The 62,948-nt window shown below is 39.7% G+C and overlaps 4 protein-coding genes and 1 long non-coding RNA gene across 5 annotated transcripts; 1 reads left to right on the forward strand and 4 right to left on the reverse strand.

Annotated features, from left to right (window-relative positions):
- Positions 1-3,158: 3,158 nt before the first annotated feature.
- Positions 3,159-26,088, reverse strand: LOC116698198 (uncharacterized). The gene is made up of 3 exons (XR_004334152.1): positions 26,017-26,088; positions 15,528-15,539; positions 3,159-3,170 (listed from the first exon to the last, which is right to left on the reverse strand). It is a non-coding gene; the product is annotated as an uncharacterized LOC116698198 (long non-coding RNA).
- Positions 11,071-14,041, forward strand: LOC116698197 (cyclin-dependent kinase 5 activator 1). Its single transcript, XM_032529996.1, has one exon. It carries the CDS (start codon positions 11,444-11,446, stop codon positions 12,365-12,367), a length of 924 nt encoding a protein of 307 aa, XP_032385887.1. The 5' UTR covers positions 11,071-11,443; the 3' UTR covers positions 12,368-14,041.
- Positions 26,089-28,344: 2,256 nt separating the features above from the next.
- On the reverse strand, positions 28,345-32,586 carry fev (FEV transcription factor, ETS family member). The gene is made up of 3 exons (XM_032530175.1): positions 31,898-32,586; positions 31,080-31,151; positions 28,345-29,788 (listed from the first exon to the last, which is right to left on the reverse strand). The coding sequence occupies exons 1-3, from the start codon at positions 31,944-31,946 to the stop codon at positions 29,247-29,249; spliced, it is 663 nt and encodes a 220-aa protein (XP_032386066.1). The 5' UTR covers positions 31,947-32,586; the 3' UTR covers positions 28,345-29,246.
- A 5,144-nt stretch (positions 32,587-37,730) lies between these two features.
- Positions 37,731-41,120, reverse strand: cryba2b (crystallin, beta A2b). Its single transcript, XM_032530118.1, has 5 exons — positions 40,877-41,120; positions 39,750-39,935; positions 38,629-38,770; positions 38,388-38,530; positions 37,731-38,102 (listed from the first exon to the last, which is right to left on the reverse strand). Exons 2-5 carry the CDS (start codon positions 39,905-39,907, stop codon positions 37,955-37,957), a joined length of 591 nt encoding a protein of 196 aa, XP_032386009.1. The 5' UTR covers positions 39,908-39,935; positions 40,877-41,120; the 3' UTR covers positions 37,731-37,954.
- Positions 41,121-50,102: 8,982 nt separating this feature from the next.
- umps (uridine monophosphate synthetase) lies at positions 50,103-58,328 on the reverse strand. Its single transcript, XM_032529620.1, has 10 exons — positions 58,050-58,328; positions 57,068-57,221; positions 55,870-55,994; positions 55,516-55,703; positions 55,336-55,433; positions 53,690-53,850; positions 53,487-53,604; positions 53,207-53,382; positions 52,965-53,079; positions 50,103-51,395 (listed from the first exon to the last, which is right to left on the reverse strand). The coding sequence occupies exons 1-10, from the start codon at positions 58,197-58,199 to the stop codon at positions 51,226-51,228; spliced, it is 1,455 nt and encodes a 484-aa protein (XP_032385511.1). The 5' UTR covers positions 58,200-58,328; the 3' UTR covers positions 50,103-51,225.
- Between the last annotated feature and the right edge of the window lie 4,620 nt (positions 58,329-62,948).

Here is a 62,948-nt window from a genome sequence, read left to right on the forward strand (position 1 = left end):
GTGTGTGTGTGTGTGTGTGTGTGTGTGTGTGTGTGTGTGTGTGTGTGTGTGTGTGTGTGTGTGTGTGTTGTGTGAGCAAAAGTAAGGGAGTGTGGTTGTGTGTCTATCATAGTACCATCCACAGTACTTGGGCACTTGGACTTAATGTGGTTTTTGTCTAGCAAGGATTCATCATGCACCACTTCAGTTAACAGGTTCACACACACACACACCGCTCACACACACACACACACACACACACACACACACACACGCACACAAACACAAACACACTCAATACACACTCAATACACACTCACAAGGCTGATTATCCTGCTAAAAGTTTTTTTTTTTTTCTTAACAGCCAGACAAGGGCGTAGCCTGGTGGGCATGAAGAGTAGTGTCACCTAATCTGTACTTTGATGTTTCACAACATCTGCATTTCATGAAACCACAATCTTAAAATAACATGCACAATTAATAGTTTTACTCCAAAACTGTCCTTTAAATATTTACGTCAGGTTTTTCTAACATGTATGAAGTGCTGAAGGAGACACAGTGGGTACTACAAATACGGTCTATATGTAGTATCTTCTGTGTCTCCTTCAGTACTTCATTGTATGAGTAAATGATGAGAACATCAGATCATTTAAAACTAATTTCTCATCAATTTACCATGAATGTTTGGATCATCATCCAGAGGAAGGAACTAGGACCGTTCTCCTCTCTTCTGCAGTGCATATTTGGGTTGACTTTCTGATTGGAAAACACTAAATATGACTCAATGAATGAGAACTCCATACTGTACACTAACAAGAGAGTATGTCTAGATCTTACAGTAATGTATAAATGCACAATACTATTATGATGTGTTATTTCGAAGGCTTATTTGGAATTTGGACATTACTGTAATGAGTAAAAGATACTCCAATAGTTCAATCTAATTGTATCAGAACTTATAGTCAGCTCAACACTGTACAGTATTGTTTCATTTTATTGTAATCAATATTTCCAGATAAGTATGTCTGTTTGATTGTGTGTGTGAATAAGTTCCTTCCTGGTCCTTACATTATCATAAATCATTACCTGTGTGTGTGTGTGTGTGTGTGTGTGTGTGTGTGTGTGTGTGTGTGTGTGGTGTGTGTGTGTGTGTGTGTGTGTGTGTGTGTGTGTGTGTGTTTGTGCGGGCATGAATGAGAGCTGGAGCCTATGTCTGTGTGTGTCCCCGTCTGCCTTTGGCTGCTCTAAATAAGAGCATCAAAGCATATGAATGTTTATCACCCTCTTGTTTCTAATTATAGTAGTGAGGCACAACAGAACAGGATAGAACTGCAGACTGGTTTCATGTGAGAGGAAAGACCTACATCCACCCGTAACTGTGTGTGTGTGTGTGTGTGTGTGTGTGTGTGTGTGACAGAGAGCGATCGTAGGCTTTGATCACCTGGTTGTGTTTGATTGAATTGGTCCAGCATTAAAGGCCAATTTTGATATCGCAGTTATTGTCTTTTATTACATTATTTAGTATAATAGAGCAGGTGGGGTTGTTTAACGCCAGATGTTGCTTTTGTGTTGTTACATGTGTCTAAACAGGGTGACCGGATTAGCTTTGTCAGCTCCTGCTTCAAAGCTGGTGACCATAATTTGTTTTAAATGACTAGTATCTGGCTGTGTACTAAAACACAAACCTGAACATAGATGCTTATTATTATACAGCTTACATTCGTCGTAAAAGTCTTCTCAAAGCAGAGCCGGTCCACAGTAGAGCTCTTGCTGCTGCAGAATATGACAGTTGAAAAGCTTATCCATAAAACTGTTTTAAAATAACATAAAACCTTTTCTAGTGATAGAAGACTTTTAGATCATCACTTAAGTAGCAAAAGTAAGAGTAATGAAAACATTCAATTCCAATATGTCTTGGATTTAAAATTTGAATTAAGTGAAAGTACAGAAGTATATCATAACATGTAATATTGTTGTGTATAGTATATATTTGGGTTGATGCCATTACAAAATCAAAGTTGTAGCTGGTGGAGGTGAACCTTAATGAAACTGCTTACATACATTGCCTGATAGTTTTGTCTGCAAAGTTAAGATCATCATGTGTTTCATTATATAAAATCTGCAAATTAACCATAGCTAATAAATGCAGTAGAGTCAAAAGTGCAAAAAATGCCCAGTTAAGTGTAGTAGAGTTAAAAAAAATTAACAATTGTACCATCCTGCAGTACTTCCTTTCCACCACTATGCTTTTTATTTACTGTAATATGACATTTTAATGTCAGATGATTTTAGTCTTAGACATACAACCCAGCTTCACAGCTTCATTCTTTGTGTGTGTTAGTGTCAGCAGCTTGAAAGAATCATACAGACTAGTTGCATGTTTCTCAATTAGAGGACAACTCTCAACTCTCCCCATTCAGTGGGGTTAACAATCCTGCTTTGTCATGGATGGGAAAATATGTGAATGAATCTCTGGTCAGTGTGTGTGTGTGTGTGTGTGTGTGTGTGTGTGTGTGTGTGTGTGTGTGTGTGTGTGTTGTATGTGTGTGTGTGTGTGTGTGTGTGTGTGTGTGTCTGTGTTGTGTGTGTGGTGTGTGGTGTGTGTGTGTGTGTGTGTGTTATCAGCAACTCCATGGTCACACAGCTGCAGAAGAGAGGAGAAGAAGCAGCTCTTTTACAATTCTGTGACTGTCACAATGACCCACCTGCCTGTGTGTATTTGTGTGTGTGTGTCTGTCTGTCTGTCTCTGTGTGTGTCTGAATGATCCCACCTGCCTCTCTCTCTCTCTCTCTCTCTCTCTCTTGTCCTCTCTGGATTGCATTTTGTCTCCACCTGCTTGTGTCGGCCATGCTAATCCCTCCCACCGGCTTTGACAGACACATTTGCGATAAGACATGACACCCAATCCCTTTTCTACCGTTTGATCTACCACATAGCACACACACCTGCACACACACGCACGCACACAGGCACACACACACACACACACACACACACACACACACAGGCAGAATGCTTTCAAGAGGCAGCAGTCAGAAAAAATACATTTCCTGTTTAATTTACTGTATTAATTATTTGTGCAGCTTTCAAAACAAATTTATTGATCCCAGCTGTTTCATAAAATTATCAGGGTGGATGTATGCTGCAAAAAAAACTTCTTCAACTGTTCTGCAACAAGAAAAAAATGTTCCTCTGATTTATTTCTGTGAATGTATATGAAGTGATTTACCTTTTTCTGGGCTATAAACATTTACATGGGAGGTACACAAAAGAAACTCTTCATGATAAACCGCTTTCAAGTTGTGCTTACTTTTGCTCAGTGACTGACTTTTGACTTACGTTTGTCAGTCAAGTTGTGTTGTAGTTGTGAATATGTTATTAAATATGCACTAAAGCAGTTTTTTCATTAAATCATACCATTACTATCATTTCCAACATTGTGTATGTTTTCCATGCGCACGCCCACGTGCACATGGTTTTAATACACAACCTTGTGCAACAATAAAACACAAAGGACTTAAAGCATTGCATTATCTTTTCCCTGTTCACTCCCACTGTCCTTCTGCTGGCAGGCTCTTCATTAGCTGACAGGACAATTCTGTCACTAAAGCTAATATCAGTAAGAGGTCTCAGAAACCTTTACTCCTTATTCTGCCTGATATGTCACCCCACGATTTCACTAGAAGTAATTACATGTTAGGATGAGGTGGTGAAGACGCCTGCTGACAAGAGATGTCACCAGCATGATAAACACTTCTAGTCTGACTGGGATGATGTGCAGCTGCATGTGAGTGCCCTCCAGTGGTCAACGTGTTACTTATCCTCCCAAATGTCCAGGGTGAAGGTGTTTGGCTGTTTGAAAAGACATTGATCTGCTTCTATTCAGGTGAACCATAAAAGGTTAAACTGATTTTTAAATAGTTTAATTTGTAGGTTCTAATTTTAATACAAGTATTGTATGCGTTCAAACTACAATATTTTGATGAGGTACTAATTTATTTTAATGCATGTCTGCTGGACAGAAACAAGTACACAATACATGGACAAAGGACAACTTTACAGATATGACACTTATTTTATTCAGCAATTAGAATGTATACAGTAGATTGATGAGTAAATATAAATTCTATCTCTACTTCTAAACTAAAAAATGAAATTTTAAAATAAAAATTATAAAGCATATCAAGCTGGTATTATTGGTGAAGCAAGTACCCTAAATATACAATATCTAACACAATTTTAAATGAATGAACATGTCCTATCTCAGCATTTAATAATAACATGCTACATCATTATGTTATGTGTATTGCTAAATTAGCTGAGTTTAATTTTCTAAAAACAAGCGTCAACAGCTGAGATGTATTATGGATTTTGTGATACACTGAGAGAGCATCCAGAACATTATAATACAATTGTGTATAGGTTCTATGATGCATACTTCAGTGAACAATACATAGGTCTTTCTCTTAATCACACTTTTACTGGCATGGCTCTTGTAACTCTCTAATGATGTAGCTGTCATTATAAACCTGGCTGATTGGCTTCCCTGATGCTCCGCATGCGCTTGTTCACTCTCTGGTCTGGAGCCTTGTTGTAGGGTAGTGTGGTGTAAATAGAATGATTAGGATTAGAATTACGTAACTTAACTTACTGTGCTTTAATCGCTGATAAAACTAAGACGACTGTTCAGCACTACACTAGTGCAGACAGGGTAGATGCCAGATCAGATCCACTAGACGTGTCGATGTAGTTAGGTTTGGGCATGGTGAGTGGGGATTGGTTAGGGTAAGAATACCAGGGTAAGCCAATCAGAGGCAGAATAAGGCGGGCCACAAGGCAAGTCCTGTGACGTCGACACATTTAGTGCTCCAATCTAGCACCTAACTGCAGTCAGTTTGTCACCTTACTTCCTGGTTTGCTCCCGTCATAACCACTACAGCCACTAGAGGACAGTGCCACTATAAACGTAACTTTAGCTCGTTCCTGCGTTGACAACTTCTGGGAATGTTGGATACTCTTTAATGTTAACGATCTCTCTTTTTGTGTTAAAGGTCACATGACACAAAGTGTTGTTACAAAAGTGCAAATTTGCACTTGGAAAGCAAGATGAAATTGATGTTGGAAATTTTCAAGTTGAAATCAATGTAGGAAACCACACCCAACCATCACAAACACTCCTGTGTGGGTTACCTTAGGCAGAGAGAGGACCCGTGTGCTTGTGGTGTCACTCAGCCTCATTGCCCACTGGACCATCTCCCAGGCCGAGAAAGAAGAAACACCAGCTTCATCAACCTGCAGAGAAACAAAGTTTTTCTTTTCCTTATGTTGCCCTTTAAACCTCTTAAACATGCAGACAATCCATTAAAAACATTTTAATTGTGTCAATAATCCTTAAAAAAAAACTTAACACTTTCCAAGACATCAGTACTAACCAATCAAAACCTTTTAACATACATTTCCCTACCAATTAAATAACCTGAAAGCTGATTCACAGAAGTCAACCAACTTTGTGGAGTTTAAGCATAATTGAAATATTGAGATAAGTTTTGATTGCCCTGATAGCTCAGTTGGAAGAGAAACTGTCGCTTGTGAGTTCTAATCCCATTTTTGCTGTTTTGTTTTTCTGTTTCACAAAGCATTCTCTTAATGTGCTCATCAAAATGCCTGAGAGAAGGAAATCAGTCCCAACCTGCTTGTCTTCTTTTAGGACAATAGTAGTCTACATTCACGTTGATGTATTTCTGGGATTGCACCAGTGCTGGGATTTTAAATTCCGTCTATTTCTGAGGACTAAGGTTACCTGCTCCTCAGATCTCTGCAGGGTAAATCCAGACAGCTAGCTAGACTATCTGTCCAATCTGAGTTTTCTCTTGCACGCCTAAACAACCTTTGAACGTACACATTCCACCAAAACTAGTTCCTTCCTGAGGCTGTTTTGCAGCGGCTCCGTGCGGAGCTTAGCACCGCCCATGCCGATTACGATTGGTTTAACCTTCATGTGGTCCTCGGGTCAAGTTGACCCGTTTTCCTATATCAATGTTCTTTTTAAATTATCCAGTTGTAATTACCCAAAATAACACAATGATTCCACACAACGCTCTTTGGGGTGATTTTGACGGGTAATTTTGGGGTGTCTTATTCAATTTCATAGCATTTGAAAAGAAAATGGAAGTGGTTTTGAAATAGTATTGTAGTATTATCCATCAACACACTTTCCTTTAATTTTAGTCTAAATAATTCCTAATTTCTGCTTTTATAACTCAAATATTAGTGTCAAAACATGCGGAAAAAGCATCAAAAGTGTTGGAAAAAGGAAAAAAATGTAAGAACGTTTTTAAAACATTGATAAAAAGCATCAACAAAATTGTTGATTTTCAATTTTGACAGGAAGACAATACAAGGGTTAAAATTAATGTCAAAAAACCAGAACGTGTTTGTCTCCCATCCCAAAATGCTGTGTGGACTAGTCAGACGCCCCTCCACAGCGCCACTAACTCAACTTTAATGATGGACTGCCACAACAGCAAAAAGGTAAGTAAGTTTAACTTACCCAGAAGACCAAATGAAATATTGCAGCTATTACAATTGCACTAAAACACCACCAGGAGGAAATCCTGCCACAGGAAACGGATAGACACAATCTTCTAAACGTTCTCCACTTAAGTATCTTCTTGTTGCATGTATACTCAGATGCTAGTCAGAATATGAACTTCCCGACCTCAAATGTTGTGGGCGGGGCTAAATTTGGTTTGCCATCCAGGCTAATCATTTTGCATAATACAGAATATGCACAGCTGACATGTTTGATGATGTTTTGCTTATTTTTCCCATCAGCTCAATCGGCAGTAGAGTTTGAAAACCAAGGCAAAATACCATAGATGTTAAGTTTGATATGTATGTGATGGAATATGCATAAATCATACTAGATTAGATACATACATAATGTAAGCCAAAGTACGAGGATGGTGCAGCATGGTAAAGAGGAGAAGATGTGAGGAAGGGAAGACTTACAGTTCAGCTGAGACATTTCAAAATAAGCAGTTTACACTCTGACTGAGTAAATGTCCTGAGATTTACTGTTTAATTTCTTTTAACATCGGGATGAGATCCATGTAGTACATATTTGAATAAATTCATAGTTTTCAGATGTGTTGACAGCACTGGGTGTTCTGTGTGTCAAATGGTCCCTTTAAGATCACATGAATAATTTTTTGACATCTAGAAAACAAAAACAACTAGTGGAGACAGTGTTACAGGAATGTCCCCAGTGTTGGATGAATAAAGTCTATCTTATCTTATTTTATCTTATCTAATGTAAGGATATTAGACACCTTGCATTTATGTATTGTATAAGTTGATTGTTAAATACTGATGTTACTTTATTATATGTCCTTTCTGTTTATTTCATCTATATGACTTAAGTGGCATTTTTGCTACCCCATCACAAATTCCTTGTACAGTAAGGTATTATCTGTATCTGTCTGCATATCTGTCTATAATTTCACTCTTGCCTCCAACCTTCTCTTTGGGTCTTCCCAAATGCTTCTATCTTTTTTCTTTTCTATCACTGCATGAGTCACTCAACTCTCAACTCCCATTACTGTCTGCTATTTTTCCTCCGTCTCTCTAATTTGAGAAAATATGTGAAAAGAAAATGGTCCAAATATTTTAACTGAACTTCCTAAAAAACAACCTCATTGATGTAGTATTGCATAATTAGATGATTAAAAAAAAGTTATAGTTAGTATTCATACACACAATGTTTATGTACTTTGCCTTTGTCTTACATGACCAAATTACATGGCCACTTTCATGAATATTAGTCAAGTCAAGTCAATTAGTTGTATTTGTACAGCACATTTAAACGAACAATAGTTGACCCAAAGTGCTTTACAGGTAGAGCCTGGAAGGCAGAATCAGTATGCCTTAAAGATACATAGTCAAGTGTGCAAGGTTCCATGAACATAGTTAGGCAAAGGTAAAGTCAAATAATGTAGCATAGAATAAAACAATGGAACAGAATTTGCAAATACAAAAAAGCTAAGAACAAGTTGAGTTCAGTTCATAGCTCTGAAACCTCAAAAAAACAAACATTGATAAAAAATAAATTAATCAAGGGGAGTTGAAAGCCATAGAGTAAAAATGTCTCTTCTCTTGTATTACAGGATATGATATGGGGTGGGAGGGAATTCCAGAGTTGGGGGGCTACTGCAGATAGGGCTCGGTGCCCTCTGGTTTTAAGGTGTGTCTGGGGGATGACGGGGAGCTGTTGGGTTTTAGACCTGAGTGCCCTGGCGGTAGAGGTACTCGACAGGAGATCGGGAATATACGGAGGGGCTTGATTATGGAGTGCTTTGAAAACAGAAGGTAAAACTTAAAAAAAATAAAGATTCTGAATTTTATTGGGAGCCAATGAAGCTCAGCTAAAACGGGAGTTATGTGGTCATACATTCTGGTGCCAGTGAGGAGTCTTGCAGCAGCATTCTGGATTAATTGGAGTCTGTTTAAATGATATTGGTTTAGGCCTGTGTATAGTGAGTTGCATAAGTCTAAGAGTGAGGTAATAAAGGCATTAATGATTGCTTCGAGATCGTGCTTAGATTAAAAAAAAAAAAGTATTTCAGCTTAGCTACTGTTCTAAGCCTGTAAAAACTACCTTAAACAACAGAGCTGACTTGTTTATCAAAATGAAGAGAGCTGTCAAAGTTACATGCTTTGTACGTGACATGCATTCATTTTGTATTCAAAATATATATATAATGAAATGTAAAAGTGTATCAGAACACAAATAAACCTTCTTTTTAAGAAAGCAAAAAAAACTCAGACACAGAAAGGTTAACCATTCATTTTCCCATGACTACACCAAGTGGTCCGTAACCTTAACCTTATGACTAAACGTAGACATTTTTCTTTGGGATGCCTTTGTCATAATACGTGATTGCGCCAGCAAAGCTTGATGTTGCATGTCTAATACATCCATTGAGATTATTCCTCAGTAACATCCTGTTGCGTTTTGTTTGATTTGTAATGAAAGACTTTCTTTTGATCCCCGTCTGATTTATTTTGTGTTGGATCAAACGTTGGCATGATCAAACGTATGTGTGTGTGTGTGAAATGGGTAGCACTTTACAGTTTGCGGACATTAGCGTCTTTCATCTAAATTCACAAATTTTGCTTTAAATTACCTTCCTAATTCAGTCTTTCATCTCATTGGGTTGACAATTTTAACAGGTATATCACACAGCTAACTGATGGTGACTGTCAGGCCTGTGTTGAGTTTGATCATCATTGGGATATAAGATAGAGTTGATGATAATTAGATCATGCTGATGATGACGACCTCGGCGATGAAGACAATGCTGGGTGGAGGGCAGTGGAGGAATGTGCAAATTGTTTAATTGGTTTCAATATTCTGTTACTTGTAAATCAGAGCTACAAAATCCCAACAGATGTGGTGTTCATTTCCAATCAGTAAAGGACTATTGTGCCACCTATATATTGTTCTTTCTGCAACTTCACATATGAAGCCATCAACCCTACAATATGCATATTTGTATGATGAAATGTAATTTTACAAATACAAGCTTTGGACAGTTAACTGGATCCTCTCTTACCTTTTACTGATACTTTGTAGATTAATTTCAGCAGGATTTATGTTATGCCTATGGTAGCTGCGGAATTCAATCCATTGACACTGATTGACTGCACTGCACCCCTTCAGTTCTCCACCATCCAATCTGACAAGAGATCAAATACAAGTGGAGCATGCCAGGAATTCGGTAAAACTGCATATGTTCATGGCTTTGAAAAATAAAGGAAGAAAAAAAATGCAATAAAAACGTATTGGATATCTTTCTTATGTCTTTCTACATACATAACAAAATGCATCCTGTAAAAACACTAAGGGGGGACATTATTAAATAAAAAGACCATAACAGACATTGAATATCAATATCTATGGAGCAACTACACAGTAAATATTTATATAGAACTAATAGTTGTCATTTCAAAAAAATGCAATATGGGAGAAGGAAGACGAAGGACAGCCAAATGGGGGTACTGACAGGTATTTATCACATGGTCCATCTGAATGGCAAGCCCAATCTGAATACCTTCAGTGCTATTTGTATTTCAACATCAAGAGGAAACTTAGTGGAGGGTTGCCAGTTCTGCCTGGGGTAATTGGATCACCTGTGGAGTGTCCTGAGACATGCTTGTGATTTTACAGTGGCTCGGTGCAGGATTAAAACTCTGACCTGTGAAATCCCTACTGTAGCACGTCAGCATGGTAGACCAACATGCTTTGATGTCAGTCATAATTATAAACGCTTTGTAAGGCCACAAAAAAAGCTAGCCAAAGGGGATATTTGGAATATACAGTATGAGTGTTTTTTGTGGTTTCAAATGGTAAAACCAGTTTTAAAATAAACTGCAGTTCAGTAACCCTTGTTTGATTTCTTGACTTGTTTACCGGGTGATTTTATGGTGAGGTTAAGAATATGTAGTTGTTTGTGCAATGCTTTATATGGACAGATCCCTGTGTAAAAAATAACAGTGAGTAGAGCAATTTAGTTTAATTAATGGCTGCCATGTTTTAGAGTTATACCAGGAGGAAAAAGATGGCATTGCACCTCAATATTGTTCCAACTAATCTCAGTCTCTGCAACAGTTATCTGCTCATGATGCTCATGCTTGATTTGTTGTGAAATATGGAAATATGGAAATGTTAGTAGGTTGACCTTGAACATAACTGTGACTGATTAACATTTAAAGCAGACTGTCCCCCCCATCCACTACACAGATAGAAAACCGACAAAACCAGTCATTCATTTAAATTTGGGGATGATATTGTGATATTGTGTAAATGTAAGCGAATAGGGCTATGCACCACATCTTTCATCGTCACTAGTCAGTGTAAGGACCTACTTGGCTGACTGCTGATGAGATTAAAGAAAACAAAGTTATAGATAGCACTGATTTCCAAAACTGATCTAGTTGAGAAGAAAAGCACAGTGCCTTTTATAGCGCGTCTTAACTGTAACCTATATAGGCTATCAATAGAAAACCTAGACCCAGAGTAATAGACAAAGACTCTAGTGATTGGATCATTGATTGGCTTTCTCATTGGCTGGCTCAGCTGTCAGTCAGGAGCGGCACTCGCTGGGTTGTTTAAATCCATGACTTAATGCAGGGTGACTAATCTCCATTTCTGCTGCAGCCATAGGATTGTGTCGCAGCGTGCCCCTGTCCCTGACAGAGCATCTGCTGGAATACAAGTCTTAATAAAAGCAGCTCCATCTTCGTTTTCTGCCGCCCAGGAGCCATCAGACCCGGAGCAACCAAACGTGTAAATGGAGTATCAATCGTTGTCGTGACTGTTCTTCGCCGCCTCTCACCCTGCAGAAGACTGCGTTGAAGTTGCAGCAGCATCCATACCCCCGCTGCTCTCTCCTGACCGCAGACATGGGTACCGTGCTGTCTATATCTCAGGCGACGAAAAAGTCGTCTATCATGGACGCAAAGCTCGCAGGAGAGGCACACAAAAACGACAAGAGTCTCAAGCGGCCTTCAATGTTCGTCTCCATCTCCTGGAAGAAGCTGGTGGCAAATCCGGCAAAGAAGAGTGCCAAGAAAGTGACCCCGAACCCGATGCCCGCCTGCGAGATCCCGTCCGGCCGAGTGGAGCAGCTTAACAGCGAAAATACCAGGAAGACTCACCAAACCGAAGAGAAGAAATCCAAAGCGCCGATCCCGGTCCCGGTGCCCACAGTCCCCCAAGATGCTGTCATCCAAAACGGGAAGCCTTCCGCGGTCCAGAAGCAACCCAGCAGCCTGTCTCTGGTGTCACCGAGGCGGATAGTTATCCAGGCTTCAACCGGGGAGCTGCTTCACTGTTTAGGGGACTTCATGTGCCGCAGGTGTTTTAAACTGAAAGAGCTGAACAGCGGAGATGTGGTCATCTGGTTTCGAAACATCGATCGGACTCTTTTGCTCCAGGGCTGGCAGGACCTAGGCTTCATCACGCCGGCTAACGTGGTGTTCGTGTACCTGCTGTGCGAAGACACGATATCGGACAGCATCGACAGCAAGGCCCAGCTGCAGGGCACCTTTCAGACTTGCCTCTACCTCGCATACTCCTACATGGGCAACGAGATCTCCTACCCGCTCAAGCCGTTCATGATCGAATCGAACAAGGACGTTTTCTGGGAGACGTCGCTCCGGATCATCAACAGGCTGAGTGCCAAAATGCTGCAGCTGAATGCAGACCCGCAGTTTTTCACCGAGGTCTTCCAGGACCTCAAAAACCAACGAGACACGTGCGAGGCCAACCTGGACCGACTGAGAAGGAAAAACACTTGTGCTTTTTTTTTTTTTTTTTTTTTTTAAAGATTAGTTGCAAATCCAGCAGCATTGGTTTTGAATGTAAAGGCCAACGTTGAAGGCTTCTCACGTCTGGGTTGAACATCCCTATAATGATGTTACAGCTTCGATGTGTTTAGGATACAGTGTAGGAGGTTTCTATAAATGCATGCCAATGGTAATATTGTCCTATTTCGTCTTGTCCCTTGAGTGACGCAGGGATTGACTACGTAGTACAAAGTGACACCCCCGTTTCATTCATGATTAGGCCACTCTCTGAGTGTAAAGTAAATGGATGTCGCAATGAGGTGCAGGTTCGAGGCGGGACCAGAACAGATCTGTGTGCTTGTGAGAAGTCGGGCGGCGGAGCTGTCCGAGGTGCTGACCTCTGCTACCAATTCTCCTCCGCTCCCTTCTATTAGAGTCGCATCGTCAAAACCGAGCCGATCTGGCTTAAGAGGATCAGAGTCAGACCAATACACGTTCGGCACATTAAACCTAAACCTCGTAATATTGCTTTTTTAGATTCTCAACCAGCTGATAGGTAAGCTGTTCAACGTGCAACAGATATAAGAAGTGTGTTCCCTTAAGGGGACAAAACATGTTAGGCCTACTTATGTAGATGTCCCTCTATTAAAGAGGTAGAAAAGCAAGTCTCCATCTTCTGCTGAAAAGCATCATGCTGCATATGGCTTCATAGCATGCATCTATTTCCCACTCCTGTTGTGTTCAAATAAACCACCTCACTTTAAATTAAAAATAACTTTTTTTCACCTTCTAACGTCATTCAAATGGGCCGTTGGTTTGAGGATTTGTAATATAATATGATATGATATAATATGATAAAATATGACGATGGGGGCAGACATTATTAAAGGCAGTATTTTCCTCCTGGAATAATTGCAGAGGTCAGCATAACTAGAGACTGAATTTTTCAAGAGATTTTTTAAAAATCTCATATGTGCCAACTACCAAATACTCTTGGCCTGAAACTATGTGGTTTACATGTACATATCCTTCATTTTAGATTTGCTCTTTGTTGAATTTGTATCTGCCTGTTTTTGAAGTTGACTGTGTATGCTGTAGTACAAGCATAACAAAAAACAAATAGAGCATTAAGGTCAAATGGTATTTTTTGCCCTGCTCGGCAAATGTGTCGTGATCCTCATTTTGACTGGGTTTGAAGGACGCTTCCTCATAATGTAAATATTGAATGTGAAGGTGTCACTGTTCAGTGACTGTCATTTCCACACATCATTGCAGTTTGTATAAGCTAAATGTGATTTGACTGCAACTCTGAAACCATGATTATAGGGCAACCTTGACAGTTATTCAGTATTATGCTTCAAAATAGTCATTGTGATGTTGTGTTGTGAAACCATTGCTTGGAATGTAGAATATAATGCTGATTTTGCACAGCTGTGAACAAACCTTGATGTTTTGCACAGTGGTATAACATAATGGTTGTGTGCCAGTGTTTCCTACCACGGACTGGAGTGTTCGCCATTACATTTTGCAGTTAATGTCACTAAGGCTCACTCTACGGTTTTTCCTATATGTCAGCTATGGAATGTGATGTTTAGATGTGTGTGTTGTCTGTGGCTGCACCACAGTTGCATTCACTATCTATACATGTTATTAAAGGTCAGTACAGTAATTGTTTGTGGTAAACATCGTGAAATAAATCCAAACTTCTGTAGGCTTTTTTGTCTCGTTCACATTGTTTTGCGGATTTAAAGTGCACATATTATGAAAATAATTTGGGGTGTTATTTTGTGCCTCTGGTGCTTCCACACGCATACAAACTTGGAAAAAAAAAAACGATCTATGCTGTTTTAAGTGAGATACGGTTTCTGAATGTCCTCTGCCTTCAGTCTCGTTCTAACTCGTTCTTAATGGCAAAACACTGCTACAACACACACAAGTTCACCATAATCTCCAAAAAAACATCCAAAAGAACACCTTCCATGTCCCTGTTATGCAGGTATTCCACAAGTGGTCCTTGTTTAGAAGAAGCCCTCCAGCTAATCCTGCCTTGTACTGACCAAAGTTGGAGAAAGAGTTATCTAGCTAATGGGATCTTACCTAGCTACTGCGCATGTAAGACTCCCAACAAAATTAAGTATGGAATTGAGATGTCTCACTCTGTAGCTAAAACAGAGACCTAAACACCCGGAGTGAAAACAGGATCTGCAGCAATGTGCAGTACAACAAAAATGTGGTGTTTTTTGAAAATGAAACCATGTGAACCTATTCTGGTACAACCTCAAAATACAAAGATGAACCTGAAAATGAGCATGATATGGGTGCTTTAACACTGTCTTATGCCTGTGGGTGCACAACTCTGTGTGTGTGTGTGTGTGTGTGGTCTAGGTATAGCTACATTTGTGGGGACCAAAAATTGTGAAAACAGTATACTTATGGGGACCTGAGTGCTTTGTGGGGACCAAAATGCTGGTCCCCATACCGTTAAAGGGCTTTTTGAGGACTAAGACTTGGTTTTAGGAGTAGGGTTAGAGTTAGGTTATGGTTAGGGTTAGGGTGAGGGTGAGGGTTAGGCATTTAGGTTTGATGGTTAAGGTTAGGGTAAGGGGCTAGGGAATGCATTATATCAATGACTGGTCCCCACAAAGATAGGCAGACACGACTGTGTGTGTGTCTGTGTGTGTGTGTGTGTGTGTGTGTGTGTGTGTGGTGTGTGTGTGTGTGTGTGTGTGTGTGTGTGTGTGTGCATGCGTGTGTGTGTGTGTATGTGTGTGTTTGCGTGTGGGAGCATACAATCTCTAACTTGGAGGGCCTCTTATCCACGGCACTAATCTGTTGATTAACAGGAAAGCCTTGAGACATGGTTATGTAATAGAAGCTTACCAATAAGCTTACTGGGATGAGACTTCATTGGTTGCCATGAAACATAAAAACTCAAAAAGATAGAAAAGCTTGCATTTACAGATACTGACACAAAGATACAATTTTCTGGGGGCAGTCTCTATAGCTGACCCAGTAAAAGCGTGCACCCCATGTAGGCTGAGTCCTATGCAGCGGCCTGGGTTGGAGTCCGACCTGCGGCTCTTTGCTGCGCGTCATCCCCTCTCTTTCTCTTCCCGTTTCCTGTCTATCCGCTGAATAAATGGAAAAGTCCCAAAACATGATCGTAAAAAAAAAAAATCTGGTGGTTTTATGTCCTTACAGGGTTATGGGTCTAAAAGCAAATGGTAGATTTGCATTTCATCCCAAATATGATTTACCTGTTTTGCAAGTGGAACACAGTGAAGTAAGCTGACACATATACCAGATATTTTTGGTATCCGGTCTGTGCCCTGGGTATTCTAAACGGGGCCACATACTGAAATGGGAACAATTTCTACTGTTAGATACCTCACAGTAGAAAAGTTAGTTGTAAAACAGTAATATGGTAGGAGAGATCTATCAACTGGTCTTGAACATTATTGTGTTAATTCTTTTGTACAGCATTTCTACATTTTAAAATAGAGATCTTTTATCAACACGTTTTTACAACATAAGTTATTAAGTACCTTGGGGAACCAATGGTTGCCAGATTAATATCCATCTATTAATACTACAGCTGCTTTTTTTACTATTACATTTTTTAAAAAATTTGAGTTTTCCAACTTTTGTATGCATGCACACATACTAACATAGACACATTTTAGAATTCATATGAGATAAAACCCTTTTAGCTGATTTAGAACCTCAGTTGATTCATTTTTTACTATACCAGCTGTCCTGTCAGTTTTAAATTGGCGTAACTTAATTTGATGGGAAAAGAAAGAGGATTCCTTGCTGTCTGAGCCAAGCGTCCACAGAGAAGTCTTCTTCTGGAATTTTGGAATTTTAAACTGGTTTTATAACAATTGACTACATTACCCGAAGAGCTTTTCTCAACCATATTCCATGTTTGTATTTTATCCTTTGTTTTCTTTCCAGAAGCCATATATGAGCACACACACAAACATGTAGATTTCTTTAAATGTTAAGGGGAAGATTAAAAAAGAGAAACTGGATCTATGAAATCTCAAAGAATCACAATTGAATTCATATTTTGCTACTCAGTCATAATCTTATCAACCTGGAGTCCCAGTCTCTGTCACAATAATCATATATGGGATGTTTTAGGCCTATTGGCAGACATCCATTTAAAATGTAGTCAATGGCATATAAAGAGCTTTTTTCCATGTCCACTGAAGTTTCTCAGCATGCACTCTAGTAACATATGTGTGGTCCAGGTAACTTTGCATAAAAAATGCAAATTCAATTCATTTGCAAGGTTACTTTTACTTTTATACTTCATGTAAATTTTCAATCCTGTATGTTGCTACTTTTACTTGAGTGAAGAAGTTAAAACAGTATTTTTACTTTTGCCAGAGTGTTTTCTCAAGTAGAAGTATCTGTACTTCTACTTGAGTACAGGAAGTGAGTACTTTTGCCAACCCTGCAACCCATAATATTTCATCATTCTAACCAAGGTTTATGGGAGCTGAGATTTAGTTAAACAAGTACAGCCTTAACTATTTTAGTGTTGCAGAGGATTCCTGCCTTACCAGGATGCTTGGTGGCAGCGTGGTACCAGTGGTAACCATGTGGGAGCTGTAGGGATGGGGGATTTGAGTCCTGATGTCTGCAGTGTTGCATCAAGATTTTTCAAGAAATTAGTTTAGCATTTCTGCATTGCCAACAATGTCAGTGAAATGCATTTCAGCATTAACACACATTCCTTGATGCAGGAATTTCATTTTCTATAGTGATTTTCAGAGATATGCAAAATTAACATGCACTTTATTTGATTAAAATGTTACATTAAAATGTAACAAATTATGAAGTTTTAGAAGCTTCCTTAGTTTACAGCATGGATACATTGATGGCATGATATGCTTTCTGAGCAAGTGGAGCTGAAATGAGTAGGGTTTCCTCCTGTTTTTTTGTGAATAAGCCACATGGGCTGGAGGTTTCCTTCATGTGATTGGTTAGAATCTGCTGCAGTCTCAGACCTGTCTGTGAGTCTCTCTCTCCCTCTCTCTCTCTCTCTCTTTCTCTGTCTCTGTCTCTCTCTATTTTTCTCTCTATCTCTCTCTCTCTCTTGCTATGTGTGTGTGTGGCTAACAGGGACATGCAGAATCTATTTACAGAGTAAAAATGAAAAAAGGCAGACAGAAAAGGACAAACCAAGATCATGACAAAAAGGGAGCAGATGCTGAGTAGGTTCTAGAGGGATAGGTAGATGTAGAGAGTGTGAAACAACACTTATTTACTTAAACTAGAGCTTAAATGAGAGCTTTAATCTACTTAAAGTAGATTAAAGCCTCATTGTATTAATCAAAAGTATTTCAAATGGCCATTGCAGAGGTCACATTTCAGCCACATTAGGTTTTGATGTGTTTCTTCTTAACAAGATCTGCAACTTGTTATTAGTTTTACATTGGTACATGAAATGAGTGGAAAACAGCTTGCCTTAATGGACAAAATAGCTCTCTTGCAATAGTTTTCTTTTCTCTTTTGCATGGGTCTTTACAGATTGACTTTGTGGCAGAATCCTGCAGCAGCATTATGTAACAGCCTCCCAGCACAGTGTTCCTTCTCTTATTATTAAGATTCAACCCAAGTCTCCCGCATATCTGTCTGCCAGCCTGCCTTCTGCATTCTTCTCCACTGTGTCTCTATAGTAACGGGTAGGTAAGTGAATGAGAGCTGGACAGAGTGATCTGTGTGGGGCTGAGCGTGGGCTGAACCACAGCACACCACATAAACAACGTGGTCATCAATAGAAGACATAAACACAGTTTTTGTGAGTGTCAGATCAGAGTGCAGGCATATCTCGGTCTTTTCTGAGTTACTTCTGTCTCGGTGTTGCTGTTTTTCCACTGCTGATTTTTTTCTCTATATCATATCATCAGTAATGAACAAGAAGATAAACAGTGCAGTTAATCCTCTGAATTACAGATGCCAGACTTTCACTTCTATTCATGCACACAAATCATCACCACATTATTTATCACTTAGTGTGTGTGGGCTCAAATTGAAGAACTGCATTTGCATTCAGTATTTTATTTTTGATCACATAATACAAGGAAGTGACCTTGAAGATCTCCTGTCTTAATGTGTTTTAGGCCAATGTTGAACTAGTCAAATGAGTCTGCAAGCTTCTAAATGCCACAGTTCAGGCCCCAATTTACTCTACTTGTTGGGATTGATGGCATCTCCTACTGCATATAAAAGACAGTGTCTCGTCACATTTCAGAGTTCCACCAAAGAGACATTTCCCATCCAGACTTCTCAGATGGTTTCATTAGAATAACTGTTAGACACTCCAAGTAGTCAACTTTACAATGCACAAAAAACAAAGAATAAAGAAGAGTCTAAAAATACACTACCGAATCAAGGTAGCAGAACTTGTGACCCTGAGGGACCCAATCCCTATTTTGGGAACCTCTGGCCTAACTGCCTAACTGTTCATAAAGTAGTAAAAAGTAACTCCAATTCAATTATGTACAACTGCAAATGCTGCTTACACAGTTAACAATCTAAGAACATTACATATAAAAGAAGCCAGCCACAGGGGACACTTACTGCAGACTGCATACTGCATACTGCAGAGCCATTGCTTGATACTTAAAATGATATCTTGATGATAACATGAAGAAGCACTTTTACTAACTTCCTTACTTAGTTAGTAGGATTCTGACAGCAGAACATTTTCTTGTAATGGAATATTTTCACATTGATCTACTGGTACTTTTGCTCAAGTAAAGGATTGGTGAACAGGACAAGGAAGTGTTCATTGTTATATAACTTAATTAAGATTGTTAACATTACAATCCTAGGTTAATTCAAAGGGATTCTCAGCCTTAATATTTGCCAGATTCACCCGAGTGGAAGTATAAAGGAATCCAGACTGACTGAGGGAGCACCGAATAGGGATTATATCTATTTTGCTGTCCTCTTGCTACATAACAACCCTGCTGCTAATCTCTTTAACTAGATTACTCCAGCGTCGAGTTGCAGTGAGCGGCAGCTGCCTTTCACTTTGACACTGCATGGTGAAGTCAGGCTCAGTGGGAACAACTTGGTCAAAGAATCTTAATTCACTTTGTAGTTCAGTTCATTGAACAGTGGCATTTGTCTGTCATGCTGTATATATTATAGCTATGTGCTGTTTTACGTACTTTTTATATCTATGTTATGCAATATAATACCCATCCATTACAGTACACTGACTCAGTTTTTCACAACACACCTACACGGTGTCAATTGTTGTTTTTCTCTTTTTAATTTGCCGGTGAATCACTTCACACAACGTGAACCTGCACGTTTAGTCATCCATTTAGTTTTATGTAACTGACAAAATCTAAAGTACAAATGCGCTACAATTTCAGACCAGTATCAAGTTTTGCAAGGAATTCATATTTTGTTTTCTGTTCCAGCTTTCATTATTAGTCACATTTGAGACACTTTTAAATACTTTTGCACCAAACTATTGCTTCAACGGTGTGTAGCCTGAAAGATTTTTGATAATGGTTCAACACAGTTTGAAACAGCTTGATTTACGGTCTTGTAATACTGATTGTGTTGTATGATGCTCGGTGCTATCTTATGTAGTTGTAGTAGGTTACTAGTAGTAGGTTGGGTCATGTGTTTCACTTGGTGACTTTATTTTTTCCAGGATTAAATATACCAACAAAGTTAAACTCTTTAACCAATAATCCACGTTAAAAACGACGCCTAATACCCCTCAAAATAGCACACCACTCTGCCAGCGATGGTGACGTCACAATGACTTGACAGGGAAACTATGTTTCCACTGGCTTGTTGCTTTGGTGTAAGTAGTTTATTGACAATTTGCCATACATCAAGTGTGGAGAATGAATAAATACAGAGAGGAGATTGAATTTAACCTGCTTGTGTTTGGCTCACAGAATGTAGGTGTGTATCCAGACAAGTGTGTGTCTCTGCAAAAAGACATCGGTCTAAATTGTTCTTCCCTAAGTGTTTACTTCTCTCGTCTCTGTGTTGCCTACCTCTTTGAGTCTATCACCTTCTCTTTCCATCTGCGTCCTATTCACAAATCTATTTCAGCACCGTGTAGGTGTGCTGTTGTGATTTAGCGGTGCGTTCATTACCACTATCTCCAGTTGGAAGAATGAATCACTGACAGCCACACAAAGCCTTCAGCTGCCTTACCCTGTGTCCCAATAATGCAACCCCCCCCCCTCCCCCGCTGAATATGTCACTCATGTATACCTGTCAGAGTTATTTTTTTATTTTATTTTTAGAAAAGTGGCTTGCAGTTACCACTGCCCCTTTGTCTTATGTAGGTTTTTCTCCCACACTGTCTGACAGAATATTTGAAAGTCTTTAAGTTGATTTTCACCCCATGAACTAAAAACCAGTTGCAGCCAAAAATTTACAAAAACCCAATGTGGTCCTTCAAGTTGTTTCACAGAGGCAGCCCAAATCCTGAGGGACGCTTTGAAACTGACTGTCTGCCCAGACAAACTCTGTCTCGTCACAACAAGGATGATGTCCATGTACTAAATGTACTAAGCCGCGCTTGTGTTCTCTTCTTTCCCTATACTCCTCCTCATGTTTTCGTGCCGCTCCTTAGTCCTCTACAGTCACACTGTTAATCCTGTGGCTTGCTTCGTAAACACCCACCTCGTTCGTGACGCAAGATGAGAGAGGATGAGTTCTTAGCAGCAACAAGGCAGGGCAGTTGGAAGTCAAGACAGTGACACTTCCACTGTTATGTAAGTTTACTCAATCCCTGGGGAGTTCCCACTGCGGTATCCTAAGAAGCATGATGTAAGAAGTTTACATGGGGTGAACAACATATATGGGATACACCTGGCGGTTTTTCACACACGCTCTCTCTCTCTCTCTCTCTCTCTCTCTCTCTCTCTCTCTCTCTCTATGTCTCTCTCACACACACAGACTATGCCACACACAGTAAGAAATAAACAGACAGAGAGATAGAGAGAGAGAGGTTTAGTTGCCAATAGCGACCACAAGTCTTTCCTATTAGTGTGCAGGACACATACACAAAAGGTGTTGTGAATGAAGAACCCACTCTTTTTTCCTTTCTTCTTTCATTCACAAACACACAGACATGTCCTGTTTCTGTTGCTACTTCAAAACTGTCCAACTCATTCTCATTCCCAGGGATATCGTAAGCAGAAACCTTGAAAGCGGGATTTATTATAGGGAAAGATACTTCCGGAAGGCAGATCCTCCCCCTGAACGCCTGACAAAACATGTGTTTGAAAAAACAGATGTTTGACAACACTTCTGTAATGTATGACCTAGTGAGACTGAGTTGAACCGAGACTTAAACCATTGCTGACTTGGTTTTACTCGAACACTACATGCTAATAGAATAAAATGCATGTTATTTGTTGTTGCCCTTTTTCTCACCCTACTGCCCCTCCGACAGCCTGACTTCACAACTGCTTTCCAGTTTCAGCAGTCTTTTGTAAATCTGCATCTAGTCATCTAGGCACAATTTTCTGTATTTAAGCTATATGTAATGGGCATAAAACTCTCATTTCCATTTAATTGTCGTAGAGTGCTCAATCCAGTATGAGAACCCTCCTGGGCCAAAATGTAATACTTCCACACATACACTCTGTACTTCACTTGCACATACATGTATACTGATACCAAACACATGCACGTATGCATGCTTCATTTCCGCATAAACTCATATACGCATATGCTCACCAGCGCATACATGAATACTTAATTTGCACATAAATTCATCCTGCATTTGCAGCTTAGTCAGTAGGGAGTTGGGTTGGGAACCAGAGGGTTGTTGGTTCAAGTCCCCCTATGGACCAAAAGTACCGAGTCTGGATTGGTCACTGAAGAAATGTCACTTTGCCAGGTGCCCTTGAGCAAGATGTCGAACACCCCCCCCCCCAACAACTCAGAGTGCAGGTTCAGCTGGCAGCCCACTCACTCTGACATCTCTCTGTTTGTGCATGTGTGTGTTTGTCAGACCTGTGTGTTGGGCCCTGTGGATTCAATTCTTCCTCAATTTCTGTTGTGATAGGTAATAGGAAAAGAATGGTGAATAAGCACTTAACTGCAAACTTAGCAAATTTAGCATCCATTCCTCGTCAGCTACAGCCTGTCCCAAAAAATGAAAACACACTAACACTAGCCTTACTAAACGTCAGGTCTTTGGCAGGAAAATCATTTTAATCAATGATTTTATTACTAAGCACAATCTAGATTTTATGTTTTTAACTGAAACCTGGTTAGACCATATAACAGCGTGCTGTTCTCATCGAGTCAGCTCCCCCTAACTTCAGTTTTATGAGTGAGAATAGAGTGAATAAGAAAGGAGGTGGAGTCGCCATTTGTTTAATGACTCATTCCACTGTACGCAAATATGTTATGGAAATTTTGTTTCTTTTGAATATGTGCTCTTCAATTAAGATCTTCCCCTCAAGCGATGTTTCTAAATATCTACAGGCCACCTAAATATTGTGCAACCTTCATTGATGACTTCACTGAACTGCTGTCTATTATCTGCATTAACTTTGATTGTGTAATCATTGCGGGTGATTTTAACATTCATGTTGACAGCCCCCAGGACAGGGGACAAAAGAGCTGTGTTGTGTTTTTGAGAACTATGGACTGACTCAGCATGTGACGGAGCCCACCCACATAAGGGGCACACTCTGGACTTGATTGTCTCCAAAGGTCTGAACATTTCCAAGGTTGTGGTGACTGACGTTGCTCTCTCAGATCATTCCTGTGTTTTCTTTAACGGCACTATCTCTGTGCCCAAAAGTGTCCAAACAAAGATAATCAGAAAACGGTATATCACTGAAAACACCAGTGACACATTTATACAGCTTTTCTCCTCCACACCAGCCCTCTCTGGGCTATCAGTCAGTGAGCTTGTAGATAATTTCAACTGTAAAATCACAAATGTTATTGATGCCATTGCTCCCACTAAGGTCAAAGTTGTATCTGGTAAGAAAAGATCTCCATGGAAAAATGTCCTACTGGTGAGAACAAAAAAAAGAGAGTGTAGGAAAGCTGAACGAAGGTGGCGGAAAAACAAATCTCCTGGTCCATTATAACTCCTATAAAGAGAGACTTCGCATTTATAATTGGAACTGAGGAATGCAAGAAGGTCCTTTTTCTCTGATATTATCTCTAGAAACAATAATAATTCCCGTGCTTTGTTTGCTACTGTTGATAGGTTAACAAACCCTCCAGTACCAGTAGCATCTGAACTTTTATCTACAAGGCCTGCAATGACTTGCCTCCTTCTTCAAAGACAAAATTCAAAAGATTAGACAAACAGTCAGTGCCTCCATATCAAGTCCAGGATATGTGCTGTCACAGTGTTCAAGCAAAAATAGTTCCAATATGACAGAATTTCACACGATCAACCATACAAACCTGGAGGACATTATTCAACATCTGAAAACCTCGACCTGTTGCCTTGATGTTCTACCAACGGGACTTTTCAAAAATGTTTCCAATTGTTTGACTTCTGATCTTCTACAGATTGTGAACACATCTCTTCTTTCAGGTATCTTTCCACAGGCCCTGAAAACTGCAGTAATCAAGCCACTCTTAAAAAAGAACAACCTAGACAAGTCACTAATGAGCAACTATAGGCCAATATCAAACCTTCCGTTTTTAAGTAAAATCATTGAAAAAGTAGTCTTTCAACAACTCAACCATTTCTTGTCACTAAGCAACAGTTTTGATACCTTTCAGTCGGGGTTTCCGACCACACCAAAAGGGACTGAAACGGCTCGTCCCAAAATCTTTTTGGAAAATCCACCTTAACACAGAAATGGCAAAAATTTTAAAAATTTTGTTTTAAATTTGGTCTTTAGTTTTGCATTTGACAAGGGGGGAAACCCCGATATACTACTAGACCGATTGGAAAATGCGTTGGCCTTTTTGGCTAGTACTAAAATGGTTTTTTAAACCTACCTAAAGATAGGGGTTTCTTTTTGTCTATAGGGAAATTGCATCTTACTTTCAAATGACGTGCGGGTTCCGCAAAACCCATTCGGGGGGCTTTTGGTTTTTCCTCTACATGCTTCCACTGGCTCAAAATTTGGGGAAAAACAAAAAAAGGGACCATATTATGCGGACGAAACACAAAAAACATTTAACCCTTTTCCCAGGGGGCTATAGTCCCAAAAACAAAAACTGACTAAGTGCTCGAACAAATTAAAAGGCTGGATGTTTCCAGCCCCTTTTTGAAAAATTTAAAGAAGGAAAAAGAGGTGGGTTTTTTTTTGGAGCAAGGGGGGGAAAGATTTTTAAAAATCTGCGTCCCCTTTAAAAAAACCTGTTAAAACCAAGCCCCAAAACCCGAAAATTTTTGGGGTGTCGGGGGCTCAACCGGGGAAATTTTAAAAGCCACATTAGGGCAATTCCAAAATCAGCCTACTATCACCTTTGAATATATGGGGGTTAAAAAAGGCTTTGTGTCAACAGGATTTTAAAAATTGTCCAAGGGCCTTTTTCTTCAGTAAATTGGCTACGGGAACGGGGCTTTACAGGGTTCCCAAAAAACAATCAACCCGCTGCGTGATTTAAACGCGGGTGCTCGAGTCCCCCCCAAGACCCCAAAAGGCTGGACACACCTCCAGGTTTGAATCTTTACCTGGTTCCCGGGGTTTTCAAAGGAAATTTATTTCAAAATACTCTTTCTGTTTATAAAACACCTTAACGGTTTAGGGGCCAAAAAATATTGCTGATCGGGTAATACACTATGAAAACCCCCCGACCTCTCAGGGCTCTGGGACAGGCTGCTTTCTGTCCCAGAGTCGAACAAAAAAGGGGGGAAGCAGCTTTGTTTCTATGCTCCTATGGAATAAAAATCCAGAAAAAGTGACCCTGCTATTCAGTTCTTTTTAAAACGGCTGAAGATTTTTTTGATGCTCTTTTTTTAAAAGATAATCATTTCTTTAAATTTTTAGCTGCCGAAATTTTATTCTTGGTTTATGTTTCTCTTTTTTTTTAACTGTCTTTCATGGTTTTAACGGTTTTTTTTCTTTTGATTTTTAAATTTTTTTACTTGTGTTTTATCTGTTTAACTGATTTTGTGTAAAGCACTTTGAATTGCCTTGTTGCTGAAATGTGCTATACAAATAAAGCTGCCTTGCCTTGCCTTGCCTTGCCTACTAACAAACAAAGTGTAAACTGTAATCCCACTGGGGGATCAATAAACAGTATAAATTAATTCAATTATACTTCACTTGCACATACATGGATACTTCACTTGCACATACATGGATACTTCACTTGCACACACATGCAAGTGTGTATGTGTAAGTAAGTAAGTATGTGGGTGGGGAGGATGGTGTAGAGCACAAACACAGAACTTTTAAATCAGGAGGTGAGTGTTCAAGTCCAATCTAAAACCCGGGGTCAAATAAACTTTTTTGTGGTCACTACTCATTCTTTCATGTTTTGTCAAAAACCATACTCATTACTAAATGACATTAGTTGTTAAATGATCATCTTAAGCATGGAGTGCACAGATCACACTAAGCTGAGATAACTAAGGAAGTTAAGTTTCTGAATGGGAGGGGCTGGATCATTTGAACTCTTCCGCGATGAAACAGGCAAAGGCAAATTAAGAAATAAATGATTAAATACATGTCGAAAAAATAGTTTTGAACGGTTTCTGCCCTAGTTAAAGTGTATTTTTATGATGTTCTTTTAATGTTGGGTGTGCATTTATGTTATCTGGGGACGGATGGGGTCTGAGCAGTGACTGAGCTGATTTGGGAACTAGTAACTGTGTTTCCTGAGTGGAGCATTCCATGCACGGCAATACATTGGGAATTTGCAATGGTTTTATCTGCGTAATCTACTAACTATATTATTGGAACAAATTTATGAATGTTAGTTAGTAATGTTATGTTCTTATTGGAGTTGTTATAAGGAAAAAAAACATATTTACATTAAGGAAGATTTCTCTATTATTGATGAGTTGCTTGTTGTTTTATATTTATTCTTCTTCTTTGCATGTGTGAAGCTGTAGTGCGTAGTTTCTGGTGACAACAAATCTGCCTGCACATCCACATGATCTTCACTCGATTTACTGCGAGCGAAAGTCGCCGGGAGACACCAGTTTCTGAACATCCAAAATACAGAGAGAGTTTGTGGAGCTGTTAGCTTTGCAGCAACTCATTTAGCAATGGCTTGAATGTAACAGACGTTCATTAATACCAAAAATATAATGTACGCACTGAAGCATTAACTTAACATGCTTATTTTAGACTCCAGAAAAAATAATTCATGTTCACTAATGATTTTTAGTAATAACTACTAATGTAAACTTGTCTACTTACCGCTCTGTCAATGCATCTTGACCTGTTAAGTTTCACCTTGTGAAAAACTAAGACTATTTAAGTCAACGACTTTCCACGCAAATTTCTAGTAAAGTCAACAAATTTGGTAAAATAGTGTTTCGTACCAGTTTGTACAAGTATTCAATTCTAGCCTTCTAGGCTTCTCGTAGTTCAGACGTACTTTAATCTCTGTAGAATTGCACTGATAAAATGATATTTGGGATAAATCTGCTTTCTGCAGATGCTTCTATGATCTGCATTAGACCAACACTGTTATCACGTGGTTGTGTAACCAGTGTTCTGATGGTGGAAAGGTTATGGCGCCCCCCCGTGGCTGACAAGATCTACTGTCACATTGTGTCACCACTCGATGTTACATAATCAGCAGCAACATCAGCAAACGTACTAAGTACTGTTTGGCCAACATGATAACAAAAATGACTACTTATGAAATCTGCAGGTAATACAGCAAACACAACGTTATTTGTATTTTTGCATTGTAGATTAGTTGTCTAATGGATCAACTTTATTAAAAAAAAGTGTTGCCATATTGGCATTTGGAATAAAAAAAATAAAAAACGTTTAAAGCAGTGTGATCAGTGATGTTGGTGTTCCACAATACACTAGTAGCTTACAATGAATGGTAATTATTACTCTTAATTTTATTTAGGCAACATGTTATAAGCTAGCGGATTTGGATTTGTTCCTGACCTACCTCCACTTATAATCTATTACGTCCTTCAGCAATGCAAAGGCAAATATCTCAATATGCATCCTTTTCATCAAAGCTAAGCCACATGTGCATTGCATATGTGGAAGTTAAAAGAGAAATAACAAATTCTTTCAGTAGGAATAACCCCTTGAGATGTGGCATCTCGTTTTCGAGGGGGTCCTGAATTGAACGCAGAATTTAGGCTTGGCGCGTCATTATAGTTTGTTCTGCATGCATTGTCAAACACAACGAGCCACTTTAACTCTGTTAGGCCAGGCACAAATTTACAGCTGATATGAAAAAAAATAATGGCTTAGGTTTTGTAGATTGTCGGCATTGTTGGCCGATCATTTGGGCTGAATCGGCACATCCAACACACCGTGATACCGTGTCCACCATGAGGGAACATTTCTGTGGTGTCAAATCTTGTCATGGAAGCTTTTTTTCATTTTCATCATCATCTTCATCATCAGTGTATGTATTACACTCCCAAAGAGTATGAATACAAACCCACTGCAAAATCCACGTTTTGTGAAAACACTTGAGACAGCAAGAACTCTGACAGGACAATTCGTGTGAGCATGGACGGTGATGTGGAACACACTGGTGTTCATAAACAGTATACATTATTAACCTGAAAGAAAGGGCAATCAACACGTGATTCAAACACATACTGACAAAGACATTTATTTATTACAGTCTGTTTTATTTACATCATTAGATGTTTTTTTGTCAGTTGTTACAGCTGTGTTACAGTAAGAAGCTGTGTGGATGAATGCAATGTTATTCACTCCAAAATCACTAAAAAGCAAAAGCCTGAGCCTTTCTCTACACTACAGTATTTACAGAGTAGTTCATGAACTCACAGCTTTAGTAACTGAGCTCAACGTCAGAGCTCATTTCACACAAATGACAACCGTGTACCTCTGTACTGGTTTTACTTTTATTGCAAGTTTAATTTTCCTTTACAGAAATGGCTATGCGTAATCGGATTTCTAAGCGACCTGTGATTAAAGTGACAATCAATTTCAGGTGCCTGTTTTCAAGTGGGGATGTACAGTAAAATAAAAGACCATTCTACAACCACGAGATGGCGCCAACAGTCCAAAAATAACTGGGGATTTTCTCCCACATTCACCCACCTGGACGTTAAAACAACCACAGGACTCAAGGAAGCAGGATGAGAGACAGCAAAGGAACAGAAAAGAACGGATAGGTACAAAAACTGACAATCCGTATTTTATTATCTTTACTTTAAAACTTTTTTTTTAAATAATGTTCTATACATTGATCATTTGGAAAACCTCTCTCACCCAAACGGAAATTGTTGATTTCCAGTTTAATTTCACAGATCGTTGCTGCAATTAGGACATTTCATATTTGGGGTAGCCTATTTGGCTTATTATTTAACTAATACAATAATTGAAATACCGCGCGTAAAGTTTCAAATCACTGTGCGTAATTTGATAGGCGGCCATTTGTGGATTTAGGCCAAATAAATATGTATCGGTTTAAAGCTGAAAAGGACTAAATTGTGAATGTAGGCTACACGTTTTTAGACGTCCTGCTTACACGCAGCCGTGGTCTCAGCAGCATTGGGCCTACTGCAGCTCCATAATAACGCGATGATATGTAGCCTATGTGCTGTTAAAACAATCGTTACATGTCAATAACTATATAATATTTTATATAATATATAATTATTAACTAAAACACTATTATAGCATATTTTTACCTGAAAATTACCAAAACCGAGCTGTCGGCGCTATTTGTCACCTCTCTTCGTTCGTTGCTGTATTACCTGTGGTGTGTTTCTCCAGTTGGCCTAAAGGATGCTTTAAAGTCAGTTGTAATGATTGTTGATGTTGGCCAGGCTGTTGATGTTGTTGACACAGCTGATGTGGGACGGAGACACGGTGCCGAAGGGCCCCGTCGGCTGCAGGCCGTGGCTGTGATACAGAGCCGCCGGAGGGGAACCGGGCCAGTAGGAGAAACCCGACGGCCCCACGCCGGGAGCCACGAGGTTCAGTTTGGAAATCCCGGTGAAGGGAATCGGGGAGAAGTTCCCCTGAAACTTATAGATGGCCTGCTCCGTGGTGGACGGCTGGCACACCTGCGCCAAGCCGTGGAAATCAAACTTGTAGGCATAGCGCTTGCCGTGGACTTTGGTCATGATGTTTTTGTCGTAGTAGTAGCGCAGAGCCCGGCTCAGCTTGTCGTAGTTCATGTTGGGTTTGCTTTTGCGCTCCCCCCAGCGCCGAGCCACCTCGTCCGGGTCGATGAGCTTGAACTCGCCGTTGGTGCCCTCCCAGGCGATGCACGACATGTTGGTGCTGTCGGAGAGCAGCTCCAGCAGGAACTGCCACAGCTGGATCTGCCCGCTGCCTGCAGGGGACACGGGGACCGGTCAGTTTAAATAACGATTAACGCAATTGATAAGTCAATTAAACATAGCCAGAATTATGTTTTGTGATACAACATGGAAATATGCATTAATGCTATGCCAAACGTTGTGCGAAGGGGAGGGAGGGTGACATGACCCTGTAGAATTTCATCACTTTCATCAAACCATATTAATAATATTGTCAGCAAATTTTGCCACAACCCTGTTTTTTCAAGGCAGTAGAAAAATGCAATTACAGACACGTTCACGTATATGCTTTGAACTGAAACTGTACATCTTGAGCTATTTCATTTTTTTCCTTTGCCAGGCCATGTAATTAATTATATTATAATAAGGTGGACATTATATCACCAAAGTGTATTTTTAAACATGGAACTCTTGAATTTGTTCATTCATCATTTTAAATATAATGTACGCACTCATTGTGGTTAGTCAACGTGTGATTTATATTTAAAATATACATATTTTCCAAGATATTTTCTATCGTAATTTTAACGTAGCCTTACTAGCTGCTTTGTTTTGTCCTTCGCACGTGCTTTGAGATCTGTTAATGTCCCTTTAAGTCCATTAGCACTCTGTCACAGTGTAATGAGACCAGGACCAATGAGGTGTGGATGAACGGCAGAAGGAACGTGGCCTTTTATTTTTTTATTATGTCATTCTATCATGTATTATATAGGATATTGAGTTCATTTATTTATTTATTTATTTTACATTTCACTTTCAAGCCTAGGGATGGATGAGATACATTTTGAGACAACGTGTGCTTTGGGGTGCAAAACCTGGAATGGGATGACACGAATAACTTTCTTAATAGAAAACAAATCATATAAATTATCTGTTACCAATAAATATAATGCAGCTGCAACCTGAGAGCATGGATTCAGAAAGCTGTGGTTCGACATATCAATCAGACTCACAGAGCAAAAACACACATGAAATTAAATGAGCTTTTAACCCTAATCCTGCTATAATAATTAGGGGTCTTTTTTTCCACAACGTGAAAATTAATCGAATTATTTCTTCAAATTTAAATTTAATTTTTCGCAGGTCAGTTTTGTTATACACTTGCCAAAAGGTTTCTTAAATCTTTAACAGCTTAACTTTTTCATTATTTCTTGTGCTATCATGTCACCAATATTTTTTCGAATAATGTGTTAGAGCATGGAAAGACTTCCTTCCTTTCATAATAAGCAAATTAATACGAAATACCTTCGCTTGACATAGTGATGCAACGATATGTATTACAGTGCAGGCGGTGTGTTCTCTTACCTTTTTGCACTCCTGTATTTATTGGACCCCAAGATGTCCCTTTGCTTTCCTTCAACAGATTTTCTGTCGGATCTGAAATCAAAACAGACACATTATCACCAGCTGTCCCCTGTACCCCCTGTTATATATTCATGTCTATCGTCTATGTACGATACAGTTTTTGAGGAAGCAGTTCAGGAAGCTCTTTTTATTCTGATCTTGCTTTGCTGAGTTAAGAAACAAATTCCCTTAATAATCCATAATATCCTAGAAATTACTTGCGTATCCTTTATCACGCAAGGCCAAGTTGGAACACTGGGAAAAAAAACGCGAATGGAATAAATATAAATTTTAGAAACGGATGTCTGTTTTCGGGGGATATGGGGGAAGGGGGGGGGGGTAAATTTCATCAGCTGTTGTTTCATGAATTAAATTATTGTTTAAAATAAAAAATAAAAAAAGATGCTGAAAAATTGACCAGGCCACTGCGTAGCCTAGACGGTTCAAACCCAATTGAAATGTTAAACAATTAAAAAAATATATACTAAAGGTTAAAATTAATTTTAAAAAAAATCCTAAATGTATCGTCGTCCAGTCACAGTCTGATGCAAGCAGCATGTCGGGTTGGCGGTCTCCTCTCCGGGAAGCCAGGAAACGCGTCCAGGAAAAAGGATTTCCGATTTCCGACAAAAGAGCAGACGGGCTTTGAGATTGAAACGGCTGAACAATAACGTGCCCTGGAAACGGAGCACGGCTGCCTCGGGACACCGACACCCGGCACAATTTAAAGAATTAGAAGCACCTCTTTCTATAATTCTTCACGGGACAAAATGACGAACCTGAGAGATACATGTTGAACATGAGGTTTCCTCCGCAGTCCTGTCTCATTGTGTCCCCTTGTTCAGAATGGGTTGGATTTCATTTCGTTGGTGGCGGAGGAAAAGATTTTTATTAAACTTTATCTCATAACTGTGATCTGGAATAAATGCGGGTGGACAGATTGAAGTTTCCAGGCAACTGTCACTGGCCCCCATCTCTGAGACAATATTCAGACAGCAATTTCCCCTGGTGCATTGCTTTAATTAAAAGAGCAATTTACCTCTGTCAGCCCGCCTGGTGCCCACAATAAAAAGGAGCCGATAGAAATTGGGCCCTTATCAATCCACCATCACAGTTTAATAAAGTTTCCGCGTTAAGATCTGAGTTTCTATGGTGAATTGAAGTGTTTGACATGGAAACCAGTTCAGATCCTCCTCAATTTTCCGCCTCTTTACCTCTCGGCAAACAAAAAAGACCTATTTCATGTTGGGGAAAGAATATTTACCTTGAAAAGCACGCTTCAGTGCACAAGAGAAAGCAGAACATTTCAACCCCCCCCCAACCTTCTGTTTGTGGGTTTAAGGTTATATAGCCTCTATCTGAGGGTAATGAGGTTGTAACTTTCTAACCATGGCTTCTGATGCTCTGGCGTTATCATCTTTCTGATTCTTGTGTTTTACAGAGCCAGTGGACTGTGTAGAGCTTTATGGGCTTTTTTCACCCTGTCCTGACTGTAGAAACAGGCTGAACACAGGTCCCCCTTTCTGTAATGTGCTACTGGAGTACAGGGCTCAGAAAATCAAATAGCCCGATATTTTTGACCAACTACTTTGATGTCGATATTGTGACGATATTGTAGGGTTTACCGTTGGTGCAAAATATTTTCACGATAGTATTTAAGATATAATATCCTCAATGCAGACATAATGTCTTAGTGGGTAAAGGGAAATAATAGAACAGCCAGAGCAGTCTGGTAAATTCAGAACAGTGCATCGCTTTATTGTAATGCAGCCCGTAAAACCAGGAAAAGTTACACTTATGACATATTGTGATTTTCACAATCTTTGATGGTGTCTAGCCTGATATCACAATATGAATATAATATTGATATATTGCCCAGACCTACAGGAGTGTATATAGTCTTAACGCCGTCTGTAAATGATCAATACTATCATTAAAACTGTAGTTAAATCCAGATAGAACAACTCAACGGACATTGAATTCAGGTGCAAATAATGTTGTCATTCCAGACATGTATGAGACTGCTGGAACAGCACCACAGCGTGATTAAATACCATTTGAATAATTGTTAGACACTGACACCTATGAATTTAACACATGCTCTCTCTAATAGTGTTCACTGTGATTAATCAAGGACTTTGTTGTTACAGTCTATTTATCTGAAGCATGTTGGGTAGTTTAAAAGCAACACATGTACATTTAAAGAGGAACTTCATGTAATTTATGACTGTGACAAAAACCCTGGCACGATAAAAGTTTGTGTTACGATGTGTACCACGTACAGTAAATGCAACATCCTCGGTTTAATTCTGGGACATTTGTCGCTTGCCCTTTTTTCTCTGGTTTTCTTGTTAAATTCCACTAATTGTGATCAAATCATGGCAAGAAGGCCAACAGAATAATAACAATACAAATGTCTTAAAGGAGAAAGTGAACACTCTGACATTGCCACATATTGTGTGGTTTTGCATCTGTCTTGTCTGGTTGAAAATGCTGTCATGACCTAATACAGTCCGTGGTCACGACATGAAGCGACACTGGCTGACCAGTGCTACTGCAGGAATCTACAACAATTCACTTTCACTTCTGCCAGATTACATGGACTCTTACAGCTTTCCCTTGGAAAAGATGGACATTTTGAAAAAAAAGGTCTCATGGTTTCAAGTTTCAGAAAGAGTTCTGTCAAACTCACAAACAATCATTTAATCATTTTAAACTAGAGATACTATCTTGAAATAAATGTTACAACACATCCACTCACAAGAAACAATCACTTCAAAACGGCACTTTGCATATCTGTGTTGACTGAGCCGAAAGTAAACTGTCTGCTTATCGTTTTACAATCTATTTTAGCTCTATGTTTGCTCTATAATGTGACACCTGACTGACCTCAGAAAAGCACAATTGCAAACACACAAAGTACAAGTAACCAAGTACACTGCATTCTGTGTATTTGTATGACACAGTTAAACATTAAAGTAACTGTCTTACAAAATGAGGCTTTGCAAAATCATATTGCATCAGACTTGTCCTGTTTGCTTACAGCATTTACATGTAGCATAGGCTCTAGGTTTTGCCTCTCAGCCAATGGAGAAAATGTTGTGTAACCGATTACTGCAGAATTCATTTGCAAATAGTATATTTCCCATTTCCCTTCCTCCTGGATTTTTCATTCTTCACATGGCAGCATTGGCTTTGTAGGTGTGTCTCTGGCGTCCCAGACTTGCTTTAGCTGCCTGTGTCCAAGTACGAGTCGCAGGCAACTTAAAACAAGCCTCGAAAACAAGACTGTATCCACTGATGCAGTGATAGGGGGTAAATAGGTGGGTATCCTCCAGTCAGTCAGTGAAGAAGGCAATCAATCCACTGACAAAAAGAAAACACATACATAAAAACATTGGAAAAGCATTACTTTGTCCTGTTTCTTTGTTTCTTACTGTAATTAACAAATCCTCACATCAAGTTGTTGCTACTTATTGATCTAGGTTATGTGTTTATGCGTGATGTTGAATAGTCTGCATAAAAAACCGAGGCGTGCATAAAATGAAACAATGCATAAATCCCATTAAAAACATAAATCCTAATTCCATAGTGGGTTCCACCTCTTACAGTGGCTCATGTAGTCATTGTGTGACTACATGGATGAAAACATTCAGACTGGCATCATTTCATCGGTTTAACACATTCTTGTTAAAAAAAAAAAACTTCCGTAATACATTTTAGTTAAGAAATCAACCGCACAACCCTCGTTAAATAATAGCTGTCATCAAGAATCAATCCAAAGTTCCTCTGTAAAACCTTAAACTTACCTTGGTGCCCTGATCTGGGTGGCCAGCAAGGAGTTTGCTGCTTACACTGTTCAAGTGTCACTCCTCTACAAGCCACGTAGCAGCTGCTTTAATCAGTCTCCACAGGAATGTATGTTTGAGAAAGGTGTGTGTGCACGGTTACACATTTATTAAAAGATCCTGTTTTGTTTTGGGTGTGGGACAGTGAGCCGGTGCAGGCCTGTGGGCGTGTAACACGGAATCCCACGTCCTGGACCAACGGGAGGAGTGTGTGTGGAGGTAAACACACTCCAGGATGCCGGCATGTGACTGTAAGATAAATAGCAGCCACATTACAATAAACAAAGACACGCCGAGCTACTAGGCTTTCAAAAGGTAGTTGTCTGGAAATAAATCATCCAAATATATGAACCAGGTTGTTGTGTGTGAATGAGAGTTTATGTTTTTATTTTCAGAAATGATATAAATCTTTATGGTCCTTTCTGGTTCATTCAGTGTTCAGAATAATGAGGGCCTTTACGTTTCAGTAGCTTCAGTTCAGAAAACCTTACCTGACTGTGTCTCTCTGCTACATTTACCACCTTTGTAGTTGTACCTTTGTGGTTTGTAACGATATAATTAGAATTTCTTTCCAGAGTAACCACAAGTTAGCATCGCCCTGGTTCCCTTGTCAAAAATACAATAGGATTTTTCTAATGGATTTTGGTCTATTGCAGGAAATACCCTAAACTCTGGCAAACAAATGTTTATGACACATACAGTTTGTTCAGCAACATAAGATCACAATTTAACCACTTGCATTATTCTAGAAGCGTGACTGCAACCGTGGAAGGGAAAAAGCAAAGTTAAAAAACGCTAAGCTATAAACTAACACCACGGTTGCGTGACTTCAGCGTCACCACCACTAAGCTGGGGTGATGTTTAATGTCCGCCCAGCAATCTCTCAATCAGCCACTCGGTAGCAACCACCTTTTTTAACCCTCATGTTGTCCTCAGGTCAAATTTGACCCGTTTTCAGTGAAAAATAAATAGAAAATGTCTCAAAAAATGGGCCTTCAAAATAAGCGCCGAAAATGTCAACAGTAAAAATATCAAAAAGCTCAAAAAAGCACCCACATCATTGAAAAACTTGAAAAAAATGTCGGAAAAAGTGATGATAATGTTGAAAAAAAGTGACCAAAACGTTTTTTTTAATGGTTGACAGGAAGACAACACAAGGGTTAAAGCAACACCAAAGGACTTTTCCTCTTCAGTCCCCCTACCTGTTGGAAGCGGAATTTTCCATTACTGTTACCATTACCATTATTCTTATGTTTAAATCTAAATCTTATGTCTAAATCCATAAGTTTAACTACAGATCCGCTACCCGATCTGGCAAACTTGCACAGTGCGGTTATAGCCGGTATCACCCTGTTACGAGTTGATGAACATCTGAAACGATTTTGGAAACATTATATTAAGTTGCAAAAGAGTCTTTCGTGTTGCTTTAAAAAAAAACTCTCAAGCTTGTGTTAACCACAGACCTTAATCTTTAGGCATCTGAACAGAAACCCATACAAAAAACCCATTGAATTCAAGACAGCGAAACCAGAAGTGCTAACTCATTTCCAGGTTTTCCTACAGCACTCTTCACTCAGGTCAATCAACTGTAAATGTATTTTTTTTATCATCAACTCTGTCATTGAAACCATTTACCTACAAATTTGGTGAAACTTCTTAGCTAAACTCAATGGGTTTAAATGTTGACGCACAACATTGGACTTGGCGTTGCAATAAAGGTGAGAACAGGCCTGTTTGGTAAAGCGTGTGTTTTGATTTTTTTGGGACATACGTGGTTTTCACAGGGTGGCAATGATACAGTAGTAAGTAGCAATACATAAATAAGTGTGTTTCATGAATATGACGGCTGAGAGTCAAGTTGGTGGTTTGTGCCACACATCTTCCAAACGTTGTTGCAAACACATGAGCCTTTGTTTGACGTAATATGCCTTTACAGTTTGTCTGAGGGCAAAACAGCCATTTGGTATGTTGAACATTCCAACTGGTCTACACGTCTACTTGTCATCACTCACTGGGAGGATTACCTGCACGGCATTTGTCTCTCATAGGACCTCTAAAGGCCTCTTTTGAATTGCTGAATACAGTGAAACAGTTTAAATAAGGACGGCTGCATGTGTGCCGCCGCCATGGGTCAGCTGGGGTTCCTGCGTCTTTGTGAGCCCTTGGAGGTATTTCCAGTAACATTTGCCCTCTGTCTCTGGCTTTGTTTTTCTTCTTAAGGCTTTTGGTACATTTGGCGAAGCCAGCAAGAGCAAGAGAACTTGAGTTTGAATCGTTTGAATTTTCAAAAGGATATTCGTATTAAATGTTTTACTTAAATGTATAATGTGTTTGTTGAGTACTTGATTGGTAAATAGACAGACAGTGGTTTCATAATGGCCAACCAGATTATCTGTTGCTTTTTCTTACTGCTCCTTGCTCTACTGGTCGTTTTGGCAAATTGTGATAGTAACAGTCGGAGAACAAATAATAGAACAAGGTTATCATGTGCTCTTGTTTATTGGAAATAAGAACACAATCTAACAAAAACAATGTTGTACATCCTAAAGCCTAACAGAGAGATTTGTGGCAAATCTTTCTTCATATGTTAACTAAAAGGCTAAATATGTCCTTTAAATAAAAAAAAAGCAAAAACTATCTCAGATAACAGTCCGGCCTATGATACCACAAGAGAATGATTGCTCTGATTTGTGTGCACCTGTGTCATGACTGTTATAACTAAGGTGATCATTTTCATTGCAAAAAGGAATAGCGCCAAGCAGTCTCTAGTTTTGAAGAAAAGCCTTTATTTCCTATTTCAAGAACATGTTTTAGCATGGTAGAAGAAGTAGGTACTTAGATATCCATACATGCAGAGCCACAGAGTGATAGAAAGAGTTTGTCCATCTACTGTTCTGTGACAGCGGTGTGTCCGGGGGTTCAAGTTGAGGAAGGGGTAGAGGGAGAGTTTTTTTGTTTCAGGGTAGGTCAGGCGGGCAGAATGAAGGCTTAGTGCTGGATCCTACGAATGGACTGCACCTGGTTGGTGTGAGCCTGGGTGCTGTACTCGTTGTAGTGTCTGTACTCGCCTTGGTGTCTGTCTCTCTCCAGGATGTACTGGTAGCCACGGTAACCAGGGAACTGGTAGGCAACCCAGCTGCAGAGAGAGCGAGGGGGTGGGGGTGGGGGATGAGTCAAGGACAGATAACAGAATACAATTTACCACCAACAGTTAGATCAACATTATTTAAGCAGATTTAGTGGAACTGCAGGGCTGTTTGCAGTTATATGACAGAGCAGAAACAAAGCTTTTGTGGCTGTGTGTTTTTTTTTTATTTTGATGTGTTTTATGTTTAGTGATCAGATGCTGCAAAAGAGAAAAACAGGAGACAGAGATCGACACAAAAGAGGGAAAAAACCTGAGAGGAAATGTATGACTTACGCTCCTGAGTTGACTTTGATGGAGGGAACCTCCTTGCTGCACCAGCCCATGGCCTGTAGGGAGGGGTAGTCATCGCACATCTCAAACTTACGGCCCTGGAAGTCCTCACACTCGTACAGGGTCACCTTGCTGTCACTGTGGTTCTGCAGAGGAAGAGACGGAGCAGGTAAATGTGCCACTTATAGCAGTCGACACAGGCTAAAAAGAGAAAAAGGATGAAGGGTAGGATGTGGTAACTTACAGCGCACTTGATGGGTCTGAAGGAAAGCATGTGCTCGGTTCTGTAGCTGCTGTTTCCACTCCAGGCCTCGTAGCGAGGGTAGTCTCCCTTCTCCAGGATAAACTGCTGTCCCTGGAACTCTGGGTACTCATAACCCACCCATCTAGACAGTGGGAAGGTGAGGCGGAGAGAGACAAGGAAGGGGAAAGAGAGAGACATTTTGAGGTTAAAGGAGGCGATAATATGAAAATAAATTAATAGAACCCAAACACAAAACAAGAAGGAACCACTAAATGCAAAATAGTGACACTGAAACTGTCATTTTCATTATACAATAGAGTCCAACGCCCACAGAATGGCCTGGAGCGAAGGCAACATGCAGCTTCTTTTGTCACTGGGAGCACAAAGCAAACATTAAATACTGCTGCTGCTAACGCTGCTGCACCCAGGGCTTCTTATCTGATCCCCAGTCAGTCAGTCAGCCATTCTGGCTCACAGCCGCCAGCTGCACACAGCCAACTCATTTCACACAACAGGGACACACTTGGATGCATGCATGCACACACATGAAAATCATACATGCCAAGTAACAATGCAATAAAACACAGTAGGCTGTAATTTATGGTTATTGTTATTCTGCCTTTTCTACTTGTTGTTGAGTAGAGTCAGTGTTTGAGCCGTGTGTGTTTTAAGCAGATTTTTGCAAGCAAGTGAAACTAGAATTGCAAAATTATGAAAAAAATGCTCTTTTTTTAAGCAACATTGTGTATTTAAGGAAGACTAAAGATATTTGAGGAAGACTACGGACCAATATACTGTGAAAATTAAACTCACTCTAAATATCGGATGCAGTATGCAGCTATGGGTACAAATTTAACCAGATTCTGGCAAATCATTGACTCAAATCTGCCCCTATCATAAAGATGGCAGAATTTATGTACGTAGCAACATTGAAAATTTAAACTCCTACTGAAGGAGAAACGGAAATGAGCATATCACTGATCAGGATCCACACAGAGAACACAAAAAATCCAGAAGAGGTCAAGAGGTGAAAGGTAAGGGCTTTCCATGATGTATGGAAAATAAAGAACTAAAAAGATAGAGAGAGCAGAAGGGAAAGAACACCAACGGTGTGGACTTACGGTCCATTCTCGACCTTGATGGAGCGGATCTTGTTGAAGCCCCTCTCCATGATGTTCTGGCACTCCAGCATGAACTCACAGCGCTTTCCCTGGAAGTTCTCCTCCTCCCAGACTGTGATCTTGAACTGGCCCATCTGCTCCATCTGTTGAGTGTTCATGGCTGCTGTTTCTCCCTTAGGGGTTACTCTTTGACAGAGGTAGAGGGTTTGAAAAAAACTGTCAATGCTATTAGAAAAATCACAACAAGACCTATGACCCATGTCCTGTGTAGTAATAGTGTTAACTAGACTGAGGAAAGTGAGTGAATAAACACATTTAAATAGAAACAAATATAATAAATCTGACATTTAACCCAATAAGCTGATGCATGCATTCGTCTAAATCAACTCACAACTACACTCTTTGTATTTGAGCTTGATGAAAAGTAGCAGTTCAAAAGGGTAAAAAGAAAAAGTTATCACAGTGCCCTTCTATTTAGAGTATATTATTGCTCCTTTACTCTGGAAAGAAATATCTGGTCACTTTTCAGAGGTGTTACAACATTCTACTCATTCATCATGTTTCCACTTCTCCACAGTATGGATTGGTCTCTGTTTCCATTGAAGATATTCAGTCAAGAATAGCACTGTCCTCTACCCATTAATAGTACTGTGTACAACTAATGTCACATGCCACAACAGCAAACCACATATCTGTTAAAGATCATTTGAAAGCATTATTGCTGTCTTTTACTCACAAAATCTCTAACTAGAGTTGCTAACCGTAAAGCCAAATTTCTTGGATTTTTAAGTTTTAAAAAATAGCACATTACTGGTTTGACAAAATGTTTGTAGTATGATGTCTACAGGCCCAACACAAGCACACCAGTAAGGCATCGTCTTGCCAGCTTTCCCTGTTAAAAGGACTGCTGAAATGTTAACCATTCTACCCTAAAAGCAGCATTATGAAGTGGCTTCCATGTTTTAACTTCTGAGCAAATCAAGTCTCATTCAAAGTGCGTCCATAGCTGTCTATCTGTAAATGTGGGCAGCATATTGGTGGCTGTCAGGCTCCACCCCAGTACACATAGCTGTCCCCTGATTGCAGTTTCTTAGCGGAGTCTGAGGCAGGTGTGTTGATATACTTACAGACGGTACTGAGGTGGGACAGATCCAGTATAATCAATGTCGGGGGAGAGACCCTCGCCTGTGTTTTTATAGGGCCAGGCCCCCTGGACCTACGCCACTCCATTTGCCCAGCAGCCTTGCACACTCAGCAGCTGAGCGGGCCAGCTGAAAGGGGGGCATTAGCCTCACGCTTTGTGGAGGCTCCAGGGCACCATTGTCCTCAGAGCCCCAAACTAACTTAGTCATCAATATGGCAGCCAAAGTCAGTAGCAAACGGTCCCAGGACTATACAATGGCAACGCACTGACACAACAGTTTGATTGGTGTGGCTGGATAATAGACACATTCTGGGAGCTGATCCCTCCTCTCTCTCTTTCTCGCTCTCTCTTTACCTCTCTCTCTGCTCAAGGTAAACTGGATCCTAACGCAGGGGTGAGGGAAGGGCCCAAGGCACGCCACATCGAGAGTACGAGGACGGGTGCCAATTTCATCTGGAGGGCATCCTCATCTTCCTCTTTTCTAATGGTTGATGTGGAACGAGTCTACTGCATGAAACAATATTGCAAAAAGCTACAGTATATTAGTACTTCCTGACTGGCACATATAGGGAAACCATGTCCATACTCCACTTTGTATACCCACACTTATGGCTGTGAAACATATCGTTATGGCTATAGAAATGAGGAGCATCATTCCTCAAAATATACATATGCTACACAATGTCACAAGACTAAAATTAGGTAGGAGTAGCCTGTGTCAGACTATATGCTCAGAAAAAAAGATATTGGTATGCCCTCTAGCTTAGCCAACAGCATCAGTGCTGTGGTCATACATTGTTAATATAAAAATGAAAAGAAAAGTATTGTATTATAAGAAATACAAAATAATAGTCTTTCAGGGAGAGTTATCATGGCATTTAAATTATAAATATTATGTGTAAAAATAATTATTGAATTAAGGGCTTTGTAACATATAAAATGCAAGCTTACTAGAGATGGTGAACATATCGTAAATTAAAAAACAACACACCAAAGGAAATATATTATTCATTTTTTCACCTTTATACCCATTATGTCCAAAGCAATTTTTAACCATATAAATTGCCGGTATATTTTTCTCCTGTATTTCAAATAGTTACAGCCTTCAAGCGTCAGAAAAAAACGAGTAACATTAATAAGTTAAATGTTGTACAGTGTTAGTCATAGACCTGTGATTCAAATTTCAATTGAATGTTGGTGTCATTAGTGTTTTTACCAATGGAGTGGCCTTCATTCTTACATTTCTGCAAACAGCCACTGAGAAAGATCCCACATCAGGACTGAAAACCATCTCACAGTCATGTGTTCAATTGTTCTTTTGTGTGCTCATTAATTTATTGTCATTTGTATTTTTTTTCTCTTTGTGTAAAGCCAAATTCCTGTTAATGCAGCAACATTCATTCCTATAATATTTTGATTCAGGAAACAAACAAAAACAAAAAATATATTAACAAATTATTTTATTTTATGTTGGTGTGCACTGACGACTAACTGAACACTGGTAAACCATAATACACTCAATTCCTTTTGTTTTCACATTTTTGTGTTGTAATTTTTGAAACACACCAGTTGCACCAGGATTTGAGAGGTGTATTTTCCTTCACCATTGGTGACATCTAGTGGCTAAGGGAAGTATTACATGCAGGTTGGCAGGTACTTCTAAAACTGGCCTTCTCTGTTTTTAGTAAAATAACGGTTAATTTTATTGCCATAGTAATAATACATACACATCTGCCAGCACAACCCTTACTAACAAGAGCTTACAAAAGACTGAGATGGAGTTTAGATAGATGTCTCTAATGTCGAAAACAGCTATTCAGCCCCAGTTATATACAGTGAAGGACTTGGATGTGTGGTGTGTGTGTGGTGTGTGTGTGTGTTGTGTGTGTGTGTGTGTGTGTGTGTGTGTGTGTGTGTGTGTGGTGTGTGTGTTCATGTTCACCTGGGTACATTTGTGAGCTGGTAACTTGTACAAACAGCTTTCTCATTGTCCTCTGTTAACCCATTCATTGTTCTTGTCGCTACACGTGTGTCTCTTTTTGTGTGTGGTGTGTGTGTGTGTGTGTGTGTGTGTGTGTGTGTGTGTGTGTGTGTGTGTCACCAGAGGCTTTCCCCCACACAGCAGGTGACAGGCAGGTGAAAGGACAGGCTTATAGACACAGATGTTGTGTGTATTTGTGTGAGACATGCATCCACCCACAAAGACCACTCACACATACAAACACATGCAGACACACACGTACACATACACACACACATACACACACACACACACACACACACACACACACACACACACCAGCATGTTTTTATGTATCTAGACACACTATGTAGTTCAGGGCAGGCTTCAGGTAGTAGCACATATACAAAGGTCTTTCATCTTTCTTTACCAGGTCTGATAAGATGGATCAGCTGTAGATACGCAAACACACACACACACACCACACACACACACACACACACACGCACAGCTCATTTCCCTGTTAAATACAGCTGGGGATTTGCATGTGTCAGGGACAGTGTAGTCCATTACAGAGCAAGAGTACAGTTCCACTTTGAATCCTTATCTTGTATAAAAAAAAAAAAAACATTATTTTTTTTATTTTTTTCCATCTACTGGTCACTTTTTTCATATCACTGAAGAAGCAGTTACAGGATCAAAAGTTGAAGAAAACGAGTGTGGATGTGGGTTTGTGCCTGCAGCAGGTACACGGTCTATCTCTACATTCTTTTTAATGGTTTGCCAAGCAGCCACGTAGGCCTACTGGGATCCATTATCTGATTGCACTGCATGGTTGGGTAACAGTCGTAGAACATTAAAATCATTATTAACCAATGATCCTTGGGTCACGTTCTTGTGGTGAAATTTCCAGTTTAAGAAGTCATGCTATTGAGGCAGTGGTACGCCAAACTCATTCAGGTCAGTGTCCAACATGACCTCATAACCTCATGACCTGTCTCAGGCAGGGGAGTCCTTCAACTCTGCGTCTCCTGAGACAAAAGGGAGATGCAACAGCTGTATGACAAGACTGTGCTGTCTCAAGCGTTCCCATTCTGCAGAGTTCATGAAGGAGGACTGCCTTACTGCCGAATGGTCAGGCTTGCATTGTTTTCTGTCTGTGCATAGGTGTTTGATGATGTAGGTAAGCATCTGTGTTAATGCCTCAAGCATGAGTTAAAAATACACCTTCAATAAAACATTGTGGTTAAACTGCTTGCCTAAATTCCAAACTCAAAAGAAGCACGAGAAAAAATTAAATCCCCATATCCCTTTAGGGGCTCTGTGCATATTGTTGCATTTTGGGGAAGATGAAGCTGCTTTGTCAGCCATTCTGACTGGTGCTCAGATTGTATTTTCTGGAGCACCAGAAAGTTTCTTGGGAGCACCAGAAGAAAAAAAATCCCCATGTCCCTTCAGAGGCTCTGTAGGATTTGAGAATACGCTATCATCTCACCAATTACATCATAATCAAACAACTTTTGATGTTTTTATTTATTATCCAACCCATACAGGGCATGCAAATGGAAATGGAGGCACACAAACTTTCACACAAGCCAGTGCACTCGGTTCAGGAGTCAATGTTGTAATTGTTGCTTAACAGCAGTTGCCCAACGGCTGTCTCATCTGCCAATACATCTGTGTGAAAAGCTTTTCATCGTCTTATTACTCCCAGTAACAATACAAATGCAAACAAATGTTTCTGGCACTTGAACATTTTAAAATATTGAAAGGTAATTCTTTGTGTACTTGTATAGATTGGTTGGAGGGCAGGAAGTGCGTTAAGAGATTTTGTTTTCTGGGTCAGTGTGAGTCCATACTATTTGAATAGTCAGTGAATGCACCTGCACATACACATTAACATGTTTGCATGCAAGCACACACACACACACACACGTGACTTTTTTTATGTCTACACGCTGACACACATGCACACGCACAATGACATACAGATTGCACTGAATAAATGCCCTCCTTCAGGTGGAAGGTTGCTGTGGAGACTAATCCAGGTGAGGATGATGCAAGCAGGACATCTGCTCACAGGCCTACCGCCTCCACTTGTCCCCACTGATCTCTGAGTGGACACCCAAGCAGCTGGATTTACCTGCAGAAAAAACACAGAGAAATAATCTTTTTTAGATGTAGAAATTTCTGTGCTAGGTGTCCATAAATTATCACTGTAGAGGTAGACAGGCACATAGAATGACAATCAGTATTGAGTTGTGATGCCAGGTGCACACAAACTGCAGTTGGAAGTTAGGTGTACAAACAGACAGAACAATGACTACACAAGAGAGACTATTTTTTTGCTTTTGGGGGTCAGACAAAGCAAGAATCTTTGCCTTTCATTTTTTTTTCCATTGATTTCCAAAAATATATTCAGCTTGTTACCATGATTTCTATTTGTCATGCTCTCGTTTGTGTTTCTCATATAGAACACATTACAGCTTATTGAGATAATTATTCTAAGATCTCAAATGTTAACTTATCATTTATTACCAGGAGCACTCCATACTCCATGTCATCAGAAAGTCAGAGAGCAAAGTTAAGGACTAGCCAATCAGGAGAGGGTAAAGGCCTTGAGCATTTGCATGACTCTTGATTATCAGTAACTGTCAGAGGAAACAGCACACAGCCTACAGGCAGAGTACACACACACACACACACACACACACACACACCACACACACACACACACACACACACACACACACACACACACACACAACACCCTCTGGAAAGGACTCTCTTTACCATTTACAGATAGCAACAAACCATTTAACAGGCACAGAAAATGTAATTATGTTCTTGCTGTACAGATACAAACAGCTGTTCATAAGGTCACAGCCGGGGCAGCACGAGTCTTGAAATAAGATAATGCAAGCTTTGGGGTTTCATGGTGGTCAAGTCAATTTCATTTGTTTTGCCCAAAATCACACATATACATTATATATATATACACGGTCAAAAGTTTGGGTTCACTTACAAATTTCGATTCCACTCCCTTCTAGACACAATACCAGCTGATCTGAGTGGGGGGGCTGATCTTCAATGCATTATCTACATTGCCCATTATCAGGAACTTTTCATCCAATGTTCCAAAGGCACATTCTGTTTACTAATCTGATATCATTTTTAAAAAAACTAACTAGAAATACATTGGAGAACCCTTTTGCAATTATGTAAGCACAGAAAGTATTCCCTGTGTGTGTCCTATAGAAATACAAATATTAACATAATCAAAAGGTTTTCAACAAAATGTCTATCACATGCAGAAAAAAGGACTGGATCGTCAATGTAAGCACTGCTACACAAGTTTTGATGGAAAGTATCTGACCTCTTTGAAAGTTCTTCAGCTGTCTTCTTTATCATGGATGTTGATGTGTTTTCATGTACTATACAGTATGCGTAATTGTTGTTTAACTTGTGTACTTTTCTTTTCTTTTGAGCAGAGCTGCCCAGGAACGCAAAATGAATTTCAATCTTAACTGACATTAAAGTTCTGTTGTATCGTGGTCGTAATGTTGCTTTGAAAATTTACACTAACACGGGTTAAGTGTCAGGCTTATTTTAAAGATGGCCAATATCACAACATAGCATCCAAAGTAACGTTTTCCCATCTTTTCCATACTGTTTCAAATTGTGATTTGACTGAATATATACATTCAGACTAGTTTTTACAGAAAAAAAGTTTTTACAGAAAGAAAAGAGCTGTCTAAGCTGCCATGAATCCTAAACCTATTAGCTGCTTGCTAATTCACTGTACATCTCCTGGAGCTGGTAGGAAGGGTGTAGCAGCAGCAGGACCAGTTGGGACAGTCAGTTAAATTCGAGACAAGGTAACCAGGATACTGAGGAGTGTGAGCTTTTCCTTCCTCTGGCTTTAAACAAATATTGACTGGAGCTTAAAGCAGGGGCAAATAAGCTTTCAGGTAAATAGTGGTATGTTGAGCAGGCTTTAAAATAACGTCTCTTGTAAGGTGACAATACCTAAATGAGATGTTTTATGAGATTATAAAGAATGGAAGGGACTTACCGAGGAAACAAAAACAATGTTAAGGGAATAACCTGCCGGGAGCACCAAAGGTATAAAGAAATGTACATCAAACTTTGGCTTGAACATTAGTGAGTTCACTTCAGAAGGCAGGCATGACATATTCAGTAACAAAGAGATTTTGTTTGTGTGTGTTGTGTGTGTCTGTGTGTGTGTGTGTACGTGTATATTCGTGTTCGTATGTGGTTAATATTTAGTTAATGATCAACATAACCTCCCATTAAGCCCATCTCTCTGCTCCCTGGTGCTTGCCTGCAGCCTTAGTTCATGACGTAGGAGATGGACAGTAATGAATAGGTCCCCAGTGGAAAAAAAAACATGCTGTCAACATGAATGTGCTAATGGAAAAGTGATTATCAAAACTAAAAAAACCTAAAGGAGGATATGGAAATCAACCTTTGGTTGATATGGATCAACCTTTTCAGTGCATGAGATATGATATCATCCAGGGGCCATTCAAACAGGCACATGCAGTCAAGTATAACCGTGGGCTAAGAAATAAACAGAGAATGACCGTCACTGTGGATACAGTGTCAGTTACAGCTTCATCAGCAGTGATGAGGTACTGTCTTGAACAGACGGGTGTGTGTGTTAAAAGCGACAGGTTTTACATGAACATTCAGAATGATGTGGTACTAGGATTTATAATCTCATCTTTTTACCTTGTCAGTACAAGCGTTGGATTTAAACTGGATCTTTTTATTTATGAACTCCCTACCTTGATTACCTGAATCCCAGACTCTGTCAACCGATACACCTGTGTAACCTTTTCTGTGCGGTTCTTTGCCTGACACATCTTTACATTTCTACTCAGATGAGTCAGGATATTAATTACTTTTCTTTGAAAATAACTTTTTATTTACCTTTGGATAAATGATTGTGACTTCAGCAGCCAGGCCACAAGTTGTCCAAGGCTGACATGGCTTTCTTTGAGAGCACTGCCTGTTGCCAGCTGTATGCAAATAAGGCAAACTAGTCAGTGAAATATGGTTACACCTGGTGCTTTAGATACTGAAACTATGTCATTATCAAAATGCCTTAAGTAGAACAATGGTCTAATGGCTAATGTATTTTTCTTAGAAAAGTCTTATACAGTTTTGAAGATTTCATGAGAGAAATTTTGCTCTCACGTGCTGCAGCAATATGTGGCCTTACCCTTCTGGCCCCATTAGGCACCCATGAACCAATAAACTTTAAAACAACCCAAACAAAACCAACACTCCATTATTTGTCTAAAATGAGGCTTAACAGTGTTGACAACGGTGACGATGCTCCCATAACTAAGAACAATCGTTGAGGTCTTTTCCAGTTGCCAACCCGTACCTGCATAACGCGAGCCGAACGAACAAAACTTAATCTTCAGGTATTGTACGTGAGGCTCAACGTGAAGCAAATACGGACATGAAAAAGTCCCACACACGATTACAGTGGGACGAGGATCCAGAGAAAGAGAGAGAGGGAGGTAGGGAGCGCGTAACAGCTGGCCTTTCTGTTGTCAGGTAACCTTTGGAAGAAGATTTGGGAGAAGTTAGAACACCATCAAATGTACACTCTTGTAAGAATGGATACTCTAAAGGAAAAAAGAAATTAATGAAAAGCCTTACAGCCTACCTTTAAACGAGGCAAAGTTTTGAAGGCCAAAATGCGCAAGCTTGGTCAGGTTTGGCTCACCTTTTACGCGCACTGAATGTGTGCGGTTTGTGACAGGTATACCTTATATACCACTGCATGCTCTCTCTCTCTCTCTCTCTCTCTCCTCTCTCTCTCTCTCCTCTCTCTCTCTCTCTCTCTCTCCCCCCACCCTCATGGATGAGAGGCAGAGGATCCTCAGGGCGCGCACAGACACCTGTCGCACGGTGCCTTGCTCTGATCCAATATTGACATAAAGGGGGAGGGGTGCGACACACACACACACACACATACACATGCACACGCACACGCACACGCACACACATACTAAATGCATTATTCCTCCCAACCCTTTTCCTCCATCCAAAAACGCCCTCCCTATTCCTCTTCTGTGCCAGGCAACGGGTCTGACCTTTGTGCATGCGTTAATCTGTAATGCGCATTGTAACGTCGCTACCTGCCGACTCAATTTGTTCTTGCGCCTGTTCGGCGCATCATTTTCATATCATATGCCTTGCAAATGACTTTCTGCTGATGGGTGGCTCATCTCATCATTGGAAAAAAGCTCATTGTGGAATCGTCCAGGTGTTGTAGAAGGAAAGTGCTTGGGGTTTAAACTACCACTAAAATATGAGGACACATTGCTGTGTTCATGTATACTTCCCTAAGAGGAAGACTCACACATCACTCAGGTGAACTCAGGTATGAGCTCTAGCTTGTGAAATCAGTTGTATAATGTATTGTACGGCTCCGGAGGAGCTTTGTCAAATCTGACAAAATGAACCTGATGATGTCAACATATCTAAGGTAAGGCTTGAGACTGAGGGAGGACATGGAGTTTGAAGATGAGAGTATTTAACAGGCAGGGGAGGTGTGATAACAGATCTAATCAAGTTGCATTATGGGACATGTAGGATCCAAGTTTGACTAACGCTAAGGACTTAAATATATCTCAGCCCATGTTGCTTTGATGGTGGCCATCTGTATATCCTGAAATAATTATCAAATATAATTACCAAAGTACTTGATTGTTGATACATTACTCATCTGTATAGAGGGGGTGGTTGTTTTAAATATAACTTTAATTAAAAATTATATAAACCTTGCTTAATAACATCACAGTGGCGATAACCGTGTATTCCCAATTTAACACGTTCAAAAGGCAGCTGAGGTTTCAATCTGACATTTAAATATATATACCTGTAGATTATTACACAACTGTAAATTGATTAGCATCCCCGTATGACCAAACTAAAAATGAAAAAAAATGTATAAAAGGTTAAATATCAGCCATCCAACGGCATCTTACTTCTACCAACTCAAGGAAGTGGAAAATTAAATCATGAAAAAAGGTTTTATTCCAGTAATTATGTACAGAAGTGAAGCAATATTTAAAATTAAACTTCAGGGGAAAAAATGATTTCAATCAACAAATTATTTATTGAAGTATTTAGTCAAAATAGAAAGTACATGGAAGGAAAATACATACATAGGGAGGTGTCACAAAATAAAGGCAATTCTCTTTTATCTAAGCAAAACTTGTTAACCTATGCTTTTTGGAGAGACAAGATTACTGATCATGTCACATTATAACTGAAGTCATATCACTTTAGAAAAAGGTTGGCCTTCCCTCAGCATTGTTAGCAATATGGCAGCAGACATTGGACTTAATCAAGACAGTTGACAACTAACCAGGCTGCTTTTAGCAATCCCTCATCTTGTAACTAAAACACAATTTCAGGGGTTACACACTGATCATCTACAATACTAAAAGTAAATGCCAAGATGGCTGAACACAGTTCACACCATCCGCAATGTTATGTCATATTCTCTTCAGGGAATTGCAATCAATCAGGTATATCAAGAGCCATCCTTTTACACACACAGACACACACACAAACATAACTGTCTATTACTGAATTGTAACTGACCATGCTGTTCCATTTTCTATGAAATTAACTAACTGTACAATTTTAAAACTAACTTGATACTTAGTGAAGCTGGATCTTAACATTAGTACGCCTGTGCTCATGTTAAAATGTGATGCTTAAGATCTAAATTGACAAATGTGTACTTAAAAATGCCATGAATTACAATGTAAATCTTATACATCCATTAAGAAATAGCCATTCCTACTCTTATTTGTGACAAAGAAAAGCTTCAGCCTGATTGGAAGCAGTAGATTTTGTCAAGGTAATGACACATTCTGCTTTGAAAAACAAATCAGGTGACTGAGTTTAACAGTCAAATGAAGAGAAAAAAAAAAAAAAAATCTGCATGGTTAGACATGGACAGAAGGAATTAAATCTAATTAAAAAAAAAAAAAACGGAATACTGACACCTTCTCATTCTGTTGAAACTTGACCATAAAGTACCTTAACAGGTGCACTTCAGGTCAAGTTGTGCAGTTCATTAATAGGACAGAATCAAAAGAGCGCATTTACATTTGTTCGACAGTAAAGTGTCCGGTTCCCCACTCCTGCCAGGTACCTCCTACAAAGGTCTGCATGTTTCTATGTAACCAACTATGGTGACACTGGTGTAAAAGGGAAAAATACTGAAAGGTAATCCGCAGCGGTCCTTTATTAGATTTGCAGCATAAATTTAAAATTATACGTAATGATGCAGATACGACTCTTTGGTTGAGCTCCTATCGGCCCAGTCTCTTTGTGTAAGCCTCCCAGCCGGACTTTCTGTATGATTCAGCAGCTTTCAGCCTATCAGGGGCCTCCAGGATACCCCGACCGACGATGATGACATCAGAGCCTTTGTTGTAGAGGACTTCCTCTGGGGTGGAGTACTGCTGGCCCAACCCATCACCTGCCAGGGAAAGAGGGGGAGGGTGTTGAGGTGTGAGGAGGACTATAGCAGGCCCAGCAATCATTTATTGTACTATAGCTCATCCTTGTGTTAAAGAGGAGCATTACCACAAAAAGAGCACAGTGGAAAGTAACGTGACACCCTTATCCTGTCTACGTTTAAGGCATCAAAGATAAATCACCATTACAAAAAAAAAATCCTACTGCACAATGAGTCTGCCAGGTTGTGCCAGCCTTTGTCCTACTATTGGAATAATATGTATAAAAAGGGTTGGTTTCCATTATTGTTCAACAAATATCAATGTAAACACATCAAACACCCCAAAATCAGAAATTTACAGTGGTGCTCAAAAGTTTACATACACATGCTTAAGTTGACTAAAAAGAGGAAAAAAAATCATGTTTTGGAAATTTATTTTAATACCTAAATTAAAAAATGAGGTAAAATCCAACCTTTAAGGACACCAATTTTCTTTGTGAATGAATAACGTATTGTAAATAAATAAATGTTCTTATTTAAAATACAGGGGTCATAGTATACATACCCCTATGTTAAATTCCCATAGAGGCAGGCAGATTTTTATTATTAAAGGCCAGTTATTTCCTGGATTCAGGATATTATGCATCCTGATAAAGTTCCCTTGGCCTTTAGAATTAAAATAGCCCCACATCATCACATACTCTTCACCATGCTTAGAGATAGGCATGGTTTTATTTCAGTTAGACTAATACCTGGTTTGATTTGCATTGAGAGATGATTTTATAGAAAGTATCCCATGCCTATCTCTAAGCATGGTGAAGAGTATGTGAGGATGTGGGGCTATTTTAATTCTAAAGGCCAAGGGAACTTTATCAGGATGCATAATATCCTGAATCCAGGAAATAACTGGCCTTTAATAATAAAAATCTGCCTGCCTCTATGGGAATTTAACATAGGGGTATGTATACTTATGACCCCTGTATTTTAAATAAGAACATTTATTTATTTACAATACGTTATTCATTCACAAAGAAAATTGGTGTCCTTAAAGGTTGGATTTTACCTCATTTTTTAATTTAGGTATTAAAATAAATTTCCAAAACATGATTTTTTTATTCCTCTTTTTAGTCAACTTAAGCATGTGTATGTAAACTTTTGAGCACCACTGTAGCACTTTAACCCAGCACTAATGGCTTTGTTGTGGTGGAGTAAAGAGCAAAACAATTTGAAATGTGTCACTGTCCAAACACATATGGGATACACTGTATGAGGTGCATTTATTTATGTTTTAGACATACAGTATGGGCCTCTCCTAGCTGAGACAAAGTAGGTGCACCAGAAAGTACATTGTAATACAAAATACATCCAGAATCAACCATTAAAACAAAATCAATTAATAATATTGAAGTTGGAGTGTGTATTCATGTGTGCATTATGTGTGTCCCTTTAAAATCAAAGTAAAAAATAAAATCTTAAATGTAAATATAAAAACGTATGAATGTAAATTGCATAATGTCTAGGAAACCAAATAAACGAAATACAAAGAAATGGCAAATGCAAGTCTCTAAGTAAAATAAGAGTCAAATGTACCTCTAGCCTGCATCTGCACCCCGGGGGTCATGTGGATGAACTCCGGCCTCTTGGTGATCTTAGAGCCACAGATAAAGCCAATCACAAAGTCTGACTGCTCCTCTGCCATCTTCAGCTGTAAAGACAGATAGCATAGATAAACAACTGGTAACCCTGAATGATCGATCTCATGATCTCTCACACACACACACACACACACACACACACGCACACACGCACACGCACGCGCAAACTTAGCTTACCACAGCATTTGTGTATTCACCAGTAGCCAGTGACCCCTGGGAGCTCATCTGTGCTATGAGTAAGCAGCCTCGGCCCAGAGGCTTTCCTACAGCGCTCAGGCCCTTCACTACCCCGGGCCCCGGCACCCCGTGGGCATTTACTATGTGGGACCAAGACGAAATCTGGTACAAACCACCTTGGAAACGGATTAAGATACTTAAAAATATATATATATATATATATATATACACAAAAAAGGCAATTTTTTTTTAAGACTAGCCCAAATTTGAATCCTCTCACCTTCATACTGATGCTTCACTGTGTTCCCAATGTCAGCAAACTTGCGGTCTTCAAAGATGAGGAAGTTGTGTTTCTCAGCCAAAGCCTGCAGTCTCTGGCTGAAGGTCGCTGTGTAGTCCTGTTAGCAGACATACAAATAACATTAGATACTGTGGCCTGACAATATTCTTTGTGTAGAATTTGGACGTGGTTTTCACTCCGACCTTTAGGATGTCTACGTGGGTCTTCAGCATGCAGATGATGGGACCCAGAGAGTCAGCTAGCTGAAGAAGCTCCTCGCTGCTCGTCACATCGGCGGACACACAGAGGTTAGACTGCTTCTTCTCCATGGTCTTCAGCAGCTTTGATGCCAGAGGGTGGACGTCTGCAGACAAGAGAGACTGAATTAATAATAACACAAATATTGGTACTTTCTACTCCTTACATTTTACAAAACTGGCTCGTTACTTTAGTTTTGTACTAAAGCTCGTCTATCAGGAGTGATTGGGAGTGCATGTCGGAGAATAGCGCGGACACGCGCCTCACACAGCGAGCGGGCGAGCACGCCACACGGAGAGAACAGTGAGAGAAAAGAAAAAGAAACTAGCTGTCTGGAGGATAATAAGTTGAGATTGTGTGTGTGCGTCTTTGAGAACTGTAAGTTGTATAATTTATGTTGTCAGTTAATTTGAGCCTGTTGTATTAGTCTGTAGTTATTGCAAATTTAAAAGTTAGCTTGTTTGTGTTCTTCTCCTGTTAGCTAGGTAAAACCTGTTAGCTAGGTTAAACCTGTTACCTAGGTTACACCTGTTACCTAGGTTACACCTGGCTGTTGATGCGATATAATGGCGATTGTTGAACGCCCTTGCTCATTAAGATAATGTAATTAACAGTGGGTTTATTGTTATTACTTACTAGCATATGATTCCTATTCATTGTGTATGGTAGCCTTTACAAGGTCATTTATTTCTTTTATTACCACACACAGCCATAGCAGAGTGTAATAAAGCATCAACAGAGAGAAGTTGTCTCCGTCTGTGTTTTAACAGACACACCTGGGCCGAAGTTGGAAACCAGAATCATCTTTAAATACAGTCATGATCTAGTCCTCACTGAGTTTAAAATAATTTCACTGGAGTTAATAATAATAATATTAATATTAATAATACATTTTATTTAACAGCGCCTTTCTAAGCATGCAAGGTTGCTTTACAGACAATAAAAGACAGATACAGGGAACAGTTAGTTATTATTTTTGTGTCATCTATACCAAATTGAATCTAATTGGATGGGAATATACAGACTTCTCACAAAATAACAACTGAATTCATATCTTGCTACTTGGTCAGAACCTTATTAACCTGGAGTCCCAGTCTGCCCACAATAAATAAGCTATATGTTTTAGGCCTATTGGCAGACAGCCATTTAAAATGTAGCCAATCGCATATAAAGAATAAAGAGCCTTTCCTCCATGTCAGCGTGCTCTCTAGTAACATGTGTCTGGTCCAGGTAGCTTTGTCATTCGCAAGACTACTTATACTTTTATACTTTAAGTAAATTTCCAAGCCTGTACTTTGTTACTTTTACTTGAGTAAAGAAGTTAAATTGGTACTTTTACCAGAGTATTTTTTAACACAATTATCTAAACTTCTACTTGAGTACGGGAAGTGAGTACTTTTGCCATCTCTGCCTCTGAACAAAACGGCCGCTAACGAATTGAAGGGGAAAAAAAGCTTTTCAAACGATTGCTAAAATCAGTGGGAAATATGTGTCTTTAAAGTTGGATGTAACCTTGCAAAGACATATTTTCAGTAATATTTCCATTAGCATACCAGTGCTGGCCATTTGAGTAACTTGGAAGAATACATACTGGGTTGTTTGGCTCTGTCTGCGTAGCTCAGCTCAATGTTCTGTTCCATACATGGCTTCTTGGTGGCAGGAACCCCATTGCCATTCTCCTCCTTGCGCCTGAAAGAGGCATGCTAAAAATGTTACTTTACAGTTGTTACATGTAAAGTATGCGTTAAAACAAGCACACTAACGACTGTACCGGAACGTGTTGTTGTCCTGGATGAACTTGCGGACATTCTGGGCAGTTGGAGCATCAATGCGTTCAGCTGCCAGCAGCACGTCAAGCAGCTTGAACATGGAGATGATGGGATGGAGCTTGATTCCCTCAGAAGCCAACTTATCGACACCGCCTTGCTCTCTGTCCATTAGTACTACGGCATCTGTCACCTAAAACAAATACAACATTTCAAGAGAGGATCACACCCACTGGGGCCAGGTTTTTACCTTATTACAGTACCTGATGGACTTTAATGACCTTTACAGGGATTATTCAAACAAAAAACAAGCATGTTATACAATCATTCCTACTCTAATCTTTTATTTGAAGCTGCACCTTCAGTCCCCCTTTGTTGAGCACTTCAGCAGTCTCCAGGATGCTGCTGCCACTGGTCACTGTGTCCTCGATGATCAGGCATATGTCCCCCTCCTGAAATGAGCCCTCCACCAGACGCTTGGTTCCTAATAGGGTTACATAAAGAGCCTTATCACTCCCTATTCTGGGCAAATTGAGTCATAGTGTCTTTTACTCCAATTCAAGGCCTTGGCAGAGTCATCTACCAATGGAGAAAGGGTTTCTTCTGATTCACAAATATACTTCAATCACATATGTATGGTCAGGTTGTCTTGGAAAGAGAAACTTCACTTTCAGGAGTTAATATTTTAGAATTTTGTTTGTCAGCTGTTTAGGGCCAGTGGAATGTCACTGTTTGACCAACAGCTTTGCATGCAGGTCAATGTCCAAGTAAACAAAAAAGAAAATAGTGAACAATGCACGTGTCTAAAGCTAGCCGAGAAAAGATAAATCAACAAACACAGGTCCAAGAAGGCTCCTGTCTTAACTTTCAATCAAGCTGCAACTTGTCCAATAGGGGTGGAACAGTTCGGTGTTTGTCTTTTTGACAGCTGAGAAAAAAAGACCTGTTATATCAGTTGTTGCCAAAACTGTGGTGCTATAGCCTGGTTGACACCAGACCCTTTTCAGTTGTAACAGAGTGGGTCCGAGGAGGGTTCATTCACAGTCGTTTTCCAAAAGGGTGTCACCTACGGACGCCGCTCAAATGTCTCTGGGCGTAATTGGATAGTCCTTCAACCAATCAGACCAACAATCCAGGTGACGCAGGTGCGGTATCCGGTGCTTCGATATAGAAAATTTGGAAATGGGCTTGCCTTAACTGGGCTCATGGCAAGACCAACTTGCAGAGCAAATCTTAAATTGGCCGGAACTTCATCAGGGTTTTCCCAGGCTAACATGGAATTAGTGAACATTTTAACCTTGATAGAGCAACAGCAGCTCCATATGGTATCAAGGTATCATTGTGGGTGGGAATTATAATGTATTATTTTGGCTTTTTTCTTTTTTTTTTAAACGAGCTTAGGCTCTGATACATATCACTAAACTGGGACGATTCTAAAACACAAACATCCATCCCAACAAAAGCTGTTCTTGTGGTTTCATATGGTTGATGAACAAATTCAAGGGGAATACTTTTAAAGGCTTGATACATTAAGCTCACATAAGCCCAGCCACCCACCATAGTCCTTGGCCTCCTTTCGCCTGATGAGCATGGGCAGTTCATGTCTAGAACAGATGATCGTGGCCAAAGGCAGGGCAGTGTATGGAACCCCACACACTGAGTCAAACTGGAGTCCCTCTTCTTGTACACGCTGGTAAATGAGACTTGACACCTGCAAATAAAACCACAAAAAAGGGGTCCAGATTCTAATGTGGCAGAGTTGTAAAGGAGGACTGGGCTACACTACACTACGGGTAATCAACAAAACATGGCAATCAAAACCAGGATTTTCATTCACGCTTATTATAATATATTTACATTCCATAAAATCATTTTTTCTAAAACCTCCAGAGGCGATAAACTCAACAACAACAACAACTTTAGCTAACTGTTTTTGGTGGAACCTTTTATGGCTATTAATATGATCAAATATTGGTAAGATATATCATAAAAAAGTGTTGGAGCAGTATCATCATTTCATGCATAACCTACATTTGTAAAGATGTTGTTCAAAATGTCAAGGAGATGTTGAATGAAATATGTGATCTTTTGGAAGCTTGATGAGCATACGTTTCTGCGTTCTACGTTTAGAGAGACCTGTAGTGATTTCTGTTTCAGATTTTTTTTGGGACTAGGCTTTCAGAAGGGGGCAGCCCTGACAAATGCCAGCCCATTTTTACTATAAGGTTACATAGCCTAGAGTCAGATGTTTACCTTGTTCAGCTTTGTCTTCCTTGTTTTTAACCGTATGTATATTACTGTGTATGTACTTTGAAAGTAGCAAACAGATTTTCTGTTAGGGTTCACACTTACAATTAAAGCTGTTCCGGTTTCCTGTACATGTTGGGACTTTTGTCATGTATATTCAACACGGGGGAACTTCACGTTACCTTGTACCATGACTAAAACATGTATTCTGTATGTTATGTTGACAAGTTGTCCCTCTATCACATTTCATTTGAAGTTAATCAGTGCAGTGGGACGGACAGCACGTGGTTACCTGGTTCATGAGCGCTGGGTAGGACACGAGGACCCTCAGGTCGACATAAATGGGTGTCTTCATGCCGCTCTTCAGCTTGTATTCTCCAAATTTCACCGCGTCCACATCGTGGAGCTTCAGGATTAAACTGTCAATGGAAACGTTTTCCATCTCGTCTGTTCTCAGGAGCTCTCCAGGCTCGCGCTCTACTTTTTGCTTCCTCAGCAGCAGCACTTCCGCTCTGGTTTCTTCAGAATAAAAGCGCCGTCCCTACTCTGATGTCAGAGAGTATTTCGAAATGGCCTTCTGTATTGTTTGTACAATATTGTCCAGTACAATGTTCTGGTCTTAAAATGTTTAGGTCCTGAATTGGGTTTTCTTGTTCATGAAGCCTACAGAGTTGAGCTCAGTGCGAATTAAGCTAAATTGCAAGTCTGCAAGAACTCACATGCAACATCCGGTAATTATTGTGGGGGGGAATGTAGCATAACGGCGGCATAAAACAAAAAGTTGATAGGAACTTATGCTATTTCAGGTCCTACTATTAATCTAAGATTTTGTGCACGAGTAAACAAATATTTAGATCAAGGACTGTATACCGATATATTGATCTAATCAGACAGTATAAAAGCTCCTTCACCGGAAATGGTTCCAGCTTTATTATTATTTTTGGAGATTATTGTTGGGCTTTTTATGGCCTTTATTTGACAGGGTATCTTGAAGACAGGGAAGGGGAGAGAGAGGAGGGACGACATGAAGCAAAGGGCCGCGGTCTGTACTCGTTCCCCTAACGTTCTCTAAAGGTTGCAACGTCGAGAGAACGTTCTTAGAACGTTCGCTCCAACGTTAAGAAAACTTTCCGATTAACCAAAACACACAACCAAACCTACCGTTCGGGGAACCTTCCCGCAAACAAAAACGAACGTTCCCAGAACGTTCTGGGTACCAAAGGTTGTTAGCTGGGTCACACTGCACACTGCGCTGGGTGAGCTAGAGCCCGCTCGAGGAAATCTTTCAGGCTGACCGTGCACGTCTTTCAGAGGCGAAGGCATATCCTGCCCTACTCTGCCTCTGATTGGCTTACTGTGGCATTTACCTTAACCCATAACCAATCACACTCGTCGTTCCGGACCAAGAAGGGCGGGTCATGCCTTCCCCATCCTACGAATATGAGATTGAGGAAGGATTGTTGTGCTTCTCAGAACAAAAAAAAGCATTCTACGCCAACACCAAGAACTGACTTATTTCAGTTAAAAAGATTACGAAGTTAATGCTAATGTTACGATAGCCCAAATGAATTAAGAATTTAAAATGATAAAACATTCATGTAATTAAAATCGATTTCACATTGAAATAATGGTGAATGTCCTGTAACAGTTTCCCTTTTGGTTAGTCAATGAAGTCCCTCAACAGAGACATAATATACAGAAATAAGGAGAAGTTTAAGAAGAAAATAAAGAAATGTGAGATAGAATATGATATATGTCAACAACAATGTTTTTGACAAACCCCATTTAAAGTTTATTTAAAAAGAAGAGTTGATAACTTGATTTTTGCATGATTGAAATTAAATAAAAAAAAAAAATGGTTTTCCACATTTGCCATATTTCATTGTATAAGCAACCATACTAAAGGCTAACTCCCATACCAAACCAACAAAAATGCTTATTAATGTAGGTGATTAAACCATTGTGTACGTTGTTTCGGGACTCTGAGTGTGTTGTCTCTGCTCAGGTTCTTGTCAGGAACTGCCTGGTTGCCAGTTTTCTTTTTGCAGGATGGTAGGGGAAGACTCATCTCTGATTAGCTTGCCCTCACATTCTTACCCTAACCATAACCAATCCCACTCCTCTTGCCTAAACATAACCCTGTTCTTGCCTAAACCTAACCAACCCAACCAGAGCCGCCAATGAGTACTAGCCATTCAGGGATGAGTTCCCTAATGAATATTCATAAGTCATCCCCTACATCCTGCAAAAAAAACTCGCTTTGGAGGATTTTGTGAAGAGCATTCACCTTTACCAAGAGGCATCAGATGGACACTGTTCTTCCAAGTGGAATATCTGGACTTCGCTGATGATGTGGTTTTGGTCTTGCACACGCAAACCTACCCATGACCAACCATTTCACTTACCAAGGCAGCATTGTACGCCATGATAGAGGAGCAGGCGATGACATCAGAAATCGACTCAGCCCAAAACACCTTACAGAGACCAAACAACGCCTGGAAATCTGCCCAGTACAGCACCAACCCAATACCAAGCTGACCCTTGCACCAGAGCTATGTCCTGTCTACTGTTGAGTTTCAAAAAGTTAAAACAATGTTATTCTGTTTGTGTATGATGTAGCCAGGTTAACAAAACATGCATTCTATTTCATTCTTCATTTCTGTGAACAGGTCAAGACTGGCCCTACTGTCTCTCACATTCCGCCTCTGTTCCTTTGATCTAAAGAATTGATTAGGTCATATATATCGTTTATCGTACATGAGGCAGCTCATTGTTCCCACAGGAAAGGTAACTGCTGTCCCAGCCTTTGGAAGCCGCCCCTTGCTGGGCCACACTTGATTGGAACAACGAATGTGAATTTAGGTAGTTAGAAAATAGGTGAAACTGACTTGGATCCTGTGACCGGTTGTGGTCTCATTTGACCACTAAGGAGAGCTTTCACTTGAGGAACCACCCTCAACTCTAGGGAATAAATGTTAGTTATTTAAATTTCCAAGACTGATCTAATGTGACTCTGTCAAGGAGAAACATGGCTCAAGTCCGCTGTCAGCTGCAGTATTATCCTGTTTGGTGTCTAATTGTCTTTTTCATATCAGCTTTATCATGCTGTTTTATTATTTTTTTTTGTTAATTCTCAATTAGACCACTAGCCTCTCTTCGTCCTCATCAAATTAAAGAACACAAGTTCGTTTTTTCTAACACCACCCTGCTATATCCGCTCTGAGTCCTGGCAAACAACTGAAAGCAATCTCAGCAAACGGTCGACCTTCCACACCAAAAGCCTATGTAAAATAAAGAGAATATTCTGGCCCAACACCATCTCCAATCAACTTCTACTCAGCCAGTATAAACACGACAATATGGCTGAGAAGACAATGGAAATGGATTGCATATGTGAGAGAAAGAAAACATCATGCAAACTGCCCTTCACTGGAAACCGGATGAGAAAACGTAAAAGAGGCTGAGCGAAGAATCCTTGGCGCAGGAAGGTGGAGGAAGAGCCCCATTGCCAAAAGGCATGATGGGCAGTTAGTAACCTTTACCAAATTTTTTCTGGTCATGCTTTCAGGTTAGTTGACGGCACAGCTAACTTAATCTCTATCACAAGTTATCTAGTTATTTTTGTGATTTATATTATTCATTGGCATTGGTAAATCGCTGGTTAATATTTTAATGTTTTGCATTTTGGCTTTTGACCGTCCATCCAATGGGGGTAACAATATGTATGCGTCATAGCATAAAGCTTCTGCACATTTTGTTTTTCTAAAATGATGCTTAAATTAGTGTTTGTGAATAACAAAAACATTTACGAAACACATGTTTCACACCTGTGTAACGCTGCATACTGGATTTGTTTGATTTATAAATGCTCAGAAGTCTACCAGCATAGCCCATATATATCTTTGGTTAGCCTGCTATTCTGGGTTCAGCTAATGTCCACATGTTAGCCTTGGCCTTTATGTCTTTCTGTTAGCATTTAGTGGGGCAGCCATAACGGCTATAACCAGTGACTATAACATACAAAAGCAATGTAAATTACTACCTTACAGTAGCCCAAATACAAAAGCGCTTTGGCTTTGACACCATGTTCATCAATGCACAAGTATTTTGCTTTAACAGTTATCATGGTGTTTTTAACTAACTTTAACCTACTTATATCTACTTGAAAAAGTGTACTTTTGAATGTTTAGTTTTGCGTTTCATGCGTGGTGATTAATTAACGTTGGTGTGAAACTGAGCAAAAGCTGGCCTCGACATATGAAAGGCATGTAAATTTAAGTGTGAGTAGACTGTTCTTATGCAGCGCTTTCCTAGTCTCAACGACTACACAAAGCACTTTCACATAGTCCAGGAACCATTCACCATTCACACACATTCACACACTGTGGCCGAGGCTGCTGTACAAGATGCCACCGGCTCATCAGATACACACTCACACACATTTATACTCCGATGGCGCAGCATCAGAGGGCATCTCGAGGTTCAGTGTCTTGCCCAAGGACACTTCGACATGGGACTGCAGGGCCAGGGATCGAACCATGTAAAATGTAATAGGCATCAATACAGTTCGGCTACACGTTCGGGGTGTGATGATACATCGACCTGGATCAATTTATTGATTAAATCCACAGCGATCATTATTGTTACATTATTGATGTAAAATGAAAATATTGGTATACTGTAACACCATCTTTAAGCTGTGGCTTTATTTTGAAATTCCCACTTTATATTTTTTATTAAGTAAAGTACTGCATTTTTTATTTAAATGCCTGGAAGAGCTCAGTAAGGATATGCTCATATTTTCTTTATATTTTGTAAATGCATATGCAACTGGTTGTGTTATATGGGCTTGTGTATTGTCTCACATTGGTCGCAGTACATTAAGGTGAATCAAATCAAAATCACGTCGTAGGAGACTTTGTGAAATTAATACATATTGTATCATTGTGCTAAGAATCAATATGATATTGTCTAGTGATAAAACGTGTGATTTCTACTCCACTACATGTGGACAGAAGTCCATATTGGGTATTAAATTACTTGGTTGGGGAAACTGTTTCATAAAGATGCAAATAAACAAATGTCTGTGCTTTATGTTATGTATTATTCATGTAGGGGAGAATGATAAATTACATTGGAATTTAATTGGAAATAATAAAGATGATCATGTTTTTATGCTGATTGTGTTACC

This window comes from Etheostoma spectabile, chromosome 11 (genome assembly GCF_008692095.1).
Source record: "Etheostoma spectabile isolate EspeVRDwgs_2016 chromosome 11, UIUC_Espe_1.0, whole genome shotgun sequence".
Lineage (NCBI taxonomy): Eukaryota > Metazoa > Chordata > Actinopteri > Perciformes > Percidae > Etheostoma > Etheostoma spectabile.

Excerpts from the sequence above, each read along its gene's own strand:
- LOC116698197 (XM_032529996.1), top strand. The coding sequence starts at position 11,444 with ATGGGTACCGTGCTGTCTATATCTCAGGCGACGAAAAAGTCGTCTATC.
- fev (XM_032530175.1), bottom strand. The coding sequence starts at position 31,946 with ATGAGACAGGACTGCGGAGGAAACCTCATGTTCAACATGTATCTCTCA. Across the intron at positions 31,152-31,897 it reads GTTCAACATGTATCTCTCAG|ATCCGACAGAAAATCTGTTG; the intron begins GTTCGTCATTTT and ends TTTTGATTTCAG. Across the intron at positions 29,789-31,079 it reads AAATACAGGAGTGCAAAAAG|GCAGCGGGCAGATCCAGCTG; the intron begins GTAAGAGAACAC and ends TGTCCCCTGCAG.
- umps (XM_032529620.1), bottom strand. The coding sequence starts at position 58,199 with ATGGAAAACGTTTCCATTGACAGTTTAATCCTGAAGCTCCACGATGTG. Across the intron at positions 53,605-53,689 it reads CCCACGTAGACATCCTAAAG|GACTACACAGCGACCTTCAG; the intron begins GTCGGAGTGAAA and ends GTCTGCTAACAG. Across the intron at positions 51,396-52,964 it reads GGTGCAGATGCAGGCTAGAG|GTGATGGGTTGGGCCAGCAG; the intron begins GTACATTTGACT and ends TTTCCCTGGCAG.
- cryba2b (XM_032530118.1), bottom strand. The coding sequence starts at position 39,907 with ATGAACACTCAACAGATGGAGCAGATGGGCCAGTTCAAGATCACAGTC. Across the intron at positions 38,531-38,628 it reads TCAGACCCATCAAGTGCGCT|AACCACAGTGACAGCAAGGT; the intron begins GTAAGTTACCAC and ends CTTCCTCTGCAG. Across the intron at positions 38,103-38,387 it reads ATCAAAGTCAACTCAGGAGC|CTGGGTTGCCTACCAGTTCC; the intron begins GTAAGTCATACA and ends CTCTCTCTGCAG.